Genomic DNA, 71,323 nt, shown 5'->3' with positions numbered 1-71,323 from the left:
TGTTCCACTGTATCACCACCAGGAACAAAGAGGTGCTGCAGGACTTCCTGGGAGAAGACGACAGAGAATCATCTCTGGATGACTCCCTGGGAGAAGACGACAGAGAATCATCTCTGGATGACTTCCTGAAGAGAGTCATGTTAAAATCCCTCCAAAGTCAGAATGGCCACCTGGACCTGTTTGTTCGCTTCCTTCATGGCCTCATTCTGGAGTCCAACCAGAGGCTCTTAGGAAGCCTGCTGGGTCAGAAAGAGAGCAGTTCAACAATCATCCAGAGAACCATCAACAACCTGAAGGAGATGAACAGTTATAACATCTCTCCAGACAGAAGCATCAACATCTTCCACTGTCTGATGGAGATCAACGACCTCTCAGTCCATCAGGAGATCCAAGAGTTCCTGAAGTCAGAGAACAGATCAAAGAAGGAACTCTCTGAGATCCACTGCTCAGGTCTGGCCTCCATGCTGCAGATGTCAGAGGAGGTTCTGGATGAGTTGGACCTGAAGAAGTACAACACATCACTAGAGGGACAACGGAGACTGATCCCAGCTGTGAGGAACTGCAGGACGGCTCGGTGAGTTCACATGTGATCATTAACGTGATCAATCAGATCAGTAGTTTGGTTCTTCACAGACACACAGGATGTATTTCTTTAGTTCAAACAGCTGATGGTCAGTTGTGTTGTTTAAGAAGCTGTGAGGATTCAAATGGAGATTGTTCTAGCTGGTTGTGATTAATGCTGATCACATGATCAAACTGTTCTTCTGCTGATCTGCAGGTATTTCTACATGATCTGTGAACCTTTCATTTGTCAGTAGATCATTAGTTGGGATGTTCCAGTCGGGTCGATCCATCCTTTTTCAACTGATGGGCATTGATGACACTGAGCTGTATTCAGCTCTGATCCTTTGTGTTACGTCAGCTGTCACATGGTGTCGTGAACAGAGAGCTCAGTTTGTGTCAGGATGGAGAGCTGAACTCTGACATGTGGAGACGTGAAGTCTGTCATGATATTAAAAAGAAAGCAGCACAACAGCCTGTAACATGTGATGCAGCATTTAGTGAGGTGGTAACAGAGCTGCGTTCAGGACCACTACAGCTCCTCTGACATGTTTAACATTTAAATAAGAACAGAAGAACCTGTCGAGGCAGATGTTCTCCACCTCTGGTTCTGGTTCTGTTAGATGTTCTCCACCTCTGGTTCTGGTTCTGTTAAATGTTTTCCACCTCTGGTTCTGGTTCTGTTAGCAGATGTTTTCCACGTCTGGTTCTGGTTCTGTTGACAGATTTTCTCCACCTCTGGTTCTGGTTCTATTAAATGTTCTCCACCCCTGGTTCTGTTAAATGTTCTCCACCTCTGGTTCTGGTTCTGTTAAATGTTTTCCACCTCTGGTTCTGGTTCTGTTAGCAGATGTTTTCCACGTCTGGTTCTGGTTCTGTTGACAGATTTTCTCCACCTCTGGTTCTGGTTCTGTTACCAGATGTTGTCCACTTCTGGTTCTGGTTCTATTAAATGTTCTCTACCCCTGTTTCTGGTTCTATTAAATGTTCTCCACCTCTGGTTCTGGTTCTGCTAACAGATGTTCTCCACCTCTGGTTCTGGTTCTGTTGGAGGTTCTTCCTGTTTAAGGGTTTTTTCTTCCAGCTGTTTCTCATGTTGAACTGTTGGGTTCCTCTCTGGGATGTTCTGCGGTTCTGTAGAAGAACTTTACTGTGTATGAATAAAGTTCTGATCTGGTGCTGATTAAATCCAACTGAATTGTTTATAAGCTGATATCTGTATTTATAATAACACATGTTCTTTATTCTCTCATCACAGATTAACAGGATGTGGAGAACTCTCAGAGACTGACTATGAAGTCGTGGCCTCAGCTCTGAAGTCCAGCCTCTCCCACCTCACACATCTGGACCTGAGTCTAAATGACCTGCAGGATTCAGGAGTGAATCTGTCTGCTGGTCTGGAGAGTCCGAACTGTCGTCTGGAGACTCTGAGGTCAGTTCACTGACTGCTGCTGCTGCAGTTCTTCTCTGTTCATGTGTTTGAACACAACACTCACACGTCCACATGGACATGAAAAGACGTGTCGGTGTCAACAGTCCTCCCTCCTGTCCACTCTGTCTGTGGAGAAGTCCTCTGATCACCTGACTCCAGCGGTACCAGATGGACGACATCATCCACAGCCGTGTTGTGTGAACATGTAAAGCTGACAGTGATCCGTGTCCTCAGCAGTCTGATCACAGATCCAGTCGCTGTGTTTCCTGTGTGAGCTGCAGTGGAGGGACAGGAAGTCAAAGAACCAACGTTGTTCTCAGTCGTCTGTCCCTCTCCTGGATTTCTGATGATTTCAAATCTATTGTAACATGCAGAGAAGATCCGTGAAGATCTGCTGAAACTGAAGATACAGGAAATCTTTGACTGGAGTTTGGAAGGAACTGATGATGTTTGTAGAAGGCCGACATGTTGATGATCCACAGCCACAGATCACAGAGGACAGAGTTCCTCTTTGAAGGAACAACTAATCTGTTTATCTTCATCTCCATCTTTTATTCTTTATTCAGATTGAGGAGCTGCAGGTTGTCAAAGATCAGTTGTGATTCTCTGGGTTCAGCTCTGAAGTCCAACCCCTCCCTTCAGAAACATCTGAAACATCTGGACCTGAGTCTCAACAAGCTGCAGGATTCAGGAGTGAAGCAGCTGTGTGGTTTTCTGGAGAGTCCACACTGTAGTCTGGAGACTCTGGAGTAAGTTCACTGTCTGTTCCTGTTGTAGATCTTCTCTGTTTAATCAGCAGCTGCAGCTCCTTCATGTACAAACAGAACCTCCATCTTAAAGCTGTGAATGCTTTTCTGTTCTCTGGTCCTGAACTCAGTGAGTCGTCCCAACAGACGAGTGTTTGTTACAGAAAGTGTAGAAAATGTTCTCTGATGTTGTTGAATGAATGTTTGTAATGTGTGTTAAAGAGTCTCAGCTGGAAACAGAAGATCCTCTGAACTCTGATCTGTTGAAACTCAACGATTTCTTTCAATGTAACCTCACAGATAAAGTCTGATCACTGATATTGATCCTTCACAACACACTCAGATGAAAGCACATCATTAGCTGCAGCTGTTTAAAGTATCAGTAGAGTAGTGATGGTGTAATGAGACCTGACGGAGGTGAGCAGCATCTTGTTGACCTGTGTTGACATGAAGAGGTGGATGAATGTTGTGCTGACATTTGGATGATGTCAGTAGAAGGCTGACATGATGAAGATCCTCAATAACAGAAGGACAAAGTCATTCAAACTGATCACATGATTTTATCTCCATCTTTTATTCTTTATTCAGATTGAGTTTCTGCAGTTTGTCAAAGATCAGCTGTGATTCTCTGGTCTCAGCTCTGAAGTCCAACCCCTCCCTTCAGAAACATCTGAAACATCTGGACCTGAGTGGAAACAAGCTGCAGGATTCAGGAGTGAATCAGCTGTGTGGTTTTCTGGAGAGTCCACACTGTAGTCTGGAGACTCTGAAGTAAGACTCCATGTTTCAGTTGTGCTGAGATGAACATGATGTGAAAGTTGTGGAGACACTAAACTGCAGACATCAGCTGATGTTCTTCTGATCCACACTGAGGATCTTCAGGGGAACGTCTGTTTTCTTCTTCTCTGGTTTAGTCCACTGACTGTGGCAGAGCAACGTCCACATTTAAAACCATAGAAGAAGAAAAATCCTTCACTGGATGATCGACTGTGAAACTGTGAAACTGGATTTTCACCTTAAAGTCTGACATTGAAATAAAAAGCTAAATCTTCTCACAACATCAGACTGCAACAAATAAATGTTCAGTATGTGCTTGTTCACACTGGTCTGGAGTCATGTGATGATGTTGGACTGAAATATTCAAACAGATCACATCACATGTTGTAGATGTAGTTTGGATCATCTGATGGACTTTTCTTCCACATTCAGTCAACATGTTTGTTTTCTTTGTAAACTTGAGGATCTTCAGAGGAATCTGGGATCAGTTTGATGGACAACATGAGTTTGTATCGATGGAGCCGCTGGTGGAGCTGCAGAGTTTAAGAGCTGAAGTCACTCCGTCTTTATTGCAGCAGCAGCATGTTGTCCTTCATATTAATGAGAGCTCTTCTTCACTGCTTCTGTTTCACTGTTTCAACCTGCAGCTGTTTGGAGTTTACATTTTATAAACTGGAACATTGTGAAGCTTCTTCAGCTCTGAACACCATGAAACACTGAATGATCCTCAACTCACTGTTTTTATTCTTTATTCAGATTGAGTTTCTGCAGTTTGTCAGAGATCAGCTGTGATTCTCTGGGTTCAGCTCTGAAGTCCAACCCCTCCCTTCAGAAACATCTGAAACATCTGGACCTGAGTTACAACAACCTGCAGGATTCAGGAGTGAAGCAGCTGTGTGGTTTTCTGGAGAGTCCACACTGTAGTCTGGAGACTCTGAAGTAAGTTCACTGTCTGTTCCTGTTGTAGATCTTCTCTGTTTAATCAGCAGCTGCAGCTCCTTCATGTCTCATGTCTCATGTCCATGACTCATGTTCATGTCTCACGTCCATGTCTCATGTCCATGTCTCCTGTCCATGTCTCCTGTCCATGTCTCATGACTCATGTCCATGTCTCATGTCTCATGTCTCCTGTCCATGTCTCCTGTCTCCTGTCTCCTGTCCATGTCCATGTCTGCTGTCTCATGTCCATGTCTCCTGTCCATGTCTTCTGTCCATGTCTCATGACTCATGTCCATGACTCATGTCTCCTGTCCATGTCTCCTGTCCATGTCCATGTCTCCTGTCCATGTCCCTGTCTCATGTCCATGTCCCTGTCTCCTGTCCATGTCTCCTGTCCATGTCTCATGTCCATGTCCATGTCTCCTGTCCATGTCTCGTGTCCATGTCTCCTGTCCATGTCTCCTGTCCATGTCCCTGTCTCATGTCCATGTCTCCTGTCCAGTGTCTCCGTGCTGCTTTCAGTGATGTAACAAACCCAGTTGGTATCAAAGATCCCGTGTTTCCTGAAAACCGTCTCAGTGCAGCTGTGAGAGGAGACAGAGAGACGACGGTCGACCAATCGGATCGGCCGACGCTCTTTGTGATGGTGCGTTTGAGTTGCTACGGAGACGACCGTTGTCGGCTCTGAGATCAGTCTGACTGCAGCCTGCACATCACAGAACCAGCTTTCCATTAGGAACCATGTGGTGTTCAACACCTGCTGGAGTCCAGGAATCAGGACTCAGCACTTTGTTTCCTCACACCGTGTGCAGGTCGGTGAGCTCGGAGCTTAGCGTGTTCTCTCCAACACGTGAACATGAGAGCTGAAAGGAAGCAGGCTGCTGCTGCTGCTCTGAACAGGACTGAAGTCCTGCTGCTCTGTTCATTTCTCCTGTCCATGTCTGCTGTCTCATGTCCATGTCTCATGTCTCAGGACTGAAGTCCTGCTGCTCTTTATTCTGATGTGCTGCATCACTGACTGACAGCTGTTGGAGGACGTTTCTGCACACGCTCAGTTCACCTCTGTTGTCTCTGTTCTCTACAGGTGGAGGTGGAGGTGATCAGTGAAGGAGGACAGGACAGGACAGGGTGTGTGTGTGTGTGTGTGTGTGTGTGTGTGTGTGTGTGTCTGTCTGTCTGTCTGTGTGTGTGTGTGTGTGTGTCTGTCTGTCTGTCTGTCTGTCTGTCTGTCTGTCTGTCTGTCTGTCTGTCTGTGTGTGTGTGTGTGTGTGTGTGTGTGTGTGTGTGTGTGTGTGTGTCTGTCTGTGTGTGTGTGTGTGTGTGTGTGTGTGTGTCTGTCTGTCTGTCTGTCTGTCTGTCTGTCTGTCTGTCTGTCTGTCTGTCTGTGTGTGTGTGTGTGTGTGTGTGTGTGTGTGTGTGTGTGTGTGTGTCTGTCTGTCTGTCTGTCTGTCTGTCTGTGTGTGTGTGTGTGTGTGTGTGTGTGTGTCTGTCTGTCTGTCTGTCTGTCTGTCTGTCTGTCTGTCTGTGTGTGTGTGTGTGTGTGTGTGTGTGTCTGTCTGTCTGTCTGTCTGTCTGTCTGTCTGTCTGTCTGTCTGTCTGTCTGTCTGTCTGTGTCTGTCTGTCTGTCTGTCTGTCTGTCTGTCTGTCTGTCTGTCTGTGTGTGTGTGTGTGTGTGTGTGTGTGTGTGTGTGTCTGTCTGTCTGTCTGTCTGTCTGTCTGTCTGTCTGTCTGTCTGTGTGTGTGTGCAGTGGTAAAACTACCATATTGTTTGACCCTTCACTTCAGAAACTGATCACAATATTATGTTTTCTTTCTTTAAGATAAAGACAATATTCATGTTTTTTAAAGTGTGATGAGTAAATAGTGGCCAGTGGGCCCGTCAACAACAACAGTACATTCAACCATAAACCATCAGGAACGTGTGTAACGTCACACTGTGATACATGAAACTAATAATACAAATACTTGTGTTTCTGACTTATTTTCCCAAAAGAGATGATGATGATATAATTAATGGGTCATTAGGGTAATATTTTATATACAGTATTTGACAGGATGCCAGCTGCTTGTATTGAGCTTGTTTTAAATGTGCGAATGTGTGAAATTCTCAATGTACCGTTTTAGACGCTGCACAGCAAATTCCATTGGACAAATATGTACAATGACAATAAAGGTTTTCTATTCTATGATAAATAGTGGAAAAAGTGGAAACTGACATTACTAGCCTGTCTTTCCCTGTCTACGTCTAACAAAGGCAGAAAATGCCAAAAAATAGATTTAAAAATCGTGCATGCAACAACATTATCTCTCTAGCAAAAACAATTTCAAATAGCAAACGATATTGGCAGGAAGTTTTTTTCTGAGTGCCAAACTACCAACTACTGTATCACTGAACCCCAGTGATGCAACACACTATGAAACTATGCAAATCTCTAAGTACTGGTTTGTGTGAGTAGATCCATTTGATAAAATGGCAAACATCAGGTTAAGGACCGAGTCACATCTCTAACTCTGATGAACTATGAGCGTTCAGGAACACTGAGATCATCTGCTGCTGGTTTATTGGAGGTTCACAGCAAACAGTGGAAAGAAAATTGGGGATTCAGCTTTTGTCAGTTCTGCTCCAAACCTGTGGAACAAACTATCTGTTAGATATCAGGGAGGTCAGCTCAGGAAATACTTTTAAAAGACAGCTCAAAACACATCTCTTCATTTTAGCCTCTATCTGCCTTCACCTGAGGCTGCATGTTGAACTGTCACACCTTTAAAATGCATTTTGCTTTATTTTATATTTGTGTATAATTTGATGCATTTTATCTGCTCTTATGCATCTAATGTCTTTTCTATATTTTTCCTAGTTACTTTATATGTGGATCAGTGCATGTGATCGTCTTGCTGTGAAGTGCTTTAGGGGCATTTCTTGTATGAAAGGTCCTATACAAATAAAATGTCTTATTGTTATTATAAGACCTTTCGCAACTTTGTGTCACCTGTTGTCTTTTATATTAAAAATACATTGAGAGCCCACAAATGTGTAATTCATAATGCTCGATCGATCCTTCAAGGAAGAGCAGGTGGAAAAATATCAATATGTCTGATTTAACCTTCAGTTCAATGATGCAGGACGAGAACAATAACACTCCAATCTGAAGACAGAAACCTTTACAAAGGGTTGGAGGGAGATTTAGCTGAGAAATGTGAAGAGGTTCAGTCACCACAGCAACATACAAAGTGCCTCTCAGAGATATCGGTTCATTTTAATTCACTCAGAAAGGTTTTGAGGTCTGATGATGGAAAAGTGGTGCAGAGTGAAAGCAGCTGTAGAGGAACAAACACTAAAACTAAAGTATGATCTGATAAACGTCCGATCACTCTCAGGCCTTCATTCATTTGTAACGATTCTTGAACTTCCTGTCTGGACTTCTTTAAAAAGACTTGACATGATGATGTCTCCTTAACTGAAACCACCCCAAATCATTTCTCCCCTGTCCATCTCTCCCGGTTGGCATGGTGACGCTGCTGTCATCCACAGAAACACTTCGAAGTGCTCTTGTCAAGAGTGGGTCAAATGATGTCCCAGTATTTCCTGACTTTGGGATTGAGCTCCAAAAGCATTGAATTCTACATTTCTCACAATTCAACTCTTTTCATTTTTGCCTCGTGTCTGGTAAGAAGCAGAGATGAGCTGCTGACAGCACCAGCGCCTCGGACTTAGAGAGTTTCCTCCGTGATATGACTGCTTTTAAAGGGTTTAAAGTACTCGCGGGAGTAAATTCATCTTCATGGATTTTTCCTTTTTTTTTTTAGCTATTTCTTTTCAGCTATTAGTAATTCATAAAACTCATAATTCATAAAACCCATAAAAGCATACTGACAACACTGGAGAAGAAAATGGTGCTGTTGCTACAATTTAAACGTGTACAAACTTCGCTTTAAAATGTCTCACGTGTACAATTTTACCTCATTAAAACATAAACATTTCTTATTACAGCTTTTCCATGTGAATATACTGGAACAAAAAACTGTTTTTTTTGCACTGAAGTAAATCTTTGATAACCAGTGTAATTGGCTCTGACGTTTTCAGAGATCTTAATACTTATTTTATTGTTTATGTATTTTTCTATTATCTTATCTGCCGTGTGTTCTGATCGATGTATATTATCTAATTATAAAATGTTTTAAGAATATATTGCATGGTGATTCTGTAGTTTTAATAAAACTGATTGATTGATTATATGATTATAATTTTCCATATGGAAATTGGTATATTACTGAATACAGAATCAGAATCAATTATTATTATTATTATTAATGTTATTATACTGCTACTCAAATACAGTTTTACCTGCACATATACATATATATGAAGCCCTTCTCTTATGCTTGTGTTAACTGCTCAAATGACATCACCGGAGCTCGAACTGTTCCAGTGGTCGTCGACACCAGTTTATCGTGACCTAGTGTATTTTTCTGATGTCCTCCTTTGTATTTCCACGCTGCCCTCACAGGGACTGATATCTTCGTTGTCTTCCTAGAGAGGCTTGTGTGAGGCGTCGCTGTGCTTCACTGCATCAGACTACACGCAGCCTCAGATGTGTGACTGTATCCTCTGAGACAATGTGTGTGGTCACGGCAGTGCTGCAGCGAACAGAAGATGAAACACGGGGACAGAAATGTAGGCCAAGTCCATCCTCACCGAGACTGCAGAGTGTAACAGACCGGAGATTTTATCCTTTCTAACATGAACCCAAACAAATGTAAGCTTTCTGGGAATGTTCATTCTCCCCATGTGGAAAGTCTCCATTCATAAACTGGACTGCCATTCAGAAGCAGTGAGTGACAGCATGAATACAAACAGCATGAATACAAACAGCATGAATACAAACAGCATGAATACAAACAGCATGAATACAGACAGCATGCCGGGCTCATACAGAGGAGTAGTACGAATTTAGATTTCATTGGTATGTTAAACATTTCATATCTCCTTTAAATATCCCATTTATATTTATGTAAATTCAAATTTTCAATTTTCTTTCTTCTAATTTTTCTATTTTCTGTCAGTCGATCTTGTGGATAGATAGATAGATAGATAATAGATAGATAGATAGATAGATAGATAGATAGATAATAGATAATAGATAGATAGATAGATAGATAGATAGATAGATAGATAGATAGATAGATAATAGATAGATAGATAGATAGATAGATAGATAGATAATAGATAGATAGATAGATAGATAGATAGATAGATAGATAGAATTATTTTTTTGTTTGTTTTAAAACACATTTACTTCCTGTAGTCTCCTGCATGTTTCTGTCCCCACACACACCAACAGGTGGCAGCAAACCCTTCACAGACACCCAGACAACAATAAGTGTGTCAGAGAGGAGAGATTCCCTCCATGCAGAAACAGGATGTGTCCACCATTGGGGTTTATAGAGTCATGTGATCCCCCTCTGCTCCTCCTGCCTCTTATGTAATCCTCATCTCAGCCATGTGCTCCCCTGTAACCGCTGACCTGAATTTGGGGATTGTGGGCATTTATCTGCACAAGGAGCCATTTTCTACCTCTAGAATCTGATCTATAGATAACAGATGTGGCTTTTGGTGACGCTGCACAAGTTAGACCATGAAATTATGGGGTGGATTGTTCTGCTACACACTTGCCTTTTGTTCATAAAGCCTGTAGTTTATAGAGGTAACTGTTTCCTCATTGTCTGGTAAAAACAACAACAACAACAACAACAACATTGTGTTTTCCAGAGCGAATGATGCGTCAGAGATCACTTTAAACTTACTGAAGAAGAAACACACTTTGAATAAGATCAGCAGACAGAACAAAGACACAGATGAAGATACGAGTTTGTGTTACTGTTGTTCATTTCAAATGCTTAAAGTGGATCAGGACCACGTTTAGTGCAGCGGAGGCTCGTTGATTTGTCCGCTTTACATTCCTTCCAGCCTGTTCAGTGTTCTCCTTCCTCAACCAAACTGCTGACTCTGTCACTCACACTGAGTGTTGTCTGGGTGCTTCTTATGGAAGTCTGTCACCACCGAGAAACTAAAAGGAAGAGATTGAAGTTGGGCATGAAAACAAAAATCTCATTTTAAGTCAGAACTTTGACAGACTGTGTTTTTTTTTTATTTCGACCAAGTCATTTTAAAACATGACTCACTGTCACACAGTTTTGACTAGTAGGCGTTTTCAATGTTGGACTTTAGTCTGTATTATTATTATTTTGACTTTCCCTGAATCCTTCTGACAGAGGAAGAACATCTATAATTATCAGGATTGTGAGTAATTTAAATCCCGACCACCCCTAACCCAGCTTGTAGAAGACACTGAGGAAGTAGGCGGGGCTGAGTAACGTCCTCTCCTATAATTCAATTCAATTCAATTCCATTTTATTTGTATAGCGTCAAATCACAACACAGGTTATTTCATGGCACTTAACACATATACAAGCTATACAAGCTCAGTTGATCTGCATTGACATAACTAAAAATTCTATTGTAAAGAAATGTAATGTTTGCTTTCATTCAATGCGGTGAAATTCAGTGAAATATAGACAGTAGTGTTCGAGGCAGAGCTGCAAGGACCACCCCTAAAAACGTTTTACACGCTGCACCCCAGGCATGTCAATCAAACCAGCTAACAGACTAATCTCTTCAATGCCTAATATCTAATTTATTATGGAATTATTATCAAAAGGACAACCAGAACACTAATCACAAGGAGTCTGTTGGAGCCAAAGGTCTTTTTGGAGACAGCCTCTAGTGGCCCTCTGTGGTATTGCCCTTTGATGCTTCACTTTTCCGACCCTGAGACTTTGTCTATTTTCCTAAACAATCTCTGACGAGTAAACACCGTTACCACACTATCAAATGGTTCAGTATCAAACCCACAAACACACCTGTTTCTATGTCACATCTTTTTGAGGTCATTGCAATCATGCAAGTTTATATTAATGTTGAGCCAGACTCCAACCTGTTAAAACCAAAATTACCAAATTAACTTTTTAGATTTTTTTTTTTTGAGGTAAAAAAAAAAAAAAAAAAAAAAAATCAACCACTAATATTTGAATGTGTGGTATGAGGTGTATTTATGTATATATATATATATATATATATATATAAAATCGTATTTAAAAATGAACTTCAACATTTTAGAGCCGACATTATCGACTGAAAGCAACCATCATTATCCTGCTGAACAAAGCCTTATCTCCACAAGCCCTTTGGCAATAAACCAGTGGCTCTGATGTTGCTGCAGTAGCTTCATTAATAATATGATTAATATTAGATTTTCAGTCTCAGTTGAAATCTCAAATTTGTTGCTGACAAAGTGGTTTCACTGATGCTAAAGCCACAAATCTCACCAGAATATAATAAAAAACAATAAATACATTTCAATGAAAACAAACACAAGTTGTTTGTTGTGTTGTATATTCACTTCGTCATATATATCCAGCAGAGATGTCAAAATAATAACATTTTAAGAGAAAGCTATTATTTGTATATATTTAAAAAAGTCGTTTATGCATTTGACCTTTTTTTGTGATGATTTTGTCACATAACAAGATTTGTTTTGACATTTAATTACCAGATCGTAACTGAGTTGGTGATGTAAGCAGGAACGCTGTTGTATTATTTGTTAAATTATCCATACTATGTCCTCCCATTTTGGTGTTTTTCGACTCCTGAGTTAAACTTGCACAGAAAAGAATTTAGATTACAAGTAATATTAATAGAACATTGTTGTGATGGGTGAAAATTGGATGATAGAAAGTACAATTTTTATCTAATTATCTCAAAATTTAAAAATGTTCTCATATTCTTTAAGATAAGTAAAGTAACAAATAAAACAACCAAATAAATAAATATAAATCAGACTTTGTATCTGGCTCTTTTTACTCTCCACAAGTATTTGTATTAATTTATATAATGCACAACTTCATTCATTCATCTTTCTCTTCCTGGCATCAATAGGCTTCCATACTTCCTGAATCTGCACCAATCACAACAGGGCGAGGGGGCGGGGCCACGTCATGTTCGGTTGTCACTCTCATGGGTAAATAACAACCGAGTGGAGTCACCGCGAAGAGGACCCGTTGAACCCGCGAGGAAAGACTCGGCTGGAGGGGTTCTGATACGAGCCGACGCAGGTTCGGGCTCCTACTTCGTCAGCCGTCGGATCTCGGCTCGGCTCGGTTCGGTTCGGCTCGGCTCGGCTCGCAGAGAGGAACCGTTGTTGGCTGCTAGCGAAGCTCGTTAGCTGCTAACGACCCGAAGCTAAGAGAGCTCGCGATCATCGCCGGAGTGACGTGAACAAGTCGCGACGCCGCGAGGCTGCTGGAGGAGGGTCGGGGGGTGCTTGAGGGTCGGGGGGGTGCTGGAGGAGGGCCGGGGGGTGCTTGTGTTCCCGGTGGGGTGCTTGAGGAGGGCCGGGGGGAGCTGGAGGAGGGCCGGGGGGAGCTTGTGTTCCCGGGGGGAGCCGGCGGCCCCGGAGGAGCTGCACTGCTCTGACCTTCCCTCCGTTGTTGGAGCTCTCCGGACTTCAACCAGCGCGATGTGTCACAGCCGCTAACCGCATCTCAGGTCCAGGGTCGGGTTGTGTCCCTCCGCCATGACGCCCGGACATTGACGTCCTTTAATGTGGTGTTATCCGACAGCGAGTCGTCACTGCGGAAGAAGCAGACACGGAGCATGCCGGAGAAGAGGAGGTGTCCGATAAGCAGATAGGGGACAACCGAGTTACACTGGGACTGGGTCACCATCGAGGGACTGTATTTGGTGGTCTGACGGAACAGGAACAGGATGAAGAAGTTTTCCAGAATGCCAAAGTCGGAGAGCGGCGGACTCGGAGGGGCGTCCGGGTCCGGGTCCGGGTCCGGGGTCGGCAGCTACTTGGGGAAAGTGTTCGCCGTCGGCCGGTATCAAGTCACCGTGGAGGAGCTCGTCGCTGAAGGTAGGAACAGTCCGGTAAACCCTCCTTTCTGTCCCGTTTAAAGCATCACGGTGTTTTATGGGACCCCCCCCCCCTCCTGCTTGAAGAGGAGATCCGACACAGGCAGCAGTGATGCCGCCGACTCCTCCAGCTTGGTTCCGTTGGTCTTTGGTTTAAACATCACAGGAAAACCGCAGTTCTGTTTCAATTCAAGGCCATTTTATTTATATATTCACCAAACCACAACACAGGTTATTTCACTCAACACATTAAAGTCCTCACGGCAGAACTTTACAGCATCATACAGAGAAACACAACAACCCAACAACTCAACAACTCAACAACTCAACATTTAAACAATTCAACATTTAAACAATTCAACATTTAAACAATTCAACAACTCAACAACCCAACAACTCAACAACTCAACAACTCAACATTTAAACAATTCAACAACCCAACATTTAAACAATTCAACATTTAAACAATTCAACAACCCAACAACCCAACATTTAAACAACTCAACATTTAAACAATTCAACATTTAAACAATTCAACAACCCAACAACCCAACATTTAAACAACTCAACATTTAAACAATTCAACATTTAAACAATTCAACAACCCAACAACCCAACATTTAAACAACTCAACATTTAAACAATTCAACATTTGAACAATTCAACAACTCAACAATTCAACATTTAAACAATTCAACAGTTCCCACATAAACTAGGAGGAAAAAAAACTCCTCTTTAAGGGAGAAAAACCGCCAACAGAAGGAAGAAAAACTCCCTCTGAACAACAAGAAACCTCTGACAGAACCGGGCTGAGACCTGTTGGTGAGGAGAGGAGAGCAGAGAGGGAAAAGGACAGCATAGACATCCAAAACATGAACTGTAGGTGCAGCCAACAATCACATGTTTCTTCAACATTTGCTGACTTGACAAATCTTGAAATACTTTTGAAAATGATTGCTGTCTTCATCCAGGCTGTGAAATGTGTTGACAATTAATGTGGGACACCAGGGATTTGGTGAAAGGCTGAAAACCTTTTGCTCATACAGCAGGTGGTGGTGGTGGTGGGGGGGGGGTCGCCCCCAGGGTAACAACGGTCCAATCCTCCTTTGTCAACATACAGCATTGTAGAAATCAAGCCATTAAACATCTCCAACGTGTTCACACAAGTTCTTTTTTCAGTTTGCTTTTGTCCCGTGAGGATTTTATGAGGGATTTGAAAACGTCCTTTTTGTGGCAGATGTTGGAAACGATGGACTCGTTCCTCTGGTGGCTGGTTGGGAGACTCTGTAGTTTTCTCTGAATTTGTACAACATGTGTTTATCTTGTAACATTTAAATAAGTAACAGCAGAGCTTCCTGGGTGAAGACATGGTGGATGACCTATGCACGGGTTGTTCCTGCTCACTACAGTCTTGGAAATGTGAAGAAAAACAAAAAACCCTGGCTCAACGAAGCTTTGTGCTCACAGATGTTGAAACCTCCTCCGTGGACAGGCAGACGGGCAGAAAATGAGGAAGTGTGGAAACAAACATGTTTTGCAACACTGCAGTTCGTTCTCAAACATTTCAGTGTTTCTTGTAGTTTATTTGTGTAGTGGGAAGTAGTCGGTCATACTTTAATGCCTTTTGCTACTGGATAATGTGATATTAATTCCACATAACTGGCAAAGTGTAGTGTGATTTCATCCATGAAAATAATACTCATAAATATACTTTAGTCTGCAATAAGTACATGATTTTCAACTTCCATCTCTTTTCGAGTTCAATTTGACTTCTGTTGCTCCAAATCACAACAGATGTCCTCGTGGAGCCCTCAGTGTAGTTTCATAATCAACTACCTCATTACTCAAATACTGTCTGTACCTGTGGAGGATTTATGTGTAATATCAACCCAGAAGAACTCAGATAAATGAAAGGAATAATGTGCTCACAGGCAAACAGTGTTGAGCAGCCACTCCCATCTTAACTTGAAGTGGAAGATGAAATTAAACATATTTAAGAGATATCTGCAAACGCATTGTGTGCTTACTGATATCGTTACTAAGCCTTTAATCAATCTCTGGAAGTCACTGTAAATAAGGAGCTCTAACTAAACGCTTTGGACGCATCAAGCATGTCTCTTCATGTAACACAACACTGTAAACGTGTTGTAATGTCAGCCTGTAAACCTGATCTCACTTGCCCAAATAAAAAGAACAACAAAGCACCACCACTCCTGCGAGCAGTCATGAGTCCGTGTCGTCACGTAGTCATGTGAAGTGGCTGTGGCTGGTTTTGTTACCGGGAGCACAAGGTTGCATTGTGACCTCTGCTCATCAATGTGTCCCAAGGTAACATCTGGGTCTCTGGGCTGCACAGTTAATCATACACCAGGATAATTCATTTCACTGATGATCTCAGTGGTGTGTAGGAGAAAAGGAAATGTGGAGGTAAAACTCTGAAAGCAGAATATTTCTCCTCAGCCAGGAAGGTGGAAAGAAAGGAGCTTCAGTATTGTTGCTTAACTCACATCTTTGTGCAAGTAAATATGTGGAACAGTAAACTATGTAAAGGTATAAAATCTGCCTGAACAAACAGTCATTTGAAGATTTATTCCAAATGAATCTAAATGCATATCAGTAAGGGAAATATGTCAGTGCCAAAAAGAGGAAAAGTTCAAACTATGTTTTAAAGAGGAATAACGTGCAGCAGCTTAATTTATGACTTACTAATTTGCACCACATTTGTATTCTAAAAGATGTAATTTTGGATTTCATTGAAGTACTGCACAGTATTTCAATAAGAACTCGCTGTAGAATACAATGAGAGGTAATGAGAAAACTGGAAAATACACCATCGTACACATCAGCTGTGTTACTGCAACTACAGTTGATCATCTGCTGCCAGCCGACAGCCTCCATCAGCACTCAGGAGGTCAATAAACTCCCGGTATTGTTGCATTTAGATGTATGTTAAAATGTTAAAATGATGCTTGGAAGTGTGCAGTTAAACTTTGGACTGGCGTAGATCTTCTCTTTGACATTTGATCCCTGATGCACATTCAGAAACAGCGGCGTTGCAGCTCGTTGGAAGTGAAAACAGAATGAGAAGCAACTGCTGAGTCTGAAATGATGTCAGGTTTGATGTGTAAAATGAAACCGGTGCTTTTAACGCAGCAACCGTTCATCCTGCTCAAAAAGGGTCGTTCAAATCAGACGTGGTCAGACCACAGTAAACACTGATGCTCATGTTGATCAGTTTCTTCCTGCGTGTTTCTTCTTAATCTGTCCAGATAAGGCGGATTGTGTAATTTATTTTTTCCGTCTTTTTATAGAAGACATCAGCGAGGTCGGTCCGTGTGCACAGGATTGATCCGAGCCACGAACCTGCTGCTGGACGGTTTGGCATTGAGCCACTTGTACGACTGATGTCGAAGTACTGAATTGATCATGTGATCTGTCGCTCCCTTATTCAGCAGCTCTGACACTTTAATGAAAAGCACCAGATTTCCTTGACGTCTAACACACAGCTGTAGTTAAACTCATTAAGCTGGAAGGAAACAGTGCAAACGTCAAAATTAGACTTCAGTCGAGCTCCATATTTGTCCCGACACCATGTGGCTGTCATTTCTTTCCAGTATATCAGTCCGCTGCCTGTTCTGAGAGGAGCGGAGTCATTTCCCTCCGCAGCAACCTCTGGTTTCTCTTGAGCTCTATCTGAGGTTGTCTACGAGAGGAACATGGAGGAACAGGATGCATCTGGTAGCATGTCATCCTTTCTCCACTTTATCATACAGAGTCGCTCATAAAGGGAACTTCAGAAATACATGCAAATCAATTTGTGTGGCTTTAGAAAAGTAAGCTGCAGTCCAGTCCAACAGACCTACAACATGTCCTTACTTTGTGTTAATGGTCATTTTATGTTGATACCAATTTAACTTTAGGGTCACGGACATGTAGCTTGTAGCGTTGGTAAAATAGATTTGTGTACCTAATGAACTTAGTATATTTTGTTATTCAGTCCCTCCAGGAAATCGTGATCTTGTGATCGCAATAATGAACACAAATTTGAGCAAACTCCCCAATATTTGCTGGAGTTTGTACATTTTTTTTGAATTCCCGAAATTATTCTCGAAAAAAACCATCATGAGAATCTGTGCTGAAAGTATTAAAACATAAAGTAAATCTTTTCAAACAAAACTCTCTTCATTAACAACAAGAACTCCTCATTTCAACCAGAAAGTCTCTGCTCCTGTTTTCATCTCCAAATAAAACTGTGTTCACCGGAGGAACAGGAACGAGAGGAGAAACAGGAAGTGACGGGGTTTGTGGGAAATGTGTTCTTCACATTAAAATGATGATTAAATGTTTGTGATCAAAGGAAGTGATTCCATATTACTGGATGTTAAATGAGTTTTCTCCACACGTCCAGTTGTCAGAGACGTCTCTTTGTTTGTTTCATCCAGCAGGTCTATGTGTTGAATGAACATGAATTAAACAGCATCTAAAGCTCTTATTTTGACAGCTGATGTAGTCCTTGTTTCTATATTCCAGTCACAGATGGTCTGTTCTGGAAACATACGCAGCTTTTAGGACCTTTTAGGACCTTTTAAGAGCTTTTATCTCCACGGTTCTCCAAGTTCAATAAATACAATAAAAAAGATGAGAACTAAAATATTTCTGAAGTGCAGCATGATTATTATCACAGGAAGTGATTACATGTTTATTCCTTTATCAGGTAGTGCTAAAAAAAAAAAAAACACACATTTTGCTTTCTTGACTTGCAATATTTTCTAATTACCGCAAATTTACACAAAAAACTCACTTAAAAATCTGCCAATTACATCGACACTTTAAAAGAAAATCCGCCGCAATCACAAAAAGACCTCCTGGAGCGACTGGTCATTATCCAAAGGAAACAAAACCAGTGTGTTCTTTTGCATATGTCTTTATTTGATTTATTTATGATGTGTTTTTTAAAAATTCACTGTTAAATAAGGCAGACAAACTGTTCCCAGACGGATTACTGTGTACCTGCAGCCAGAATAATTCATCAAGCCACGACACATTTAACAAATACCTCCTCTGGATCTGTGTTGTTGTCAGCTCAACTTGTATCATAGCGTCTATTCCCTGTTATTTATTCACCAGGCCGCGTCGATACACCACGCCGGAGGTACAAGTGGGACAGTTCATGTTTGCATGTGTTGGTAAATCCTTGATAAAATGTCGCTGCCTCTGTATAATTAACAGGAAGACCTTGGCTCAGTGCTTTCACTTCCTATGTTTGCAGTTTTATAATACTTTACCAACAAGGTTAGAATCCATCGCTGTCTCGTCTAATTAAGGTCACCGCCGTCGTCTCGGCATCAGAGATTTGCAGACCTTGTGCTTCTCTCTGTCTTTCTTACATCTTTTTTAACCTTTCTTGAATATTGAAAGCTTCAAAACAAGCTCGGCTCTCGGCTGACTCGACCTCTGAGTATTCCCTTTGCATTTGAAGTCATGCATGTCTGTTGTCAAACAAAAAAAAATCATTCCTTTTTTTTTTCCTGCTGACTTTGCACAAATATGAGCCATTAGCTTGCTGTCGGCAGAATCCTGAAGGGTTTTCATTGGGCTGTAAGTCCCAGACTGGAGAGAACAAAGTACGAGTTCCCGTCTTCGGTAGCCGGGAGTCTGACCACGACAACCACACATCACGTAAACGAGAGAAGTGCAAACACTGTTTCCATGGAAACAGCTGCTGTGTTCAGTGAAAACGTGGCTTTTTCACCGCGTCCTCTGCCACTAGTGACCTGGACAGATGCCATGCGTTCACCAAACAGACCTCTTCACTACCATTCATTTATTAAACTAATGTCTCAATGCAGATGAGGTTACAGTTCATTTTTCTCTGGTGATAACTTGCTGAAGTGCCTTTGATGAGCTCTTTCTTCATTTCTTAAGCAGCTTGCTGTGTTTCAGAGAACATACGAGAGCAGAAGCCACATGTAACGTAAATATACTGAGATATCTGCTGCCTTTTTGGGGCTGACGTAGTTTAGATGAAGTGGAAAGCTGTCGTGATCTGGTTGGAGTCAGTATCACGTGTCGGTGTCATTTTTCTGATGCTGCAGGGAACTATTTATTTGGACTCAAAGCAGCTCTGAGTTAGCTCAATGCAAGAGAGCAGATTGTACAGTTCTATAAAGTTATGAAAGCAGCAGTGAGCTCATCGTTCACGGCCTCTGGTGCAGGACGTCTCACTGTGTCGTGGCTAAGTTTGGTCAACTTCTACTTTCTAGCTTCACTGTGTTTTGTGGCACGTCTCACTCAGACGAAGCTTCATTTTTAACAGTGTCGTCTGTCTGAACAGACTTTAACACGTCAACCTGTAAAAAAGCATCTGGAGTTATCGGGGCTGCAGCTGTCGTTGACTTTACTCATCAAATATTCTACATCCATTAGGCTCATCGAGTAATCAAGTTAGAAAATATAGTTGTGCTTGGTCACGTGCAAAGAAAACATTTCCACTCTGGATCTGTGTCGATGTCTGCTGAGCTGATGAAGCGTTGACATCATGCTGTTGTGGTTTTAAAATAGACACGCTGTGCAGAGTATTTATAAAAAAATAAATAATGTTGTACTTAAAATGACCCAAAACTTTGAACACTTGTATTCTCTGTCCTTCTCTTCTTTCCTTATGATTTCCTCTCTTTCAGCCCACGTTGGAAGTCGTGCCGCTAGAACACGTCTTTGTGTCACATGTCCACCGTGTCAACGTGTCCTACGACACTAATAATGATGCTGGTTTTTTTGCGGCCGATGCTAAAACCAATATTTGGAGGTACAAATATTCTGATATATATATATATATATATATATATATATATATATATATATATATACAATACATCGAAGCCAATACATCGATCGGGTTGACGATCATTGTTTGGGAAACACCACGAGCTCTATATTGTTATTTGGGTTAAACGATACTTCAACACAAAGAATGTGTCTCAATGAACTGAACACCAAAATGTTTCCTCAATTAAAAAGGGAAGAAAAAGTTATTGAAAATAACAAGCAACAATCAAGCTGATGGTTGGACCACCAAACATTTTGGAACAATATCACGTCGTTGCATCCTGATGCCGTTCCATTCAAAGCAGATCAAGGAATCCCTGAATGAATGTACGGTTAACACGCAGCCCGAGTGGGATAAATCCCAAGATCTCATTAATCTGCGTATAATTACACACAAAAACAGGATAATTTGATTGAAACTAATTCTGCTTCAGATCTGATTGCTTTGGTTGTTTTTTTTAGGACTTAAATGGGACTCCATCAGGTCAGAGTGTGTTTTTTTGATGATGTTTTTTTGAATGAGCCGTTTGATCGTCCCTGTGCCTCGGCCGGCTGGTGAGAATGCATCCATCTCCATTATTAGCATACTGTACGGTGATGAATAGGCACATTGTGGGCCTTTGTTGTCTTATTCTAGCACCGTAGAAAGAATGCTGGTACGCCGTAGCTCTCGGTCCGTGATGGTACTGCTGCCTTTGTGCTTGCTCGTTGAGGCCTTCTGTATCTGCCGCTTGGTACCCCCCCCCTCCCCCCACCTCCTCTCTCCACCTCCACGCTGGGAAACTGCAAATATTTTCTACCGATTCACAATGACCCAATCTGAGGTGGCTGCAACACAGAAACACCAAACGTCAGACATCGGTTTGGATGTTCACCACCGTGTTTGACTTTCACCCGCTTGTACGTTTTTGATCGGTGTATTAATACATTCAGAGTTTTCTGGCATTCGATCTTTGAGGGACGTTCAATATGTATCCTTACGTTTAAACAGTAAATTTAGTGTAATCATTGTATATTCACAAATCAAATCCAATTCCCTCCGGTTTTCTTTTTGTGACAGAAATTGTAGTGCTGGGGTTCAATGTTTATAAATGTGGCGACAGGATGAAAGTTTTCCTAACTTCTTATTAAGTGTACTCGGTTTAGAGAAGAGGAATGAGTGTCTTTGAGAACGGTGTTTCATCATCACCCCGTCCTACGATGACCACCAGACTGCTGTTGTAGTGTGTTGTTAGGGGGAAGTCTGGAACAGAGTGGACAGTTGCAACCAGTCCAAAGCGTCTGTCTTCCTGTTGGAAGGACGTTTTTCTTCTCAGGACTGAGCTGTCAGTCAGAAGATCGTCTTGCAGCTTCCAAATGTGTCCTTCTGATGTCGGCGTGAAAATTAATATTGATGACTATTGTGTTCAAAAGTAAATGTATTGCTCAGAGCTAATGTTAATAATCTGTCATATCTTATAAACAAACATGTTTGTTTGGCCTGCTCTTTGACAGCATACGTTTTTTTTTAGAGCACTAATACAAATTGAAAGCTGAACCTCGGCTGATGTGAGCTCAGTTCCCTGCATGGCAGTGACTCGGCCGTGACGGCACTCAATCGAATGACGAGTCAGAAGTGGCGAATGACTGCCTCATTCTTAATGACTGAGACTGAGCGCTGTCGGTGCCAACATATCACTCTGGTCTGCCAGAAGCTTCACAGAACCTCACAAACATTTATCTTATTTATTCTTTAAGTCCTCTTTTTATGCAGTTTCTTATTGTGGAGAACTCGTGCTGTTCTCAGTATCAGATAGAAACGTACTTCCCCACATATCCTGTTCATTTTCACTACAACTACCAAATGAAGGCAGAAATGCTCCAAAGTAATCTTTAGAAAGATGAAACGGGGACAACTTTTCCACTGGTTGTTTGGCTCTCTGGCTCAGATGACTCACATTTGAGTCTTTGTTTTGAAAATGACTTTACATTTGCTGGGTGGTACACACTGGGATCAAAAATCAGCACAAATATTATGTAATGCGAGTTTTGTTGCTGCTTCCCTGGGATTCATCTGTTTGATGAAGTCGCTTGCACAGTTGTTGTCAGCCTCAGTCCAAAGCTTGGTTCTGTTCTGTTGGAGAAAGTGCAGCTGCTTTCAGGTTGGAGCCAAAGAACAGATTACTGTGATTTCACTGAGTGGACACTTATTGATTAGATTAATACCCAAAATCAGAAACCAGAGGAGGTTGGAAATGTTACGTTTGTGGCCAAATTGTGCTCAGCATGTTTCTGAGCTTTACAGTACCCAAGTTATGTTCATGTTTTCATGGCTGAACAATTAATCATGTTTATATGAAAATGGTCATTGAGAAAAGGATGTTTTCAGATTTCTAAAAACCCAACTTTAATTCTAACTTCCATTAAGTGACGGTGTCGTCCCTCCCTCCCTCCGTCCGTCCATCCATCCATCCCTCCGTCCCTCCGTCCGTCCGTCCATCATCTTCCACTTATCCGGGTCGGGTCTCGTGGCAGCAGTCAAGCCAGCTGACCCAGACTTCCCTCTCCTGCAACATCTTCCAGCTCCTCCTGAGGATCCCGAGGCGTTCCCAGGCCAACAGGGAGATATGATCCTCCAGATGTTCTGGGTCTTCTCCGAGGTCTCCTGCCAGTTGGGCGTGTCCAGAAAACCTCCAGAGGGAGGCGGCCAGGAGGATCCTGATCAGATGCTGAACCACCTCAGCTGACTCCTTTCGACATGAAGGAGTAGCGCCTCAACTCCGAGTTCCCTCCTGATGTCCAGCTCCTCCCCCGATCTCCAAGGCTGAGCCCGGCCTCCTACGGAGGAAACTCATTTCGGCCGCTTGTAGCCGCGACCTCGTTCTTTCTGTGACGACCCAGAGAGCTGCTGACCATCGGAGAGACGGAGCGTAGATCGACCGCTAAACTGAGAGCTTCACCTTCTGAATCAGCTCCTCTTCACCAACACGGTCCGGTGCAGCGCCTGTTGAACTGCTGCAGCCGCACCGATCCACCTGTCAATCACCCGCTCGATGTGTTGACAATCTGTTTTCATGTTTCTGAAAGGCATAATTAGTCCGTGTTGATAGTGTGAACGTGAACTTCCCCTTTAGACATACGTAGAGAAGGGAAGTTGTGCAACCTCCTGTGGACCTGACTGAACCAACACCTGGTGGACACACCGTGGTCCAGGTGGACTCATCAGGTTCTGCTCATGTTTGTTCCTTTGCATAACTACAACTCTGAAGAGGTTCATGTAATCGTACTTAGTCTCTACTTACCTACACAATTACTAACTGTTGTTTAGTCTGAACTGACCACATCGGACAAAGGTTTAAACATGTTGTAGTCTAACTCGGACGGACAGACGCTCATTCTGCTTTTTATTTTAGGTAATTGCAGTTTCGTATTGACAAAACTACAACTCTTTCATCACAGTTTGGCAATATCCTAAATTATGCCCCAGCAGTTTTCGTGACATTTTGATAACACTAGAGGAACTTTTCTCACAGAGGATATGAACAAAACAAATTATTGGCCGAAGTCCTAAAAAAAAAAGTAATGTCTGAAAATACAGTGGAGCTTAAAAAGAGACTTCTAGGACAAAAAAAAAAATCCAACAGTTTTATAGTTTAAAAAAAAAAGCGTTTTCCTTCATATGTTGTGATGCGGTTGAACTTGAACTTATCTTTCTCATCATCATCATCGTCATCACCTCTCTGTCTTTATCAGTTTTATCATTAAGCCTCCGAAGCACGACCACTTCTGACTGCTGGTTTATCTGTAAAAGTAGTTGTTGAGGTGAGATGGATGAGAGCCGACTGCCCGAACTCAGAAAGCCCAGGATGAACAACATGTCGTCATCGCTCCACCTCCAAATATCACCTTTTATGGAGCTGCTTCTGAGAAAGTCTTCTTAACACACTTACATCTGTCTTTTAAAGTGTTTTTCCCCGTTCGCTTGCGTCAGGGTAGAGATTTGATTGATGGCAGTGAAGGCCGCTGTGCTTTACACATAAAGTGAAGTGGAAGAATGAAAAGTGAATGAGGAGAGAGAAACCCAGAGAGCGAGAGACACCCACGACAAAACAATCACCAAAAAATACTGAAGCTGATTGTTTTCATGTCTGGTGTCAGGAAGCTGTTGAATTTAGGCTGAAAACAAGATTATTCCCTTTCCGTTGATGTGCAGGTGTCATGCTGAGTTCTGAGAATGAAATAAAACCTGGCAGGACCGCTGCCGTGAAAACTACCAGACATTTTAATGATTTAAGTTTGGTTTGAAATTTTGGTTTTAATTTTCATTAAATATGCGTTGACACGGTTAACAAAGCATCACATTGTGTTTTATTTACATTTGACAGCCTCCCAACTATTTTGGAAACAGGGTTGTACATAAATGTTGATAACTGATCTGAAGTCTGTCGTTTTTTTAACATTCAGAGTCACCAATGTTTTATTATGGTGGCATTTCCTTGATACAATTGAGTAATCTGTATTTATACTGTATTATTATTAGTATTACTATAATATCTAGCCTAATAACAAGATGGACTGTTAAACAAAAAAGTTGGCCAATAAACCTGTTGTATCAAGTCCTCTTAAAGTTGATCAAATACAGTATGTTTTATCCAGACATGTGCAGCCCTGCCAGATGGACAGTTTTGTGATGCATACCACAAACGGTTTTCAGTGGTGTTTGCAGTTGTCACCTCTGACTGCACACATGAACGGAGGTGTGTTCTGGGGAAGATAGGTGGTCCCACTTGTTGGAGGTAAAACAGCTGGCGCCGCATTACTCTTCTTCAATTGGACTTTCATTGTTTCCTTAGAAATAGTTCCTCCGCTGCTGTTTTTCCATTCAGTCTTTCTCATTGTCATCATCAGACAGAACTATTAGATCTGATCCAGGTTCATTATTTGAGTTTTGAAGTTCAACAGTCAGGTTTGATTGATCTGCTGTATTGGGCTGCCACTGTTTTGATATCGCCCTGACAGCAGTGACACCGATATTCAGACAGTTTTCTGTCCCTTGAATCTCCTTCAGCTTGTAAACTTGTAAAGGTGAATGAGTGTTGTAGGAGATGCTGGTTCATCCTCGACTCCCAAGCTTTCATTTAATTGCAGTTTTATTACTGTATTTTATTTCTTAAACTGCTCTGCAACTTTTATTCTATTTTTAGCTTGTTTAATGTTTTAATGACTGTTTTTAATGTTTCGATCAATGCTCTTAATTGTTTTTAAATGTGCTTTTCCTTTGCCTGATGTTTTAATGGTTTTATGTGAAGCACTTTGAATTGCCTTGTTGTTGAAATGTGCTCTACAAATAAACTTGCCTCGTTCCAAATTCTCCTTCACAAACAAAAAACTAACGACAGGATTTCCATGAAATTTACTTTGATACATCCTTGAACCTCACATGATGAGATTGTGTGTGTGTGTGTGTGTGTGTGTGTGTGTGTGTTTTCTGGGAAAACACAGTGACTATTATACTATGTAGAAAACCCCAGTAACTCTCATACTACTGTAGAAACATGTGAAACCAGTGGAGGACTAAAGACGTGGAAGACGCCAGAATCTACAAGAGATGAAGAATGGCTGTTAAAATACTGACGAAACTATTTCTGAAACTGATTTTTGGGGGACATTTTTAACATTGCAAACACCTTTTTAAAACATGTGCATGTATTTATGTTCAGGCACAAAAACATGTTAAATATTCACTCTGTAGAGCCCTACTTAGAATAGCCAGAGGATCCACTGGATGACCCACCGCTCTGTTTCAAAAAGAGAAGGGTATAAAATATTGCAGACACAGATCACATTATCTAAGAGCCAGATTGCCATAAAACTTCATGAATTTAGCAGAGCTCCTGAACAAATACTTCTGTTTTTGTCCTTCCTGCTGTGACCTTAGTTTAAGTACCAGCACACTCTGGACAAACTGCTCTACAGAGGACAGCGTGTCATCACAGGAAAGAAATAGTGTGGTAGGTTGTTCCTGTCATGGTTTCATGCTCCAACGCTGCACGAAGCAGACGAGACAGAGCAGCTGAAAGTGACCTCTGCTTGGTGAGCTGGTGAATACAGAAGTACCTGGAAGCCCTGATTCAACTCCAGGATTCATGAACACCGCTTCTTAAAGTACTGTCGTAATTCATGAGCACTGAGTTTGAGGTTTCCTTCTCACTCATCTTTATTTCCTGCAGCTATTTTCAGTTCTTTCAGTGAGATTTGAAACGAAGGAATCTCAGGGGAACTGTTTCCTTGACTGCTTTGTGGAGCACACTTTTATCAATCTTGTACTGATAAACAAAAATGGATCCATATTTGTTTACAGTAAATCATATGCCTCCTCCTAAGCTGGTAATATTGAAATGTGATGAGCAGGCAGGTTATGACCAAGTCAGGGTTCCAGATGTTGGAGCATCTGCCAGAAGTGTAAGAATATCTGACGTTAGTGATCACCTTGTTCTGGCCTTCACGTGTTTGACTGTGGAGCTTTTCCAGTTTGATCAGGTGGTGAAGGGATGAGGAACTGATGGTAATTAAACAAAGTGCAATGTTGTTGTTTTTTTTTGCATGCGTTTAATACAAAACTTGAAGAGAGTTAAGTTTTCCAGATTTGAAATAGGATTTTTCTTTCTCTATGAAGACGAGGCCGGTTTTGTCCGTTGGCGGGTCCGGAGGAGATGACGAGGTGGTGTGCTGCTCTGCTAGGAAAACACCCAGCGAGTGCAGAATCTCTCGACCGCTCGCCAAAAGCATGTACGTCTGCTTCGAACCGCTGTCGAGCTCGTTCTCAGGACGTTGGAGAAACAGATGGAGCTGTGTTCTTCACAGATAGTCATGAGCCCAACGTGGGCTACGAGGGCGGGGTGTTTGCACACCGAAGAGTCTTGTCAGTTTCTAAAGAACATGTCAGGTCGTCAGCTGGATGCTTCGCATTCGGCCCGCAGATACAAATATCGCTGCTTCTTGGTTTCATGTGTGAAACTGAAAAACTGTATTTTGCTCTTACGTTTTCAAAACGCACGCTTCTGGTTTCTTTACTTGAGTTAGACAGCCTTGTTGTAACTCAAGTTTTCACAGTTACCGAATGGCACACTGGCCACGATATTAATCAGCCAGAGGCCTCGAGTGTTTCCCACATTAGTCCGTGTAATACCAGATCTCAGAGGATTTGCTAAAGCGCCGGGGATCCAAAAGTCGTTCCTGGTAATTAGTCGGAGCAGCCGGCACAGCGTGGCAAACTCGTACAAACCTTGAAGTCTGGTAATGGAAACCCTTTTCTTACATTCACCGTGGAAAAACGGCACCTGTTAGTCTACATGAGGAATTTGGCAAAGTCAGCATGTTTTGTTTAGACTAGTGGTTCAGTAATAAAGTCGGTGCAGGGCGGGCCAATACATCACGAGGTTGAGATCATGATCATTTCTTTTCCTGGTTTTAAAGGCTGCGTTACAGTAAAGTGATGTCATTTTAAAACTACTATTGCCGTTAAATTTACCCACTTAGTCATTATATCCACATTAATGATAATTATGTCCTTGTGTAAATATTTTGTAGGGATGGGCATTTCAAGAAAAAAATCATAAAAATAATTGTCAGTCTCACCTGAGAGTCTTTTGCTTTTTCAGGAATGTATTCAACACTGTTTCTGTAAGCTCTGACAGCAACTTCCTGGGGTTTGTGTTTGAGAGTTCACCTGGAAGGAGATCCACTTCCACTTTGATTCCTATAAAAGTACACCGAGGGGAGGTCAGGGAAGAAGGTCAAGATGAGATCTGATGGGAAAGGGGAAACAGGAAAAGTGAATAGCTCTGCAAAGCACAACTTCTACTTTTCACACAACTCTTCATCTTGATCATTTCAAGTAGAACAAGTCAATCATTCACATTAGACACTATTTACATGAACACTCGACTTTATTTCAAACTTAACTGAAGGTTTAATATCCATCACACTTTTTGCAATGAAGTCAACCAAAGGTGGCTTCTAGTTATTTTGAGCTAGTAACTCTTATCTTCCAGCTTGGCAGCTCTGGAGCCTTTTAGTGGAGGTGTTGTGGGTTCACGTGAAGGGACGGGGAGGCTCGAGGAGGAAATACCTCCAAACCTTCTCCTCACAAACATCTCTCTCCCCTCTCTACACTAACCCTGCAGCTGAATGAAGCACTTTTGGTTGAACTACAGTCTTAGTAACGAAGTATGGTGCTGGGGGTTTAAAAGCGAGAGGCAGAGTGAGATGGACAGAAAGAGGGTTGGTCAGAGAGTGGTTTGTTATCAGATGACATCATGCTTCAGAGGAAGAACATCTGCGCAGAATAACTTTTTTTTCCTGGCTGACATCACGAGGCCTCCTGAGTATCTGTTCCATAAAGGCTGATTAAGATCCTCTCTCGGGCCTCCGCAGGCGTTCATGTGGGCCGCCCGTGACTGTCGTAGTTAGTCAGGCTTTTCAGTTATGTCAGGGTCCCCGGCACCGGCTGCACGGCCGGGGAAAATTCTCCAGTAATTACAGCCCTCGCCCAGTAACAGGCTTTAATGTCAGCCCTCCCCCCACCTCCTCTTGGCCTGATGGTTTTGGGGTTTTCCTCCCAACTGTCACTGACAGCTGACCATGTCCTCATGGAGAAGCACTTGCATCCCTTCTCTGCAATGCAGCCTGCTAACAGATGATCTGAAGGGGAGATACAGGAATAGTGCAACGAGTCCTGGAGTTGGACCAGCAGCAACGTTTTAATACACCGACGGCCTTCAGGTACACTGAACCCTGCTGGGTATGAGCAGTGATTAAATCAGGTTTTGATTTGAACATTTTTTAAGAAACCAATACTTCAGCCTGAAATCATTGTGCTTTACTCAGTTGAAGATGGCTTAAGAGTTGTGTGGACATTAGAAAGCAAATGATTCAGGATATATAGAAAAAGGTGAATTGCTGCCCGCCGTCAACCAATCATGTTGCAGTTTACACCCGTGTCTCCCCAGGTTCATATGATGCATGTAGTAAAGACTTTAAAGGAATCACTGTCTGCGTTCAAATTGTTGGTAAAAAAAAAAAAAAGAATTCTGATTCTGATGGTCCACAAAGTTGTTGCCATGACAACAGACAATGCTTCAAATATGGAAGTTGCTGCAAAGAAGCTGTAAATTGTGAATCGTGGATGTTTCACACGTGTTCAACCTGATCTGTACAATCAGCACAGTTTAGATCAGTGTCCCACTTTCAGTTTCAAGCTGACCACATGTGGAATATGGTCACAGTCTCCCCTTCTGCTCCTCAGTTATGGCTTTAAATAAAGGCCAGAAAGGAGTTAATGCAGAACATTATGATGTCACAGCAAAGATAACCTTTGACCTTTTGATATAAAATATTACCATTTTATCCTGACATTTTTGTGAAATTTCATAATAATTAGATTTTGAATTCTTTGAATGCAGCTTAACAAATCCATTAATTTTATAAGTTGTAAATGAAAATGAATAATGCAGCTGATTATTAGATAAAAGGACCTAAAGAAATCCCCAAAACTCTTTGTGATCGGAGAAGCCAGCCTCCTGTACAGTAAGAGAGCTTTTGTGACGTTAAGGAGTTTTGGAAGTTTGTGTTGTGGGCACAAAGCCCCCGAAACAGATCCACAGCCATTCAGCTCAACACTTCTGTGGCTGGCAATCATGGGAGGCAACAGAAGGCCTCAGGCTGGAGGTTCAGTGGGACGCTGGTCCTGGTGCACCTGGCCTCAGCCATTTGTTTGGCCTGAGCTGAGTCTCTTCTAACGTCCCTTAACTTTCCACCTTTGGATCAGAGGCTGCCAGGATCCCAGAAAGCATCTGTCCGTGGTGACAGACGGGTCAGCTGCTGCTGGGGAGACCCAGGAAGGATTTGTGCACCGTCCTCGACACGCATGACTGACAGTTTTGTCGAGTACCGCAACCCGTGACTAAATGCTTGTGGTTGGAGCACCTCGGAGGAAGTCCTGTCACTATTATTTACCAGACACCACGTTCACGTTGTTTTTCCTGCTCAAGGTTCGACAGGTGCTATTTTATGACCTCATGTCATCGCTCCCCCTTTTTCTGCTGTGGTTTTCCACATTGGTGGTTCCTGTCACAGTCAGAAATGTCTTTATATATTTCAGTAATAGGCTTTGTATATCCAAGCTGTTATTTATGCCATATCTCCCTCCAGTAATTTTTGTTTACAAAGCAAACAGAAATATAAAGTTTTATTTCAATGTTTTCAATGCCAATAAATGTCTCTTCCCTGCCTTTGAGATGAAGGAGAGAAACGAGATGAGCAGATTATCTCCTCCGGCTGTCAATCTTGAGCTGGAATGATGATTGTATGATATCACATCATGTGTACACCTCCATGTCAGCATGACAACTACATCTAGTAATAAAGTGTCTTGCAGTCTGCATAGCAACTGGGTCGGGGTTAACTCTGTTCTTGGCAGCTCTCCGGTTTGTTCACTTTTCTGTTTTTCAGTGAAGGTTAGCTCTTCTATTGTATCTTGTCCATGCAGGCTTAAACAGCGTGCTCTTTTCAGCCTGCTGGCCTTTTGCCCGAGCTAATGGATTTTGCCTTATAAAATGTGTCGCTCCGTCCTTGCAGCCCCCACATCCTCCCGCCTCCTCTCTGGCCTAAAATGATCATTTTTACGACGTCTGCATATCACATCTTTATCTGTGAAAGCAGCTCATGAGGCTGGAAATTTGCTGAAGATGATTTGGTTTCAGTTTCCATCAACTCTCTGGATGGTTTTGTACTCGATTGTCTTGTTAAAGGAAATAAAGTCCCATCGAGCTAACCTTAGCACACAGCATGCAGCAGGTGTAAACAGCTCTGCTACTTTGTCTTGGCAGGTTTTCTCTCGGTTGCATCTTTTTTTGAAGCGTCAGCCGGTCTGTGGCTGCAGCTGCGTTGCGTTGGCTCATTCACACATACCGCAAACATCATCATCTCTTTATTCTGTTGCACCGCTCCGTCTTCTGCTCCCGTGTTTGTTTCCTTTCCAGAAGATTTTTGATATGGTTCTGTGTATGTAACACATTTTAGCAGCATCAGCATATTGTTTTATACAGTGTTAGTTTAGTACTTCTTATTATATTTATATGATGCATATTGTGTCAGTTGTGTCTGCGGTTCACGGTAGTTTTGTCATTTGCACCGCTGCATGCCGTCGCAGGTTTCTCATCAGCTGCATGTTCTAGTTGCAGAGCGGCATCAGACGCGTCTTCTAATCGGATGCTATCTGCTACACTCACCTCAGTGTTGTGACCACACACAAGCAAACACTATGCTTCACTTAGTTAGTTTGCTTTGCCTCCTGTCTTCTGTTTATTGTCCCCATGCGGACACTCGGGTTAAACCTTGACGAGTCAGCTGTATTTGAGGTGTTTCTATTGTTCAGTCCACGCAGCAACACAACTTCAAAGATCAGTTTAGATGTAGATCCACAATCCAACGCATGCTGTTTTTCAGCCGTCCTACGGTAACTCTTTGAGCAACAAGTGCTCCATTGTGGGGTTTTCATTCTCCTCTTTGGGCCGTGGACTTTGATGCCACCACTCAGAGAGTCGGTGAACCCTTTTTAATGAGACCAGGCGCTGTCCAATCACAATGCTGGTGCAGATTCACCCACACAGACACACAGGACAGTGACAACTATTGGTTTTGAATCCATCATTACACCTTTATAGCTGATTAACACAATATTTTCCACATCAACATTAAAGAGAATTTCTGAATATGTCTTTGTAATTTTTCAAAGTCTCTCTTCTGGGATGAAAACTCATCTCTGTTTAACAAAATTATAAATTTAAATGTTTTTTTCCCCAAGAACAACATCACCTCAATACCTTAAAGTTGCTTAGATCCAACTCTACACCTTTTCCTTCATTTGGTATTCATGGGGTCATGCAAATAGCTCCTACCTCCATCGCCACCCCCCTCCTTCCCCCCATGTATGTGAAGCCCTGTCTGTCTGAATGTGTTTTTCAAATTAGCGCTGGCATTGACAGATTATTTTACTCGTGATTTTTCTTTTAGAATATAAAAAAAACACATGGACGAGTTAACAAAGTTTAAAAACTGGATTTCATTGTGTGTTATGTTTAAGCACGGCCTTGGTTTTGACTAATGTTTGCACCACGTTGTTGTCCACTGAGCAGCTCAAATCAGCTGGGGGGGGGGAAACTATATTACGGATGAAATTATTTTATAATTAGTTTGAAACACGAGTATCATGGATGTCAACCTTAACATGCATTTGCGATTGCAAAAAGTGCCTGAAGCCTCTTAACTATTACGCCTGGAAATCATTTTGGTACGTGAAGAGATGTGATTTCTGGTGATGTGATGCTGCCTGTTTTTCCAGGAGGCTTCTCCGTGGTGTTCCTGGCTCGTACGCACAGCGGTGTCCGCTGCGCTCTCAAGAGGATGTACGTGAACAACGTCCCGGACCTGAACGTCTACAAGAGAGAGATCACTATCATGGTGGGAGCAGCACACTGTTTGTTGCTGTAGCTAGAGATGCTGTCTTTCAACTCTGATGAACTCTTCCTGCGTGTCTTTATTGAGTCTTTATATTAATTTTTTTGCAATTACAATAACAATCAGCCAACAGGAAATGAAGATATATTTTTACCTGTGAATAATTAACCTGGAATGAAAATGAAGTTTGTCTCGGTTGTGAAATAAATGCAGCTTATCACTGCTGAAATCATCAAACCATTATATTCCCCTGTTGTGTCGCAATTTCAAACTAATTCTTGACTCTGGCTGCAATCCTCCTGCTAATCCTTCCCTGGCTGTAGGACAGATTCTCTCTCTTTTCATCCACAAAGGGTTTAATGTGCACTCCAACACACTCTGCTTATGATCTGAAAGTTTCTTGAGGCCATTCTCAGTTTTCAGGTATTTAATTGAAGCACATAAAACCCATTTGAAATGGAGCTCGGGCCTCATAAAGACACTCTCTTGTAAAACACGTTGCATATAAATGGCTTCATTTGATCTTCCTACCCGTCCTGTTACTCAGCGTTTTCCAGTCTGACATACTTTAATAAATACCGTCCTCTCACTCATAGCTGACACTTGTGACTATAGTGGACAATTCAATGTGTTTTATGTCATTCAAGGTTAAAGATTATTCATTATGTTATAACCTAACAGACACTTGCAGCGTCGTCTTGAACGTTTGACCCCAGTGTAGCTCTGTGTCTGTTTACTGTCATCTGGAACACACACACACACACACACACACACACACACACACACACACACACACACACACGAGTCCTTAACCATTGACACACTGCGGGCCTGTTGGGACGTGGCCTTAGGTGTGTCCGTTTCCACAACACACGGCGATCTCCCTTCTCAAGCTGGTGTTTAACAACCAACAAACACTGAAGGTTTAATCCAGCCAATAAATCAAGTTGAGAAAGATTAGTAGAGTTAATAGATTAGCGTGATGTAAGAACATGAAAGAACACCTAAAAACACACACATCAGCCGGGCTGTGAAGGCAGGACTGGGCTGCGTTCAGCTGGGTGTTGAACCTCCTCTGAGACGAGCTTCCTGTGGCTGCAGTCACACCTTTAGCTGTTTTCTGGCCTTTGTTGCAATCTTAAATGTTGTTTTTCCAGATTTACGCTGCTCATACAGACTAAAACCAGTCGGTGCAAACAGTCTTACACGGAATAACTTGCAGCTTTTTACTCTGCAGAATGTTTTAGTTCTATACGGTTATTTATCTTATTCTCATTCTGTTTTTAGAATCCTTTCACAAAAAATCCTCCGTTTACAACTGTAGGCAATGTAATAGACTTACCTGGGATTTATTTGACCCAGTGAACTTTCCTGCCCTCTTTAATGCAGTTTATAATCGTTGCACCTAAAACTGAGCAGAAATATATTGAGACCACAGCTTGATTTTAAATTGTTCATTCAGCAGCAGCGTCCACTTGAGGCACGTTGGACATGAACAAACACAAATCAGTTTCCAATCACATCAAAAGCTTATTTTGTCAATATTTGATCTTTTTGTTTGTTTTTATAGTAGGTGCCCTGAAAAGTTCAATTCTGTAGATACACATCTTTAATATTCCTTTTCTTGTGCAGAACTTCCTGAATATTTGGGTGTATGTCTGATTTCTCATGTTTTCATCCCGTGTGCAGAAAGAGCTGTCGGGCCACAAGAACATTGTCGGCTACCTGGACTCCACAATCAATGCCGTGTCAGACAGCGTGTGGGAGGTTCTGATCCTCATGGAGTACTGCAAAGGTACAGCTTTTCATAAATGACATGTTTCTACAGGACCACCGTGTTTAATAGATAGTCACAGTTCTGCTGCTGTAGTTTCTGCTTTTCTGCTTCCGCTATAATTAATTCTGGTTATTTGAGACAAATGATTTAAATGAAACCAAACCAGAGCCTTGCTTTATTTCTTACCATTTATTGGAGTAATAATGATGAATGTTCACCTCTTTTAGAAATGACAGCCATGCCCTGCAGGAAACACAACAACTACACAAAACCAACTTTATCCTGTGCTCATTGGTTAAATACAATTTGATCTTTACTAATCGTCTTTGTTATCTCAGACAGTCTCTCCCTCATGCAACCCACACAGATTTTCCTGTTTTGTGGTATGTGCTGTAACCGTTCTGTTTTCATGAAGCTCCATCAGGCCAAATAGTTAAAGTGGCTTTTGGACAGAAGTTTCATTTATTTCAAATTTTTTAACATGCTTAATAGCTTGCTGTGGTTTGTTGCCTCTTTTCCCTTTTCCGGCCTCTATATTGAACATTGCAACCATTTATAATAACCTGATTTTTAGACCAAGCCTTTACATGGCACTAACATGCTGGCTGGTGTTGGTTTGATCTGTGTTGAATCCTAAAGCTGTCCGTCCTCCTGTCTCACGCAGCGGGTCAGGTGGTGAAGCAGATGAACCAGCGGTTAAACGTGGGCTTCAGCGAGGCCGAGGTGCTCCACATCTTCTGTGACACCTGCGAGGCCGTGGCACGCCTGCACCAATGCAAGACGCCCGTCATCCACAGAGACCTGAAGGTGAGGAGGGCATCAGTTCTGCTCTCTTTCCGTCTCCTCTCTCCTCCTTTGTTCCATCAGTTGTACCGGTTAAATGCTGCTGACTGTAGGTTACAGAGGTAAAACCGGCTCTCTGATAATGTCCAGCCATCCTTTACTATACCTGCTTTATCCTGAAGGGGGTCACCGGCGGCTGGAGCCTATTGCAACTAACACACACACACACACACACACACACACACACACACACACACACACACACACACACACACACACACACACACACACACACACCTTCTTGCCAGATTTAATCAGTTCCCCCAAAAGGAGATTCAAAGTAAAAGGTCGCCACTTTTACATTGTGGAGGAGATCCAGCGTAGAACACAGATGGTGCTCGACACCCTGACGGAGACTTCCAGTGAGCTCTCCAAACATGGCAGGTGCTCTGCGGGCGGCGTGTCGTTGCCCACAGGGACTCCTTTAGAGGGGAGACAACCAGATTTAAACTAGGTCCAGTTTTTGGTTGTTATGGTCATAGTCTCACAATTTGTTATCATACCTGAGCATGTTTGAAAGGGTGAAGAATATTCCTAGAAACAGGAATAGAATCAGCATAAACATGTCTGGAGAGTTACCGTTGAACCGTTGAACCCTACAGAAAACAAGACGTCTCAAGTCCTCCGACACTGTTTGACACTTTGAACCATGGTGCTCTGCACAGAATCTACAGCAGTGGATTTCCAAACATGTCAACAAAATAAAAAGGAGAAACTTGTGGATTGCCAGCTGAACAAGTTCAATTTAATGTCAGAGACTGTTTATACATTTAAATAATGTAAATCTGCTTGGTCAGCAGGAGAACGAATGCTTTGGTTTCACCTTCGCTGCTCATTTGAACTCCTCCGCTTCCTCTTTCGTTCCACCGTTTCCTTTGCTGCCTCATCTGCCACCTTTTCCTCTCCTTCCTCCTCCTACTTCTGTCAGAGCACCAGAGTTAAGCTGACAGGCCACAGTAGACACTAACTCCTAAAGTTTCTCACTAACTTGACTTTTAGAATAGACGGTAACAGAAGGTGGCTAAGAGCCAGAATTAGCCTCATTTTGCTGATGCTTGGGGGCTCGTGGTGATTTCCCACTGGTTGAATTCTCCTCAGTGGCCCATCAGTGGGTTGCTGTACTCTGTCCAGTTGGACAAGCCTCTAAACAGTGCAGTCCCTTCAGATCCACAGGCTTGTCCTCTGTTCGCTGTCTATCTCTTCAGCCTACACGGCTTACATAACATTGCAGGAACACAAAAGCCCATGGAGGCCCAGTCACGCATCGCCAGGGGAAGTGAGAGTGCAAAAAAGCCTCTTAACCCTGAGCTGTCGACAGACTGAAACGCTCAGTGCTGCTTTCATTTAGTCCGTTTTCTCTACATTGTTTGAAATCTTTTTTTTCTTGAGCCTCTTTATTTTTTGGTCTTTTTTTCCTCTTGTGTGTCACATCTCCCACAAATGCCTTAATGTCTTTCTATTAAAGTTTGACAGTTGGTCTTGCTCAGGGCGGACGTTTGGTAGTCACTTGACAGTTGCTGAATACGGACTGTGTGCATTTCTTTTGAGTCCTGTGATACTTTCACAGACCTGCTTTGGCATCCTAAAAGATTTTAGTGTTTTTTTTAATAATATTTTTTGTTGTTTTGACTTTCAAACCCACCCATAAGACTGGAGACACACACACACACACACACACACACACACACACACACACACACACACACACACACACACACACACACACACACACACACACACACACACACACATTTCCTGTAAGGGGAACACACTAACATGTTTTCAACTTCAGTTGTAAACTTCTGCTAATGTCACTGGCACATGCATTTAGGGAAGTTCTGGATTTGAAGCTCTTTTTATAAATACACTTGTCAAGACAAAATGACATTCAACTGCATGTGACAGCATCTTTCTACAATATATGATGTTGAGTTTTCATTTGTGCCGTTCAGTCTTTTGGTTCCGTTTCTCTCTTGTTTTTTCTCTTTAAAAAGTCTAAAATCTCTGTCTGCTGCTTTCCCAGGTTGAAAACATCCTGCTGAACGACCAGGGGAATTACGTGCTGTGTGACTTCGGCAGCGCCACTCACAAGGTTTTGCTTCCACATAAAGATGGAGTGACGGCGGTGGAGGACGAGATTAAGAAGTACGTTTTTTGGGTTTTTTTTTTATCAGCGAAAGCACAGAACAAAATTAGAACTCGCCAAGCATCAATGACTTGAGCTTTTTGAGTGTGTTGGTAAAAAACAGAGTCGTCTTTGCCACTTTGGTGTGTAAAACTAAATGCTATAAAATAAATCACTGCAATGAAAATACAATACAATAAATAAAAACGATGTATTCTATGAATTCAATCTGATCCTTGTCGTGCAGTAACACAGTGGTGTGCCCTGCAGTGAGTGTAGTTACTTGGAAAGTATTTTTATTATATTTGAAATGTGAGAGAATTACATGGCAGACATAATTCTCATGTTAAAACAGCTGGTGTGTTTACGTATGTGCCAGGGGGCGGGGTTAAAGAAAGAGCTGGCAGGAGACCAGAGACAGAGAAACACAAACACAGAGTGAGACGGAGACTAACTTACCATTACAGTTATAAAATGAAGGGGAGACACACTCCAGAAGTGTCACCTCCCTCCATCATCAGGAGAATAGGAGGCTCCGCCCCCACTGGAGCGCTGGTCGCCTTTTCTTTAAGGTTTATTAATATTAAACGGTGTCGCATGTCCAAATCACACCAAATTCGCCAGAGCGCAACCTCGCGTCCCCGGAAATACACCCACCACGTTTGAAGCAGATGGGATGAATGGTTGTCAATATACGCGAGGGACAAACATACAGACAGTTTCCTGAACTCTTATGTAGTAAAGATAAATAAATACATATATTTGTCATGTGCAACATTTATTACTGAAATGTGTTGAACAGATTGAATATTGTAAATTTATTGGATGAAACAAATGCTAAAAAAAGTTTTCTTTTTGGAGACGTAATAGTCAGTTGAAAAACGTGGACAATACTCAACATATTGCAATAACATGTCGTGATTTTAGTACAATGATAATACTGTAATTCCAACTCTTCAAAAAGAAATTACTCCATCGAATTCAAAATGATTCTACATCTTCCCAAAAACATTACAATTCCTCAGTTTCAATATTTGATGTTGTCTTTTTTCTGTTTTCTGTTTTCTATCAATTAGATTAGATTAGATAAATTAGATTTTATTTACATTGAACACAACTTTTTTTTATAACTATCCAAGTAAACCAAAAGTATGAACACTCCTGCAAACACCATATTGTTGTAAACCCGTTGTAAATGATGTTTATGGGAGGTAGTCACTCCTTCGTGGTCCCTTCAGCTTTGCTTTGTTACAGAGTTTAGTGGATGTTCTCTCCGTGTCAAATCACAGCAGTCCTGTCAGCTCTGGCCTGTTAACTTTCCCACATTTACAACTGCAATAAAGTGCAATGTTTGGTGCTTACCAGCAGTATATGACGGTGTTTAAACATCTCCGTGACACTTGCCCTACAGAAACCGTCAGGCCTTTGAACTGCAGTGACTCAGATGAACTTTCGTTATTCAGCTTCCAAACACAACCAACTGCTTAGATTATTATCAGAACGACTGTGAGCAGAAAACCAGATAAAACGTTTGCTGCAAAGTGAATGAGGTCACCTTTACCAGCAGATTGTGGTCATTGGTTTTGCTTCATCAGTAAACACAAACACGCATGAAGCCATCAGAGAAAGGTTTCTGCCCAACCCGAACAGAACCCAAATTTAGAGGAACTCTAAACTACAGAAGTAGTAGCAGAAGTATCCAAACTACAAGTCCTTAATAGTGTACAATTCCTTTCAGAATATTCATTATTATATACACAATACATGGTATTACCAGATGAATATTAAAGTGACTATGTCCTTGTGTGTATAGTAAGAGACACGGTGGAGCATTTAGTACGTAGAGATATTTCATCTGGAGTAGAGATCAGAAACCGCTCAGAGAGTGAATGCTAATGTGTCTCTGTAAGTTTGCTGTATTCATTTAAAAGCTGATGACGTGTCGAGGTGGTGATTTAACAGCTTGTGTCGGTCTGTGGAGCTACTTCTAGCTTTCATATATTCTTTTATCATGTGTTTGTGTATAAAATAATTTCACCACAGCTGGCAAAAGATGCATTAAATAAGCACTCGTTCCTCTGTCAGTACAGCCCATGAGTAAACGTGATGATTCCTGCCTCCTCCGGCACTCTGCCGTCTGACCATGGACGTGTCATTGACTACCTCCTGTTGTTGTATCTCACAGGTACACAACTCTTTCATATCGGGCGCCAGAGATGATAAACTTGTACGCAGGAAAAGCCATCACCACCAAGGCTGATATATGGGTAAGGGCCTACTTAGTGTGTTCAGTATTGCTGCGTGTGCATGTTATCCACCCTGCAAGGCCGGTTTGTCCTGGCAGTACAGTATCGTGTCACTCTGCCCCAACACCACCCCTCCTCCTCTCTAGCTCCGGGCTGTTTGCCTCCACCAGCTCTCCAACAGTGTTTTTCCTTCATAAAACATTGAGCAACATCACAACAAAGCCAGGGCTCGGCCTCGTCTCTTCCTCCCTCCCTCCCCGCTGCTCGTCCTCTTCTATTTTCCCTGCGTTCGAGATAATTACACCCAGTTTGAGGACCCTGATAAGCTTGTGTAAAACGGGCCTTGGCTGTTTTGAAGGTGTGAGACGGCAGCAGCCATTTTGAGGGCCAGTGGAAACTGATGCACTGAAATTGAGGGGATTTTAAACAGTTGAGGGATATCTGCTGCTTTCATGTTCTATTTTTTTTAAATCTTTAAATCCAGACCTAAAAGGACTTGATAGATATGATAGAATCAGTCGTGAACACTGATGAGTTACACTGTGTATGTCTGTACATTAGCAGCTGTGAATCAGTATCTGGCCGTTGGAGAACAACGACTGGACGTACAACAACAACAAAAACTCCCACTTCCTGTCAACGGCCCCCTGCGCTCTCACTTCCTGTTCTTCAGCCACGTGTTTGACACTGAGCTGTTTATTTTTGTCTCATACAAATATCATGCACATTTATCCGTGCAGTCTTTGTGTTTGTTGATATGCCGTCTGCCTCAGATTAGCAGTTAAGTATCCAACTGGATTATCTGGTTGAGTGGAGAACGGTGAAAAATATCTGGTCTACCGATGGAGCGCTTACAGGAAAACGTTCCCTAAACACTGTGGCTAATTCCTGAGTCTCTTTCATCTCCAACTGCATCGTTGGCTAAAAATCCAGGCGCTGAAGCCAAATATAGCTCCAACTGAATGTATGATTGGGGGGCAGAGCTCTTTTGCATGTGGATTTGTTTGGACAGCCACACTGCCAGAGGAGCAGACTGTGGTCCTGTTATGAAGAGCAACTTTTTAACCCGGCACATAAGGAACAGTAATTTACTAAGCAGTCCTTTGTAGCTCGGTGGCTGGAAGAAAAAGCAGCAACATCAGGACTTCCCACCGGGATCGACTGTACTTTACACTTTCAGTAGTTGTCGTCCATTTTTGGTTTGTATTTCTGAAATCTGTGATGAATGCTGAGAGTTTAGTTCTCATTCTAGCCTTGTAAAAAGCACAGATTGTATATTGTAACTGGTCTCATCTCAAATAGGCTCTCGTCTGGAGGAAATGTTGAAGTCTTCTTTGCTTAAAACAACTTGAACATTAAGTGAGAGGCCTTTAACTGTTCAGCAAACGTGCATCCAAAATGTTTCTGTGCTGGCTGTATGTTAATGGTCTGAAGACGTTGACCGTCTCGGGTAGTTTTTCACTTTTAATGTAAATCAGTTCAACTGGCAGATATTTACTAGGGTTGAATATGGAAACCAAATAGTTTCTGACTTGCAAATGTGATGTGTCTCCTTCACTGCTTCAGAAACTCAGGCCTTCACTGTTGGCATCAATTTCTTGATCAGATATGTGCTTTTAACCTTTTAGGTTCCTCTACAGCTGCTTCATATTGAGACAAAATGAAAAGGTGTTTGTCCATATTATTAATAAATATGAAGGACTTTCAGAAAAAACATTTGTTGTATTTCTTGAAGTAAGTATTTGAAAACAGTCCATAGTAGACCAAAACTAAGGTTTGAAGCAACAGCAGCTTTACAGTAACTGGATGCAGGTATTTGAATGTGTGCTTTCTCCACAGGCACTTGGATGCTTGTTGTACAAGCTGTGTTTCTTTGCTCTTCCATTTGGGGAGAGTCAAGTTGCCATATGTGACGGAACCTTCATCGTTCCAGATAACTCCAAATTCTCCTTCAAGTTGCACTGCTTAATCAGTAAGTTTAACATGGATTCATGGTGTCAGACTGTGTTTTCTGATTATAATTCATTACAAGCTGAGAATTACTGGTTATCACAATTTAATAAATCACTATTTAGAAGCCCTTCTGCTATGTTTTGAGTTGTTTATCATTCTTCTCTCTTTGCTACTACTTTTGGTGCTATATCTGAAAAGGCTTTTTTAAGGTTCCTCCTCCACACCATGGGACTTAACTTTAAGCTTGACTGTGCTAAAGTATATCGACTAACACAATCACACAGATACATAAAAGTTTGATCATTTGTGGAGGTTTTTAATTTACATTTTTCTCATTATCTAAATTGCAGTTTTCTGTTATTTTGACAGTTTTCTTTTTGCTCTGTTCGCCAACAGATCGATCTGTAACTGTCTGAATTTTTTTTTGTCTTGCGTTTACGTAAGTTGATCCTGTTTGAACCAGTCAGGGACTGTCAGTCATGACAGCCTTATTTGTTATTTCACTTCCCAAAATGCATCATGCAGTGGAGCTTCCTTATAATAATATTTAACCAACATCTCCACCAAGTGGCCAAACAGAGAAGATGCACATTAACCACAGTAAATCAGCTGTTCTGCACAACATGCTGTGTAATACAATGACCTTTTTTTTTTTCTTTCTTTCTAGGATATATGCTCGAACCCGACCAGGACACGAGACCAGACATTTACCAAGTGTCCTACTTTGCCTTCAAATTTGCTGGAAAAGACTGTCCTGTGTCAAATCTCTTTGTAAGTCAGCAGAACACAGCGATGAACAGGCGTTCAGCCTTTTACAGACGTTTAACTTCATTCTCCTGCCGTCTTCGTAGAACTCTCCCATCCCTACATCGCTGCCAGAGCCTCTCACCGCCAGCGAGGTCGCTGCGAAGAAAAGTGTGACAAAAGCCAGGTATGAGGAGAGTTTTAATGATCTATAAACTAGCACTGGTAATTATAAATTCATTACAAAACAGGATGATAAAAGAAATCTCTATCTAGTCACTAAATAATTCCTATCTTTTTTCAGTCTAATAAAATAGGATTAATTAAAATCACCTAGCAGTCCTCACTGTACACACACACACACCACTGCGTATACAAAATCAAACCACAACCTTTGCCTCCTTCTCTCCAGGATAACCGACTCTGTGGGCCCGACAGAAACATCGATAGCTCCCAGACAGAGGCCCAAAGCTGCCAACAGTAACGTCCTGCCTCTCGCTAACACTGTCACACCTGTGAAGATGACTGTGCCTTCAGCACCCGTCAGCAACGGACAGAAAGGTTCGTTAACCAATTAGGCCTGAGCTCCAATATCTGTTGTTAAAATGAGATGTGTGCAGTGTAAAGTAAATCTGAGTAGTAACAACTAAACAACTGGTATAAAACGACCAGAGTTCAATCTCGCTGGAGAACACAGAACACAGTGCCCTCTGCTGGTTAGATTTGACATTAATTTCAAACTTCACGATAGCTCACAGCAAGAGGTTTCCGGTCACATGACCCTTTGTCTCCAATTATTTGATTGACTTCCCATCATGCAGAAGCCTGTTTGTATATCGGCGGAACGCACAGTGTAACCGAGCAACGGGGCATTCACTGTTCAGCTGTTTGTCTGGTTTACTGGATCCTTATGTTTGTTGTTGGTGTTTTACACCGTAAAACATAGCAGAGAGGACGAGGAAGGTCGGTGTTCTGCAGCTTCCATGTAGAGTCTGTTCAGAGTAAAACATTTTGTAAATAACTTTAATAAAATGTAGAACTTTGTGTCGTGGCTCGTAGAGACTGAATCCATTCGTACATTGTTTTAAAAGTATTTCATTATTTGGCCTTTGTTTGATGCCACAGATTTATTATGACTATTCAGATGGGATGGTTCTCTAAGACTGTTGCCTGTGTTTTTGTTCATTGTAATTACACAAGAAGTATAATGTATGTACACGTATGACATGTTGTATGTCAACATGTTGTATTGTGTGCAGACAGCCTTTAGTATCAGATCACAGAAAACTAAGTGAGCCTTTCTCTCCAAATGGCTGAACTGGAGATGCAGCCCGGTACTACTGGGACTGAAATGGGTGAAACATCGCTGTTCTTCATTTCTTTGAATCAAATTTGGTAGCGATGCAGTTCACAATCTTTAGAACAGCTTTCACTGAAGCAGTTTACTCGTGTTGACTTGTGTGTTTAGCGTCGTGTCCAAAGTAATAAAGCGCTCCATCTGTACGTGCCCATCAGCTCCCACCCCCGGGTCAGGGCCGCCGTCCATGCAGCCGCAGCCCAGCAGTCAGCAGCACCGCGTCCTGCAGCAGCTACAGCCTGGTGACCTGCGTCTGCAGCAGCTACAACAACATCATCACCAACAACAACAACAACAACATCATCATCACCAACAACAACAACAACAAGCAGTGCAGCAACAACATGCAAACGCGCAGCAACTCCAATACCTCCAGGTAAATCCACCACGTTACCACGTCATCAGAAGTCACAGCTATTATTCATCTACTATGTTTAATGTGGTTGCAACTCTCTTCAGTACCAACAGGCTGTGCAGCAGTCGCTCCAACTCCAGCAGCAGCAGGCCCTGCTGCACCAGCAGCAGCAGCAGATGATGATGCAGCCCATGTATCAGCAGCAGGTGGCTCAAGCTCAGGCTCAAGCTCAGTATGCAGCCATGGTGAGTCGTTTCGAAGGTCCCCACCTTCCTCCTGGTGGTGAAAATGTTTGATTTACTGTCTCAAGAACGGACGTCCATCAGGGTGAACGTGCTGCCGTTTGTCCCGGAGCTCGTTCAACTCTAAACCACCACAGAATTTCAGAGCAGAAGATTTTATCCAAAGCTGCCGTAAATAGTTTGAACAAATGACAGAGAAACACATGGAGGCGCAGCATGAAGTAAGACGGCGCTGAATATTTAATTTAATGTCAGAATGGCCTAAATTTGCTCTCTCTTCTCCAAACACTGGCAGCCAGTCCGCCTCACTCCAATCTCCTGACGTCTGTGCCAAGCAGCATTGGAAGCAGACGCTCAAACTTCCTACTGAATTTGTCCAAATATTCAGAAAACTAGTATTTACGCAGCTACTGAATCAAACACACAAACACAGGTCCTCCAAATGTGCACTGCAAGGGCGGCGCAATTTTTAGTCTCTTCCCCACCAAACACGTACCATCTGTTTTATTTCAGAGGCAATCTGGTCTGAGTGAAGCCACGAGGGGATCGAACAGAGGGTGAAATCGAGCAGTTTCCTCGGCGTTGCATGCTGACATATGAAGTGTTCACAGGCAGGGGAAGAGAGGACCTCTCACAATCACTGCTCTGATTCCCCAGATACCTGCCGAATGTTTAAAAGCAGCGTTTCCACTGTGATCCTAGACCTGCTGCTGATTGTGATGAGGAAGCTTCGCTAAGTAACTGCACATTTACAATATGGTTTAATGACATCAGATCAGCTTCATTTGGACACAACAGTGTTGTGAATATCAGAGCTGTGTGAGACGTGGCAGTGAAGACAACTTGGAGTTAGAATGAAACTGAATTAGACCAAATCACTTAATAGAAACCGCTAACGAAAAACACGAACCATAATGACCGGTTCATTTGGAGTTTAAAAAGTTTGGACTGACGTCATCCCCGTAGAGCACGGTGCTGCATGTCTGAGCTTTAGTCCCTGAACAGAAGGAAACTGTCTCAGGTCCAAGTTAAGATGAGATTTTAGTGGCTGCAGATTTTGTAATACAAGTATTTTTTTATTCACGTGACTTGTGTAAAAGGAGAACAGGTGTTTATCTGGTGATTCAGCTGGTAAACGGTAGCCTGGTGTGAATAACGTTATAGGGACGAGTTTCCAGACGTTCTCGGTGTCGGCCTCAGGTTCATTTGAACTGTTGGAGCAGCTTTCAACCAATCGGCATCGACCACCTATTGGGCCAAAACTCTTCCACTACTGCAACTACAAGAAGACTCTTAATTTCAGCGTTACACACTCAGACACCGGCCACTGATTGGTCTGCCCTGCAGCGTGGGCGTGCACGTGTTAATGTCAACAGGGTTTCCAGTCAGTAATCACAGTGATGCTGTTACAGGCTCGGCAACAACTGGAACATTTAGCAGAGTCCTAGAGAAGTGGGCGACATATTGATCCTGATCAATCTTGTCTCTGTCAGGAATCAGTCATTACAAATAATAAATTAACTATTCAATTAATTTTTTTATTTATATACAGTAGTACCAAATCACAACAATTTCATGGCACTTAACACATTAAATCCTCAGAGCAGAACTTTACAATATTATACAGAGAAACCCAACAATTCAACAATTCAACAATACAACAATTCAACAATTCAACAATTCAACAATACAACAATTCAACAATTCAACAATACAACAATTCAACAATTCAACAATACAACAATTCAACAATTCAACAATACAACAATTCAACAATTCAACAATACAACAATTCAACAATACAACAATTCAACAATTCAACAATTCCCACATAACTTAGGAGGGAAAAACTCCTCTTTAAGGGAGAAAAACCTCCAACAGAGGGAAGAAAAACTCCCTTTAACAGGAAGAAACCTCCGACAGAACCAGGATCAGAGGTGGAGAACATCTGTTAACAGAACCAGGATCAGAGGTGGAGAACATCTGTTAACAGAACCAGGATCAGAGGTTCATTTACCTCGACCGGTTGAGGTGAGAGGAGAGCAGAGAGAGAAAAGGACAGCATAGAGATCATAGACATGAACTGTTGGTGGAGCAGAGACATGCAGCTCCATGGGAACAAACGATGGGAGAGAAAAAGCATGAAGTTAATGAGATGTGATGGTGAGATACGAGTTATAGAGAGTGAAAGAGTGAGAGGAAAGAAGCTCAGTGCATCACGAGGGCTATAACAGCATCATGGATGGTTCAGGCCCAACTACTGTTGCATAAATGTACGCAACTCTCCTTTCTTTGATGTTAATATGGTGTATGAAGCTGCAGATATTTAATAAACTCAGAGGAAAAACTCCTACAAACTCCTGGAAGCAACAAAGTAAACGTCAGCTGTTGAATCCAATACTGGTGCACCTGAACTGCACAATATGTTGTTCATAACAGCTGACTACCATCTTGTTTGAGGTGATCTCTGATGTGTCCAGTTTGAAGGTCTTCGTCCTGACTGTCATTCCTTCATCCCTCCCCTCCACTGTGTCCCCAGCTTTCCAAATCCAGAACTGGTTTCTAACAACATTTCATCATCATTTATGCGCCATGAAATCAAAAGTCCGTCCCTCATTCCCTTCCTCCTCTTTGTCCCTCTCTTCCTTCCTTAACAGCTGCACCAGTATCAACAGGCTTTTGTCCTGCAGCAGCAACAACAGCAGCATCACCAACATCATCAACAACAACAACAACATCCGCAGCAGCAGCATCATCCCGCTCAGCAGCCTCTCCCCTATATGTCTTCCCCTCTTGAGTTCCAGATCTCATTGGGTACATATATTTCGACCACGCCCACTGCTGGACCCGGAGCTGGTGGTGGTGCTGGACCTGGACCTGGAGCTGGAGCTGGAGCGGTCCAGATGGGGGAGCCACCACCAGTGGATCCCTCGTACATTAACTCCAGGTAATGTACCATTAGACCGAGGAACGTCTCTACAAGTACTGTTTTTATTCTCAAACTGTCGAGCTGTTCTCGATGTGAACCAATCACAGACGTGATATTTTATTCTGCCACATTCTCACTGAAAGGTCGCATTTTATCCTCTTTACAATTTATTCAGTTTATTTTTTAAATCCAGACCGTGTGTGGGATTCACTCGGATCACTTTTATGTGAGCTAACATGATGAAATGTACCGTGTGACTAATACGTCCGTCGTTATGGTGACATGTTCAGTTACGTTCCTTTTCAAAGCCTGTTAGGCTGAAACTGAAAAGAAGAATATATTAAGAATACTTAATATGTAGAAAGTCCCTCCAGGAATTTGAAGTAATATAATTAATGCAAATTCAAGTAATCTCCACAATGTTTGAGGGAGCTTGCAATTTTTTTTATATTCCCGTGATTTTCCCGCAAAAAATGACGTCAGCAGAATCTGTGCTGAAAGTATTAACGGAATAAAGTACTTTTTTTTTTGTCAAACAAAACTCTTTATGAACAAAAACAACTCCACATTTACAGTCAGAAAGGATCTGATGATTCCATGTTTATTCCTTCATCAGGTAGTGCTTTAAAAAAATCTCATTTTTCTTTCTTGACTTGCAATTTTTTTCTAATTCCCACAATTTTACCCAAAAACTCTCTTAAAACTCTTCAAATTACATCAGAAAGAAAATCCATCGCAAAATCAAAAAATGATCATTTTTGATACAGGAAAAGGTTTTATAATATTAAAGTTTTCAAAACAGAGCAGAGATTTCTCACTTTAATTTGTGCCTTCATCATCATCATCATGTGAATCCCAGCTGGAGGTGAATGTGTATTTCCTGTCCTCTCTGCAGTAGAAACCCTCTCCTTGCCACAGACGGGATCACGCTGCCTTCTCAGAGCTGCAGCGGGACCGTCAGTCACCCCCCCGACATGTCGGGCTGGAACCCTTTTGGAGAGGACAACTTCTCTAAATTAACCGAGGAGGAGCTGATCGACCGGGAGTTCGACATGCTCAGAGCAAGCAAGTGACTCTGTGCTTTTTGTCTTCTGTTTGTATGTTCGTCAATTATTTGTGTCAAAAATCGGATTTAAATCAAATTAAGAGGAAACTTCTTTTTTTTTTTTTTTTTTTTTTTGAGTTCTCAGAATCTTTCTTAAGGATTTCTACTTTGTACATCAAACATCATCGTGTCTCATGAACAGCTGCATTTTCTCAAAAAAAAAGAAACATCTGGCCCATTGTTCACTGTTTATTTGGATTCAGAACCAGACGACTAAACATTTTTCTGGTAAAATAACATATTTTGATGACTGCAGATTTTCCTGAATGTTTTCTAGTTGTGCATATATTCCTGTAACTGTGTGATTGAACAAAAACAAAAAAAGTCTGGTTTAATAAAATTGGAATTTTAAATAAAATTCACCAACGTGACAAAAAAACTGTTTAATAGTTCCACTTTATTGTCAAAATGTTTATATTATCCAACCAGTAGCTCCGCCCCCAGAGATCTGATTGGTCAACTGAACATTTGGAACAAATCACCATGACAACACATCCTGCTCATCACTAGAAACATCCCTCCACCTCCTCAATGGGAAAATAGAATTAGAATAGAATATTATGTAATATAATGTAGTTTCTACTTGTTATAGTTCTATTAAATGACCCATTTGGTGAAGTCGGGTCTCTTTTGGTCCTTTTTGGTCGCTCCGAGCACCCGTACCGTAACACCACGGATAGTCACGCACTTACAATCCTAGAGGAGGCTAGCTGGACCGGTTTGGTTTGAACACATGACACGGAGCTAAAATGTTAAAAACACATGAGAACATGGATATCTTTGTTCATCAGATATCTTTGTTCATCAGATATCTTTGTTCATCAGATATCTTTGTTCTTCAGATATCTCTGTTCATCAGATATCTTTGTTCATTAGATATCTTTGTTCATCAGATATCTTTGTTCATCAGATATCTTTGTTCCTCAGATATCTTTGTTTTATCTTTGTTCATCAGATATCTTCGTTCATCAGATATCTTTGTTCATCAGATATCTTTGTTCGTCAGATATCTTTGTTCCTCAGATATCTTTGTTCATCACATATCTTTGTTCATCAGATATCTTTGTTCATCAGATATCTTTGTTTTATCTTTGTTCATCAGATATCTTCGTTCATCAGATATCTTTGTTCATCACATATCTTTGTTCATCAGATATCTTTGTTCATCAGATATCTTTGTTTCATCAGATATCTTTGTTCATCAGATATCTTTGTTCATCAGATATCTTTGTTCCAACCAGACTGAACTAGCTGATCAGTTTAGTGTTTCTATTTTTCTGTATTTATTCAGTTGGAGACTAGAAATCCTCTCTGTTGCTAGGGTGGTTGCTAAGGGTCGGACTACTTCCTGGAGTAGTAAACATTACATACGTTACATAAGAGTCTACTGAGGCGACTGATTGTTTTCCAGTTATTAGTTTTATTTTTAGAGTGAATTGCTCCACAATATGAAAACGTTGAGATTACATCTTTTATTTAGATGGTAATTTGTTGTATAATTAATCAATATTACTCTGGAGAGTGAGTTTTAACGTCTTTATCGGCCCGACATGCTGCTTAATCCACAGATGACTGGTGTTAGTTTTCAGGAGTCCGGGTCGTTAATGAACCTCTCACCCAGCTGTAACGATCTAATCGTCTCCCCCTCTGTGACCTACGAACAGAAAAGCCGGTGGAGGGAACAGCCAGCGTGGAAACAGACCGAGCGCCGCCTGCCGCTTCCACGGCGACGCCCCCCCCCCCCGGAGGACCTGTTCGGCTCGGCTCCATTCGTGGCCAACGCAGGCAAGTCTTAGAGGAGTCTCTACTGTGAGGACCCAACACTGTGGAGCCATCTGCCCCCCCTCCTCCCCCGCCCTCTCCTGTCCTCCATCCAGGTCTTCTGTTCCCCCCCTGACCTCCAGTCAGGAGCTCCTCTGCCATACAGACCCCCCAGTGGGCCGTTAAAGCCAACGAGCCGCCCCGGTTCTGTTTAGTTTCCTAATGTCAGCGGGCAGGTGAGCTGTGCTTCTGATGTCGGTGATGTTTAATGAAGAAGAAGTGAATGAATCAGTTATTATCAGGTGCATCAGTTTAGTACTGAGCTCATGAACGATCCCTTCGACCTGCTCGCTCCATCAAACCTTTATGCAAGTTAGACGTCTCCTCTGCCAGAGTTTGGACCAACGTAGATAAAGTAGCTGGAGGAAGACACATTTAACTGTGTGGTTTAAAAAGTATACGCCCATCGCTTCGCATAGAACTACTCTTTTTTCTTTTTTTTCTTTCAGTGTATAAAGAACTTTAGTGGCGAGAACAACTTCCAAATGATTTGGATTTAATTGCTCGAGTTGAATCCGCAGTAAAAGCAATATGAACACAACGAGGCTGAAATGAAATGCTGTCGATGTGAAGTCCATTAAACTGCACCGGGCTGAGTGATGTCATCATCCGTAGCTGTCCATCACGGATCGAAATAAAATCAATACAGAGGACGTTGAATTAAATACTCAGGCTTTAAAGGAATTTCACCAGTTCATGTTTTCTCACATGACTTTTTCATGCCGTCTAATTTTAAATGTCTGAGAACAGAATTTCCCAGAATGCAGTATGTCCAGATGTGGATCAAACAGAGGTACTTCTCTTCATGAAGCTCCTAGTTTGGTGTTCAGTCAGTAATGAACACTTTATTTTACTTCCAGTTTTCTAGCGGTTTCTTTCTGTTTTCTCGTGTCTCAGATCTGCCGGACCGCTTTCTGATCCTCTTTTTTTTTGGTTTTTTTACTTGTTGCCAATTCTTATTCCTGCCGAGAGTCATTATTTTTTCAGATGACTGAACTATGCCACACTTTTTAGCCATGTTAAACCTTCAAATAATCTAATAATTTAACTCTTTGGGGGGAATTTCTGCAGCCTAAATGCTCATGAATCTGGGATGATATCAGACGATTCCTTCAAACTCGTCTGATACTGGTGCAATAATCTGATAATCCTGGCTGTGAAAGCCGTCCTGCCCTCCTCAGGCTCGTCAGGTGGATCTGAAGTCGTATCTAAAGCCTGTCTGATAGTATTGGATCCAAACATCGCTCAGCCCTGGTACTCAGAAACGAAACGTGGGGGAAAAAAGACACTTGAACTTCCAGACTTGCAGTTTGTTTACAGTAAAGGACGTTCGACCCTCCAGACATTCAAAATATTCCTCCAAAAATTGCAGAATATTTTTTCCTCGGTGGGACGAAGCCTCAAAAGTTCTCGTGCACTTTACTGTGAAGGCCGACGTTAACATCCACGTAATGAACTCTCACCTGGTTCCACTGCATGTTCCCCCCGACTCAGATCCCGGCCTCGGTATAACAATGTGAATATCAGAGTGCAGTATCTCTACTTACTGGCAGCAATAAGCTTCTGTTCTCTTCCTGCTCCTTCAATGTGAATCGGTTCCTCTTCTGATTTCAGTTTAGAAAAATGCCGTTTGTAAGTCCTAGAATACGTTTAGTGATAAAGGCCCTCCACGCTACGACGTTTATTTCCCAGAGGAGGAGGACAGTAGGTGTTTTTTATTTTCTACATCTGGTGTCCTTTAACACGCAGGCTTCATGCAGCTGCAGTTAGAGTAGAAAAACATGCAATATTACTCTGTAAGCACTTGAATGTAAGTGTGGAAATATTTTATTGTCTTCACTTGTTCCTTCATGAAATATATTCCATTTGAATTAGATGAAAGCAGAAACAACGAAGGGACTTTGTTTCAGATGTAGAAAAGGTCACCGGGTTCATTCCTGCAGGCTGCCATGAAAAAATTTACAACAAATTTTGGATCGGCCTGTTCGCTGCCTGTTCGTGCCATCTCTGTGCTCATTCAGGTTCCAGGTAGTTTCTGTTCAGTTCTTTATGCAAACACTCTGCTGCCAACTTTTAAAACAGCCTCAGTCAGCTTTTATTTTCGGTGTATTTTCGGTTGACATCGCAACACCCGTGTTTGATCAGCTGTTTGTGTTTTACTCTCAGTAATGGCAGATTTCCCAGAGGCAGAGCTGCTTTAACAGGATGCTGCTTCTGTCTTTCAAATACGGAAGTTGACAACAGTGAGAAAAACGTGGTGAAATCTGTGGTTGTCAGCGTGAACCTGAGACCACACAGAGAAAACCTGCTTCCATATTCTGACCGCATTTAAACATGCAGCAGTGTTTCCTCAACTTTGTGTCTCGGTTTGCTCCATTTTGAAAGTGCAGCACAAAGTGAACGAGGCAAGTTAACGACAGTTTTTCACTATTTATGTCATAACTGATGTCGTACAGTCGGTTTTTATTCCACTCGTCTCTCAGCTGTTGGAGCAGAACACCTGATATCCGGCTGCTCCTGCCACTCCAGCACACGTCGGCCCGTAAGCTGCATCTCACTGAAGACTGTAACTGCAACATGTTTGACTTTGGTGACCTCTAGTGGTCGTGTCGGACTAATGCACGCCACTAGACCCCTTTTAATTTGACACGTTTCGTTGTGTCAACGGAAGAATTTGAAGGAAGTTAAAAACAGAATACATTTTGTCCAATCAGGGCAGAGAACGTGGCTGCAGTTCAATAGCTGCACATTTGATTCAGTTCCCTTTTATTTTGGAAGTCCTTTGGTTTTTATAAAAAAGTGCCTTTATGTGGCACTTTTATTTTTGTGAGCGTCAAAGCCGACGGAACTTTTTGTTCCTCTGAGATTACAGAAGAATCGGTGTTGGTTTCTATCATCTCTCAAAGGAGAGAAGTTGAATCCAGCTGGTCGATGTTGAGGCCGGAGGAAAGTTGCTGCACCTGATTTTAAAAGCGAATCCCGATGAGTTTTTTTAAGACATTGGTGAGAACGGACGAAGCTCGACCGCCCTCTGAACCGCGCTGTTATTGTTTAACGTTGAACACAAGCGGCTGACGACACGTTCTAGGCTGTAGATGTCGGAGGAAGCGAGACGGCAGCGTGCCGATGATATCTGTCAGAGCGCTGAACCTTTACACGTTTTCTTTTTAGCCATACAATCCTGCAGGGCTGTATGTTCTGAGCCTCACGGTGCTGCTGTCGTTCCGCCTTAGAGTAGCAAGTGAGCGCCTCCATCAGTCATCCATGCAGACATGAATCATCCAGGTTTTGTACAAATATATTTACTGATAAAATGTAATTCCTGTGCTGAAGGTAAGTTGTGAAAGCAGCTGGATGTCCTCGATGCGTCCGCTCCACGTCATGCTGCCTCTCATTCACTGCCGGCTTTTATCGGCCCTCCGTGGAAAAACTGCTTCCTTTCAGTTCAGTTTTTTTAAATTGTGTATTATTATTATTATTATTATTATTATTTGCTTTGTCTCTTTTCATTCTTCATTCAGTAAGACAGCCATACTCAGAAACATCTTGTTCATGTGTATTGGTGGATGGATCTCTAGTTTGGACAGGCGAACCATCAAAGCCAAATAAACCCAGAACAGAAAAGACAAAGGGATGACCACAGCCATTAACTGCACTTTATCTATTTATTTTGTTTAAGTGCAAAGAAACACAAATTATCGTCCCGAGATTTGTGGGATGAACGAGCAAACATAGACATTGAATATGTTGTTATATATTGTTTACATTTGCAGGTTTTCTGTGCTTTTGTTTGTCCTGTCTCGTCTCGGGGCGTCTCCCCCCTTCGTGACCATTTTCCCGTCAGCTTTACGTCCTGCGGAGGCGTTACGAGCCTCAGAGGTCAGAGCGCTGAAACTTTGGGACTTTTCTACTTTAATTCGTTCTCAGTCGAAGTGTTGTCAAATGTCACAACGCTTCAGTTTTAGTCCGACTTGATATCAGCAGCTCCCGGTACCTCCTGCAGAACGTATCCAACCTATATATAGATCACTAAGTTGTCTTATACATATCTTGTTTTTGCAACAGACTGTGTAAAGTCCTGTATCATACTGTGAGTGTGAATGTATTCCTTTTTAGAATGTTACTGATAAATAAAAAACACATTTAAAATCAATACTCACGTTGGTTCCTTTTTTATAGCTCCGTAAAGCACTAAGACGTTAAAGAGTCTCTCCACCACTACGACACAAGCAAGATGTTCCTGACCTTAACATGGCTGTCTTTGTTTGAGCTCTCTGTCATCCAATCAAAACCGTTGGTGCAGCAGCAGGTGTGTGAAACATTAAAACAAAAAGCAGCTCAATGTTGGGGATGAGAGGCAGCATCGACCGGGTTCAAAGCTCCGGAGGTCAAAGGTCAGCTGGAGTTCAAACACGTTTCAATGTTATTTTCATGCAGATTTTTGGACAAACTGTCCTCGTGTTTAATTCTAAACCCTCATGGTGTGTTTCTGTCTGTAGTGTTGAGACGATCAGTTAAAGATGTTCATGCAGAAGCATCACAGCGTCCTGTAAGATGGTGAAGAGGTCAGTAGCTGAGGCAGCGTTACATAAATAAATATATACTTCATTCAACCCGGCAGGGAAATTCAAATATCCAGCAGCTGGAAAAAAAAAACAACCCAAAAAACTACAATAATAAAGAAAATATAGATGAATGAAGATTTTTAAGTCGCACAAAATCATGTTTGTGAGTTCAAATTTATCCTGCAAAGATTCACCGGCTAAGATTCAAGATATCCTGAGACACGTATTTAAACATGCCGTATGCATAATGCATAGAAACTGTGATTTGAATAACAACGAGGTTAATGAGTTGTTATTTGATTAAAATACTCCGAGCAGCTGAACATGCAGTAAAAGTCCTGCAGTCGAAATCGATCCTGCGATTCTCCCGTTTCACAGACGGTCCTTGAACATGTCAAATCCATCGACCTCAGTCTGGGAAGTGAGTTTCTCGTCATTTGTGTTTTCGTGACCTTCAGCGGGATCTTTCCGTCCTCCGTGTTTCACCGTGAATGAAAGTCTTTCGGTGTGACGTGGTTGTCGGGAACCTTTCGGTGGAGCAGCTTCAGAGAACAGACTTCAGTGAGCTCCTGCTGCTCTCAGACATTTCTAACAGATTTGATCTTCCGGCCGACAAGAGAACAATCACGCATGTTTTCACCACGTATTGGTATCTTTAAAAGATCAGATGCAGCCTGTAATCCTTCAGCTTATCTCCAAAGGAACATCGGCCAAACAAATCTGTCAGTCCGACATCTTCTGTCGTGATTAAAGATGTTTCTGTTCGCTGAGATTGCCTCGTTCAGAGGTGAGCGATGATTACAAGTTATAATCTGAGCGGTGCGGCGGGCTGAACAGATGCAGAGCAGCTCAGGACTCCTGACTTCATGTATTTTATTGCGGATTTCTCTCGACAGTGTTTCATTTATCGACAACAAAGCTTTTGGCTAATCTGCCGTCGCGGCCTGCCAGTTTGGACGGTTGAGGACGTGGAGAGGTTTCCATGTTGGTGTTCACAGCAGGGGGTCCTTTCTCTCCTTTCTGATGCAGAGCTTCCTCTAATAGGGAACAATAAATTGGCTCATTGTATATGGCACAATTTATTGTCAATACATTTGGAGACCATCCACATGCTAATTGGGCTAATTTCTAAGTTGCCATTATGCAAATCTCTTGGAAATAAATTTACACAAGGCACAAATTCTTCATCAAATGCCAAACACATGCAAGAGTTTACAGAAATGCAGAAGTAAGGTGGAAATTATACAGCAAAGCTTTATTTTATTTATTTTTCTTAAGTGCGGAGAGAAACCGACATCAAGCTTAAAGCTCAAAGAGATTTGAATTCAAAAGTAATTTTGTGAATGTTGAAAAGCTGTCCGTCTTATTTCTGCAGCCTCGTAAGCCCGTTGTTCGTACGGAGGGTCGGAGGGAAGAAGTCAGAGCAGCTTTTGGACCATATTGAGTTTGGAGATTCTCCTTTGCAGCTCCTTCTGCTTCAATATTAGACAAACTGTTGGCATTTTTGTTTGTGGGGAAATTCTACGTAAGCCGAGTAATCCCGATTTCAGTAATGCCACACAACACAGAGGACGACGGGGTTTTATAGGGAAGTGAAAACTCTGTACATCTGCTGTCGGGACGCTCCTGACTTTAAACCGGAAGATATCTTAGAGGGTTACGAAATGAAAACATCTTGAACTTTTTGATCTGTGTTGTTTGTGAAGGTTCCAACGTGACGCAGACGGAGCAGAGCAACGAGGACGTCGGCGCCCCCGACGCCGACTCCACCGCCGAGGACAGTCTGCGGCCGACGGCAGCCGAGGAGCACAAACCCGGCAAAAAGATGGGCTGCAGGCCGGGAGAGGAATCAGACAGCGACTTCGAGTCCGACCCTCCTTCGCCCAAAAGCAGCGAGGACGAAGGGCCGGAGGAGGACGAAGAGCCGGAGGAGGACGAAGCCGTCAGCGAGCACGGCGAAGACACCGAGCCGGAGAATCTGGGACAGAGGCCTCTCCTGATGGACTCTGAGGAAGAGGGGGAGGAAGACTACGACAAACACAGCTCCGATTCAGACTACGACCCCAGAAAGGTCAAGAGCCGCTCGAGGAAACCCGGTAAAGGAGCTTCAGCCGCCACCAGGAGTCCTCGGGAGGATCCCGGGACGCTGATCACGCCACCCGAGTCCCCCGGCGGAGCGAGCGCCGTGGACGCCGTGGATGTTTTTGGTTCCGTTCCCTTCCTCGGAGGCTCCTCGCCCGTCGGACCCCCGGAGACCTCGGACATCTTTGCCAAAGCGCCTTTCAGGCAAGTCAGCCACGAGCAGCGGACCACGGACGACTTTGACGTTTTTACCAAAGCGCCCTTCAGCCGGAACCTCTCGAAGTCCGGCAAGAGCGGCAGTGACGTCCCCATGGGACAGACGCCGCCCATGTCCCCCGAGGGCTTCGACATCTTCGGCTTCTCTCCCTTCCAGCCGGGCCCCACCGCGCCGCCGCCCACCACCTCCAGGAGCGCCGAAGACATCTTCCGCACGTCCTTTGAGGAGTCGGCCGGTCCTCAGCAGCAGCGGCTGAAGCAGCGCAGCCTCCAGAAGCTGTCGTCCCGCCACAGAAAGACCAAGCAGGAGGCGGCGGGGGGGGGGCAGCAACGGCAAGCGGCACCACGGCACCCCGACCGGAGGGCGCAAGAGCAACAAGCCCACCTACCGCACACCCGAACGAGTCCGCAGGCACAAGAAGGTCGGCCGCCGGGACTCACAGAGCAGCAACGAGTTCCTCAGCACCTCCGACTCCAAAGAGAACATCAGCGTGGACATCACCATGTCTGAAGGGACGGACAAGGGAGCGTCGATGCCCGTCGACGAGGCCCTTTTAGACCCGTTCGGAGCCAAACCCTTCCATCCTCAGGACGGCAGCCGGCACGCCCAGTACCAAGGCCTCGGCGACGGGAAGAGCGACATGGGCTCGGCCAATGGAAAGTCCTGGATGGGTTCCCTCCACGGCGCCCTCGGAGAAAGCAGAAACATGGATGATTTCGGGGCCGTGCCCTTCACCGACGTGGTCGTCCACGGTGGACCTCAGCAGCAGCAGCAGCAGCAGGGGGGCGGGGGCTCCCAGCCGGGGGACCTGGACCCTTTCGGAGCGGCGCCGTTCCCCTCAAAGGAGTAACTCTTCTCGCGTCTTCCCGCTGCGACAGCTGCTGTTGAATAACCCGAGCAACCAATCACGAAACCACAAGCTAACCGTGTCCTAACACTTACTTCTTTTTTTCTAAAGCACATTTTAATGCATCTCCAAGTTTGAATAACAAAAGCCTAAAAGTGTGAGCGGTGTTTCCACATATCATTCAGCTGTACCCGTTCGCTGAAAAGCCTTTTATGCTGCATCTTAACGCTCAGAGACATTTAAAGTGAGAAAAGGAAAAACCCACTGAAAATCCCCGCTGTGATCTTCAGCTTCGGATCGGACCGCTCGACTCGCTGCAGAAACGTCTCCGGCCGCCTTCTGATCCTCCAGTACGTTGGTTTAATTTCGCACCGCGAAGCCTTACCCGAGCTCGGCGCTGCCTTGCTTCACAGTACCTCGGAAACCACGACGCCATCAGCCCGTGGCGCCATTTCAAATCTTTTGGGAGTCGTCCTGAACCACTTCGTTTTATCCTTCGTGGACTCTATGCAGAATATTACAGAAGTCTTTGATCTGTGCTGCATTTCACTTCCAATACTAGAAGGGATCACGTTTCTGTTGTACTTCCTCAAAGAGTTGAAGCTGATAATTGGGTCAGGTTTAAATTTAGCCTCTTGACTGTTTCATTTTTTCGAGCAGTAAACTTCTGCGTAAGCACTGTTAACTTTCTTCTTTGTATTCAGTTACAACTCAACACATTCTGTCAGAAACGAAGACGAAACAAACACAAAACCACGTTAGATCTTAATCTAGGATTTGTGAATTTTCCAGAATAACACAGAAACTCCCGAGTTGTACTATTTTCTCAGCATCGTGAGTGAACATTAGATTTTGTTTAATTTTCAGAACCATCAGTTAAAGATGAGGCTGGCAGTCTGATATTTATGTTTTATTGAGCAGAAATCCCAGAAAAAGTCCAAAACCAACCAACAAAGTGGGTCTTTCCGTGTTCCCATTTTAGAAGCTGGAAACAGGAGTTGGTGCTCAGCAGGTTTTGTTTCCCTCAGACACCTGGCTCGTCTTTTCCCTACACTTTCAGTCTTTATGCTAAGCTAAGCTAGGCTAACTGTCTGTTGGTTCCAACTTCACATTGAAAGGTGATTGTAAAAAATGAGATCCTAAAATGTGAACGTATTCCTTTAAAACGAGGCCACAAACACAGAGTGTGGTTTTAATCAACGTAGTGATTTGAGTGAAACGGTCGGACTCTGAAGTTTGGAGCAAACGCGACCGTAACAGGAAGAACCAGTTGGTTTAATGAACTGCTTTCATGGAGAATTAAAAACAACATTTGGTTCTGGAGCGAGGACGTGTTTGTGGAGGGTTCAGTCCAGTTTGGAGGTCAATATTTCACACCAGGTTTTGATTATTTGTAAATATCAACAACTCATCAATGGTTTTGGTCTTTTTCTGGGACTCGTCCACGATGACAAAAATGTGAAATATCACCAGTTATCCTTGAACACCGGCTCGTTTCCACGTCAGTGAGCTTCATAAAGGGAAAAAACCAACAACTCAAGACCAACATCCTAAATGTGTGACTTGATATTCAGGTCGTTTGTCTTCATGAAAACCCTTTTTTAGCGCCGAGCTCCTCCTTGAACCACATCGATGGCCTTAAGCACTGCGTTCAGCCTCACAAGCACCAGTTCAACCAGTGGACCCGTTTCACACAACCGCTTCCCATCGGGAACTCTTCTCTTGTCTTTATCATGCTATACTGCTGTTGGATGCAATAAATAAAGTTTCATCTCAGTGCAGTTTGAGGTGGATGAATTCAAAACAAAGCATTTTTACACCTTTCGAACAGAACAGTTCATTTTATTTAGAGTTCATCAGTTTGGTTGCTCAGGTGTGAAAAGTCAACATACACAACACAAAATGAGTCTTCGACACAGCCGATGTCTCTCGGAGCGTCTGAAAGAGTCTTTTCAAGGGACCTTTACAGTAGAAACAAAACAATTTCATTCGGAATAATTTAAATACAGACATTGGAAAAACAACTCGTAACAGCAGAGAACATTTCTCTCAGGCCAAAACATAAAAACGTGAAATAATCACAGAAAACCGGCTTTCATTCCAAAATGCGACCGTTACCAAGGAACTGGACATTTACTGTGATTACAAAAAGACAGACAAGCACTGATGTTTAAAACATTAAGACTCTTACTTTCACAACTGAAACCTGTCGGACCGTTTCAAGGCGACGCTGACGGCCAACATCTGCTGACTTTTAAAATGAAGCTGTTCACGTCCAACAGTTGAGCTCGACATCATCGCACATCATCCCAGACGAGCTGAACACGTTTACATCCCGGCCGCTCGGCCAGAAACAGTTAACAACCAGAGGAAAGAGGTCAGAGTTCACAGCAGAAAACTGGGCTGCAGAGAACATTTCAAATGCAGATTTTTTAAAAGCTGCGTCCCAACTTCAACCCAGGTTTTTATTTTAGTAACGTGCACATAAACATGCTCACGTGTCGAATAAATCAACTGAGTTTCGAGCCCAGTTCTGTTGAAGTGCTGTAATAAAGTTAAAGAAACTGAACAAAAAGTACAAAATAGGATGTTGAGAATCCTGAGAATAAAAACCAATAAATGTGATTCGAAATGTTAAAATATTATTTTCATAATTTCCAGTTGCCTCCTATCTGTACAACACACTGATGTACATTTTGTACTAATTAGGATTGGGACACAGTTTCAAAGGTCTACAAGTCTCAGTAGCGCCCCCCAGAGGCCGAGCTGAACATCCGTAAAGACGTCAAAGAGGACTTCCGGTAAAACAAGGTGGTGGTGCGTTCAGGGACGTTTTATTGGGTAATAACCTGCACTTCAGATATTCTCAGACAGAAAAGATTCCAGCGGTGAACACTGAAGCTTTTCTCCTCCAACATCTGATGTAGATGTGAGTGAACACTGAGGCGGAGAACACGGAAGAAACAAACCTCATGTTCAGGAGGAAATCCATTTCACCACGTCGTGTTGCTCGTCTCGCTCAGACGCAAGAAACTGATCAGAGAACCGAAATCAGCTGTTCCTCAACAGTCTTTGGTTTTCTTCTATTTAAACATTATTTGTGGTGAAAGACAGCGTTTAGTTTCTGCTCGTTTTCATGTCGGCTGCCTCAAACCGATTCCAGGAGTCTCCAAATTTAAAAAAAGAAGAAAGTTTGGCTGGACTGTTAAAACAGACTTCACGTCTGTAGACCAGCGAACATTTCACTTCCCTTCATTTATATTTGATTACTGAAGGAAGCCCGAAGGACTAATTTTCAAAGAACCAGCTGTGTTTTTAAAGCGTCATTATAAAATTGAACTTTACTAAAAATAGATTCACAAGGCAAAAACACTCCTCAGTTAAAGAGACACTGGCTTTAAAAATAAGTGAGACAGCCGAGTGTACACCAGTTAATTTAACAGGATTTAAAAGGCACTTCCAAAACATGTGGGATCTCATAAATGGAAGAAAAAAAGCTGCTTGACTGAACGTGATGGTCTGAATCATGTTTCTGCAGCTTTACAGTTTGCAGAGAAAAAACAAAACATTTATGAAGCCTTAAAGGGTTTTTGTGCAGTTGCCTGAACTGCAGCGTTTCAGTGTTTCCTGGTTGAGCCGGTTCACTGCAGAGTTTTAATCTGCAAAATATTTAGTGGACAGGTGTCACCTGTTCCTGGATCCTCTCTGGTCTGCAGGTCGTCCCTTCATCACAGAGTCTCACAGGACTCAGAGGACGACGTGTCCATCTGTGGTGACTGACGGGCTGAAGGTCCACAGCGTCTCCACCCATCTGGAACGCCTGAAGAGGGAAAACACGCTGAACAACACGACGACTGACGGAGGGAAGCAGCTGGAATGATCAGAACGAGATCTGCCTGACAAACCTCCATCATCTGATCACTCAGGTGTTCAAGCATAAAGGAGGAACTGGTTTCTGTTGTGCTGTGAGATCAGTCAAAACGACAACTCTTCTAGGTTTCATTTTCTATCCCCGACGGTTGTGACGGTTCCCTTCCGGTCAACATGTCCAAAGTCCGGCCCGGGGACCAATCACGGCCCGATATCAGATCTTATACGGCCCGCCGCTTCCGTCTTAAAATGTATTATTTATGACCCGCCAGCAGACCCGAGCAAGTTTCATGTGTTTTGAACTTAAATGTTAACAGACAACATTTCATTACCCATAATAAGTCCTGTTTAAAATGAACCTGAGGTGAAGATATACTTTTGATGTATTCCAGACAGCTTGTTCTTTGTTATCTGACTCTAGATGTGAAAGAAAGACAGAATTGTTTTTCTGAGATTTGTCACGTCTGAATGTTTTTACATTTGGTGAAGGAATGACAATTGTTGTGTCATTGCAAATAAAGTATTTATAGAACAGTGCATTTGTAACTTTTATGGTTCAAAAAGTGTCAGGAGGGACCGTTGGGCATTTTCACATGATCAAATCTGGCCCTCTGAAAAACGTTTGGACACCAGCTTTAAGTAGAGTAGAGTAGAGTAGAGTAGAGTAGACTAGACTAGACTAGACTAGACTGGACTAGAGTAGAGTAGAGTAGACTAGACTAGACTAGACTAGACTAGAGTAGAGTAGAGTAGAGTAGAGTAGACTAGACTAGACTAGAGTAGAGTAGAGTAGACTAGACTAGAGTAGAGTAGAGTAGACTAGAGTAGACTAGACTAGACTAGACTAGAGTAGAGTAGAGTAGACTAGAGTAGAGTAGAGTAGACTAGACTAGAGTAGAGTAGAGTAGACTAGAGTAGACTAGACTAGAGTAGACTAGAGTAGACTAGAGTAGAGTAGAGTAGAGTAGAGTAGACTGGACTGGAGTAGAGTAGAGTAGACTAGACTAGACTAGACTAGACTAGAGTAGACTAGAGTAGACTAGACTAGAGTAGAGTAGAGTAGAGTAGACTAGAGTAGAGTAGAGTAGAGTAGACTAGACTAGAGTAGAGTAGAGTAGACTAGAGTAGAGTAGAGTAGACTAGAGTAGACTAGACTAGACTAGACTAGAGTAGAGTAGACTAGAGTAGAGTAGAGTAGAGTAGACTAGACTAGAGTAGAGTAGAGTAGACTAGAGTAGAGTAGAGTAGACTAGACTAGAGTAGAGTAGAGTAGACTAGAGTAGACTAGACTAGAGTAGACTAGAGTAGACTAGAGTAGAGTAGAGTAGAGTAGAGTAGACTGGACTGGAGTAGAGTAGAGTAGACTAGACTAGACTAGACTAGACTAGAGTAGACTAGAGTAGACTAGACTAGACTAGAGTAGAGTAGAGTAGAGTAGAGTAGAGTAGAGGTGCAGCGTCTTACACTCCAACACAGTGGGGGTCCCGGCGTGCGGAGCAGCAGGTCAGGAGTGTCGGGGGGCGTCGGGGCACGGCTGGCTGTGTCGGTACGCCATGATGAAGCAGGCTGACTGGTGCCACCAGTAAAACATGAGCACCAGCAGCAGGTGCCACACCTGGTGGCTGGAGCCCAGGTAGTTCAGCTGACCTGCAGCAACGGGAGGAAAAGCAGCAGGACCGCTTTACCGAGAGAGAACAGACCGAACTGAACGTTCAGATGTGAACGGGACTCGAGCCTCTTCTCAGCATTTGTCTGGCTGTTATTATAACTGATGTTTTCCAGTGAAGTGCGGCGCTGCGTGTTATTCTCACCGGGGAAGTAGCGTTCAGGAACCTTTGAAACGTAGAAAATGAGAGCTAACGCTGCGATGAAGTACATCCCCAGGACACGAGGAATAAAAGCCTGAAGGGGAGAAATCATCATTTAATCAACATGTGAACAAACCTGAAGAACAACTACAAAATACCAGCTGATGGCCGAGTGCCACAAAACGCATCATAAACATTCAAAACTTCAATCAAGGACTGAAACCCCGAAACACCAGGAATTAAAGACACTCGGAGGAGAAGCATGTTTCAGCTGCTGTGGTCAAAATATTGGCAAACGTGAATTTGGAAAGAAAGAAGAGCAACTCCTCAACGACATGTACCGGTGAAGTGAAGTGTAGTGAAGAGAGTTTGAACAGTGCTCTTAGTTTGATATCAGCCAACAGAGAAGTTTCAGCACACCTCCCAATATTTATGGAAATGCCGAAACATTTAAGGACATCTCAGGTGAACTCGGATGACGGGCGGTCTGTCACCTGGACCAGTTGGGAGGAGAAGCCTCCGGTGATGCAGATCCAGTGCACGGTGGGCACGAGGCCGTATCCGGCCACCGAGCAGAAGATCAGCGAGCGCAGCTGCTTCCGCTGCTTGCTGAGGTAGTGCGGGTGGATCTGGGTGAAGAAGATGGCCAGGATCATGGCCAGCACCGTCACCAGGTACACCTGCCGCCAGTACTGCAGACAGCGGGAGGACTCGGTCACATCACGGCGGCCGCACGGCTACCGACACTCGCTGCCGGTCGCCGCCAGACACTTTCGAGGTTAAAATGACCTTCGGCGCAAAGCGGCACGTTTATTACCGCTTTCAAAATACAAGCAGGAAGCAGCAGAAGAAGAAAAAGGGCCACGGAGGGGAGGAATATTAAAGCAGCAACATGTTGAGAATATGAAATGCATGAAGAGTTGAGAGGTGGCCGTCCGTCCGCCTGACGGGAGAGCAGAGAGAGAAAAGAGCAGCAGAGACACAACAATCAAAAACACAAATAAAGGAGAGAGAACATGAAGATAATGAGACACCATGTGACTGCATGAAGAGGGGAGAGCTCAGTGCATCATGGGAGCTGCCAATCAGCAGCTCAGCTAACGGAGGGTTCAGGGTCACGTGAGCCGGTCAGAACTACAGGATGTGTTAGACGTTAAAGTCTTGAAGGGTCCGTCTGTCCGAGCTTTGGTTTAAACCGTTGTTCATGTGCAGAAACAGAAGTGTTCATGTTTCCTGCTGCAGAGACTTCTACTGATGTTAGCATGCTAAGGAGCTAGCGGCGGACCGGCGCTGCTAAATATACGTTACAGCCTCTTTGAAGCTGATGTTGACTCGTGGAGACTTCATCAATCAGCTGAAAGAAAACCACTTTCTGATTCGTTCAGATCAACTTTCCAGTTTAAATGTCAAACATCTCCAGTTTGAGGATTTGTCACTTTTTTTCTTTGGGTTTTGGAATTCTGGTCGAAAGCATTAAAAAGGTTTCTGAAGACTTCCCCTTCGTATCTGGGAGATTACATTTATTACATTATGTTTCAATTGATTGAGTAACAGTAATAATAATAATAATAATAGTGAGATTATAATAATATATCATGTTTTTTTCTCAGCAACTGTAACTGGTTTATGTCATTTAATAACATGTGACTCTCCGGCACGGTTTAAATCATAAGAAAAATGATCTTTAAAGCTTCGGAGTGTTTTAAGACAAAACGAGTGACCTGAGGAAACCGCAGAGCTTTTTTCACTCTTCAAGATCTGTCGGTCCTTTTATATTTTTTTGCCATTCTTCTTTTATGGGATAAAACGTGAACTAAAGACTGGAGGTCGTCTGATCTGGTCCGCAGTCGCTATTTTATTTTCGTCTTTCTTTCTTTAAATCCTTAAAAGAAGCCGAAGAGGATCTTCGTATCTGCGTATCTAAAATAAAAAGTCTCCAACTGTTTCAGCTGTTGTGGTGAATATAAAGCTAACCTGTTCCCAGATCTTAAACTTCTATAAGTAAGCGTGTAAAGCGTGGACAGCCTCGTCTCGCTGCCTTCTGTCCGTGTGGTTGGATGCAGGCCTCCGTCCAGTCACACGTCCTCATGTGACGAGTCCTGCTGAATTTCACAGTGAATAAATTTGCACCAAGAACAAGGCCTCGCTCTGCTTCAGCCAAATTCTTTAAGCTCTCCTCCGAACAGACTCCATGTTCTCTTCTCCAAATCTGCATTTTCTAAAACACTCTGACGAGACAAGACTTTGACTGGCTAAATATAAAAATCTGTTTTTCTTGAGGGACTTGGCTCGCCACCGGAGCGGAGCCACCCAGAAGCGGAGCCCCAGTCTTGGCAGGGACGGGGGGAGGGACGGGGGGGGAGGGAGGGACGGGGGGGGGGGGGGGCTTCGCGGAGACGGCTCCCGGACTCGTGAACGTCATATGGTGGGGAACAGGAGTGACGGACCGCTCCGTGAACGCAGCCATCTGGTTTGGGCTGGAGCAGATTTCAGCTACGTTCTGGGGGCAAAATAACCCGTCGCTTCCAACATGCGGGGGAAAGCGAACGGTGAGGAGCACAGCCAAACACTTCAGGAATAAAAAAAGCAAAAAAAGAAGCAACCGGGACAGAAAAAAAGCCGGCGGTGGGCGGCTGGGATACGGAACTGAAACTGGCTTGTGTCATCAGAGGCTGTTTTCCAAACGGCAAGTGCAGCGAAGGTGTCGTGTTGCTTATTCACCGGGAACAATGAGTCAGCCGGCGGAGCCAGACCGTGGGCCTCACTTCACTTCAGAAAGATTCAATTACTTCTTCTCAGGCTGAAGACGTCCAGCTGAAGTGTCTTCGGCGAGGACGGTGGTGAGATGTGGAAGCGATGCTGCACTCGCACAGAAACACATTTACATTATGATGTCGGTCTCACCGCAGGGAGGACGGAGACAGAGACATAAAACCGACGTCCGTTTGACGGGTCCTGAACAAAACTACTGTTTCTGTCATGTAAATGTGAGACGTGGAGGTCAAAACAGTCAAAGATTCATGGACTCATCCACAGACGGAGAAGAAATAGTGACTGATGGACGACGGCATCGTTCAGCCGACATCTGCCTGTAAAAGCGTCCTCCAAACAAAGTGACGAGGTGCAGATGAACTCACGTTGTGACAGTAGAAGGTGTAGAAGACTCCGGGGACGTAGCAGCCCAGGATGCCGATGGAAACGCCGGCATAATCCAGAGCCATCCAGCGGCGGCTGGTCTTCTCGGAGCGATGGCAGCAGAACAGGTGGAAACCCACCGAGCACAGCATGCACAGCTGGAGACGGACGGGCGGACGGACGGACGGACAGCAACACAGGACACGTTTCATATCAGTTAACTGGATTTAAAACCGTCTAACCAAGTCTGGACTGATTATCTTCAGTTTTCTATGAATATCCACCAATATTCTGCATTCAGGTCCGATGTTCATCTTTGACTGCGCAGATTGAGGTGAGATCACGTTACTGTCACGTATACAATTTCAATGCAAGATATTTAAAAAAAGAAATGACATTATAGAACATAAACTCGGAGGAGAACCTGGTTAAAAAATGAAGAAGACAGAAACAGACCAGACCTGTGATTTAGTGATTTAGTGATTTTTTTTTTTACTTATTTATTGAAAAGTTGTTCAAATTTTGTCTCCATATTAAACAGATTGTATTTGCCGGCATCATTAAACGCACAAAAAGCGACTCAACAGGTTTGTCAACAAGGACGCCAGCTCTGATCTGTAATGAGCTATTTAATGAACGAGTTTAACGAGCAACCAAGTACTCAAAATATGAGTGACAGGCTGAACCAGACGTGTAACAGCAGCGAAGAGGAAAACGTAGCGCCGTACCTGGAAGCAGAAGAGTCCGATGGAGTAGATGACGTAATCCTCTCCGGAGGCGCCGACGGCCGGCAGCACCGCGGCCATGTTGTACACCCCGAGACAGAAGAAGAGCAGGAAGCCCAACAGATGGCTCCAGATATTCACCGTCTCATTGGACAGGATGAAGAGGCTGCGCAGACCATTGACAAACTTTTAAAAACCATCAGCGGAGATCAATGAAGCCGAATTATAAACCACTTCCTAAAGCGGACAAAACTTCTGCTGCTTCACAGATTCAAACACAATCTGATCTGTTGGCTTCGTCAGCGGTTAAATGTAATCTGACCTGTCTGGAGGCGACCTGCTGGGATCTGATGTATGTAGGAAGAATCAACAGAAAACAACAACATCGAACACGGAGGAACGGAAATGTTTGTTTTGTTACCGTTCTAAGGAAATCATCCTCAGGAAAAAAACTAAAACAGGTTTGGCCTTTTAACAACGTATACAATAAATACAATAAATATACAATAAATAAATAAATCACAAGCAACCTGACCAATAATGTTAAAGTCATCGATGCAGGCCTGGGACAGCGTTGGACGTCACCTCTCAGTTTAAGGAAGCAGCAACCACCTACAGTGTCTTCTATGAATACTGTGACTCCTGCTTTCAAATGTCCTCCAACTCTTAAAATCACAACAAGTGCAGAAAATTAGAGGAAAGTTCCACGTAATTTCTTTCAGGTGCAGCTTTTCTTTTCTTTTCTTTTTTTGCTTGTGGTGCTCCAGGTATCGAGAAAGAGGGACATGACATGCGATGTCAGGAAAGTAACGCTGAGTTTTGCCTTTTGAAGATAAACAACATAAAAACGTGACATGGTAACTCGGATGACGAATAATCTACAAGTGGTTTACGCGTGTTTGACTCTGACCCGGCTGGTTCCTGGTTCTGGTCTCCGCTTCTCACCTTTTGATGCACAGCCGGGAGGGCAGGTAGGCTCGGTACCCGTCGGTGATGTAGGGGTTCTCCCTCAGAAACACCGGGATCTGCTCGTAGGTGTACAGCCGGATCCCTCTGGGCACCAGAACCGGCCAGTACTGGTACCCTCCCAGCTCGATGTAGTGGGCCGTCTGAGCGCTCTTCTGGGCTTTCTGAGGCATGGCTGGGTCGGCTCTCATCTGACCCGAGGCTGGGAAAAGGGACGGAGACAGATCAGATCAGATCAGGTCCAAATGAGGCTGGAGCTCACACATCACGTCTAATTCAGCTTTAATTCAGCTTTAATTCAGCTTTGATTCAGCTTTAATTCAGCTTTAATTCAGCTTTAATTCAGCTTTAATTCAGCTTTAATTCAGCTTTAATTCAGCTTTCCACCGTCGGACCTCCCAGCTGAGTTTGTCCTGAGCAGAAACACAGAGTCCATCTGACTGGACGTGTTTGGTGAGTCGAGCTGAGTCCAACCAGAGGACACCGCCTCATCTCCATCCAGCCTCCTTCACCAGGAGGACCACGTCGGCCTGGTTCGTTCAGCTCTTCTTCTGGAGACACAAACTCGGTTCGGTCACCGACTTCCGGCTGAAGTACTTTTGGAAACACTCACAACATTAAAGTTCCCTTTAAAACAAGAAGACCAGAAAGCCCCGGGACGTGGACTTTAACCCGAAGCGTCCTGGACGTTAAAGTTACCGGAGCCCGTTTCAAGCGGAGTCCATCGCGTCCGTTAAACCGTCGTCAACAATGAGAGTCTTTAAATGACCCAGTTTTCAAAGCGGGTCTGGTTCCGTCCGGCCGGACGAGCCCGGGCTGAGCTGACAGGCAGAAGGAACTCACCTTTCAGGAGGCAGGACGTCCCATTCTCCGGTTGATGACACGAACTGCGCATTTAGAAACACGTGTTCACGTCAACTCGACGACAACAACAACAACAACAACAACAACGCAGATTTATCAAGTTTCAGCAACAGCGTCTTTCGTCGCCGGTGACGTCATCAGTAATGGACCCCCCGTACACCCGCCCAAAGACTGCCTGAGTAAAAAAAAAAAAAAAAAACAACAACAAAACAAAGCCAGGTTTATGTCACGTGAGTTGAGCAATCTGAAAGCTACGAAAAATAAGTTAGTTGTCGGACAATGATTTAAGATTTTCCTCGTCGAAATACAGGATCAACAAATCATTCATATTCTTATTATTTTATCAAATGTGATTGAAGTCATTCACAAACACGTCAAACAACGCACGTGTCATTGATGCCACACCACATATTTTATTGTTATGGCACAATATGTATATATTATAAGTATTTGTAAATATTTTATATACAGTCTATGAGCCAAAATAGAAAACAGCTCTCAAAGGCTATTTGTGAAATTCTAGTGCACAAATACATATAAATATGATATTTCCACGCTTGTTTAACAAATATTTAGATTATTAAAATAATAATAAAAAAATAACATGAAACCAAAGATTATATTGAAAGCAATCATGTTAATATCAGAAAATGAGAAGCCCTCCAAAATGCATCTGCATGATTTACGTTGAAATGTTTGTTTGTGTCCCTCTATTTTGTTGTTGTATGTTTATCACTTCTTATATGTGTACTACGTCTCCTTCCCTCTGCCAGATAATGAGGGGGAGCTCCAGAGAAGGTGTCAGTCACGCTGGAACCAGACACCACAAATCCCTGCAGTATATATCATGCTGGAATTCACGCTGCAGCACTTCACCACTTTCACAAATGTTCAACTCTCATCACAGCAGCAGACTGGACGTGTGTAAACAGCAATATGGCGTCTTCTGTCCAACGCAGACTTCTTGCAAGGTCACGTGACTGATGGATGTGAACCTGCAGGTGTGGCTCGCGTGTCATTACGTCCTCGTGTTGCTGTCGCCGCGGATCCCGGTCAGAGCGCCTGTTCTCAGGTTTGGCGATGTTGGTGGATTCCCGCAGGAGTGGAAGTCACACTCAGTCCTCCTTCTGCTGTTTACACCCCCCCCACACACACACACACACACACACACACACACTTTAATTGCCTCGTTCTCCAGTGGAAGTGTGTTCTTCATTATCACTTCTAATACACCTCTCAGCACATCCACTCTCAGAGTGTCAGCTGCCACGCCAAGTTAAGATGGTGACTCCTGCAGGCAGCAGCAAACAGGAAGAATCTCCTGCAGCTGCACCAGTTAGGAATTGATTTTGTGGGCTTTTATTTGCAACAAACCAGTGAAATTTTTAGAAGCAAGAGACAAAAATATGGCACCATAATAAGAAAATAAACATCATGAATTATGGATCAGTCAGTTGAAGAAGACATTTCCCAGCTGTTACTCGTAATAATAGATGTTTTGAAGTCTGGATTTGAACTTTTTTCTGTCATCTCTCTCAGTTGACTACAGGCCATAAAATCTCCATCTTTTCAATAGATTAAAGAAGCAGCAACCACCTACAATGTTTTATATGTACTGTGATCGCTTAAAACAAGCTCAATGTCCTCCAAAACAACGTTACAGGAAACTTACACGCTATTTCTGCAGCTTTTGCATCATTTCTTTCCGTTATACTTTTTTTTTTTGAACTACTCACCTGTATTTGATAGCAATACTTCAGGTGTACAGAATACATGTTGGAGGGGGAAACACGGAAATCACATGCAATGTCAATAAAGCAGTTCAGAGATCTGGGAACACTGCAGCATCGCTACGAGCAAGTCCAGAAACACGAGGAGTCAGATGATCAGGGCGGTTAAAAATGAAAGTAATCTATTTATAAAGTTTACTGTTTAGAAGCAGCGTATTTGAAGGGAACATTTGTAATATTGTAAATATAATCAATGTTGAGCCTG

General features: G+C 43.0%; 4 protein-coding genes across 10 annotated transcripts in view; 3 read left to right on the top strand and 1 right to left on the bottom strand.

The window, feature by feature from the left end:
• The window catches only part of LOC138210253 (protein NLRC3-like), a 15,158-nt gene extending 7,694 nt beyond the window's left edge, over positions 1-7,464 (top strand). For all 3 annotated transcript variants that reach the window (XM_069169312.1, XM_069169311.1, XM_069169310.1), the window contains 6 exons: positions 1-574; positions 1,820-1,993; positions 2,560-2,742; positions 3,328-3,510; positions 4,273-4,455; positions 5,540-7,464. The exon at positions 1-574 is cut by the window's left edge and continues 1,242 nt beyond it. In XM_069169312.1, coding sequence (XP_069025413.1) covers positions 1-574; positions 1,820-1,993; positions 2,560-2,742; positions 3,328-3,510; positions 4,273-4,455; positions 5,540-5,555 — 1,313 coding nt within the window. In that variant the 3' untranslated portion in view covers positions 5,556-7,464. The remainder of the gene's footprint in view (positions 575-1,819; positions 1,994-2,559; positions 2,743-3,327; positions 3,511-4,272; positions 4,456-5,539) is intronic.
• Positions 7,465-12,927: 5,463 nt separating this feature from the next.
• Positions 12,928-54,402, top strand: bmp2k (BMP2 inducible kinase). The gene is given in 16 exon segments (XM_069169333.1): positions 12,928-13,430; positions 32,637-32,755; positions 34,442-34,547; positions 35,194-35,336; positions 37,396-37,517; positions 39,683-39,764; positions 41,583-41,715; positions 42,364-42,467; positions 42,548-42,627; positions 42,853-43,001; positions 43,956-44,173; positions 44,257-44,397; positions 47,052-47,341; positions 48,219-48,388; positions 50,093-50,157; positions 50,159-54,402. Coding segments are annotated over 16 exon segments (2,139 nt in total). The 5' UTR covers positions 12,928-13,279; the 3' UTR covers positions 50,225-54,402.
• A 1,165-nt stretch (positions 54,403-55,567) lies between these two features.
• LOC138210264 (putative BMP-2-inducible kinase-like protein) lies at positions 55,568-59,736 on the top strand. The gene is given in 3 exon segments (XM_069169329.1): positions 55,568-55,601; positions 56,521-57,434; positions 57,436-59,736. Coding segments are annotated over 3 exon segments (1,476 nt in total). The 3' UTR covers positions 57,964-59,736.
• A 35-nt stretch (positions 59,737-59,771) lies between these two features.
• Positions 59,772-69,475, bottom strand: paqr3a (progestin and adipoQ receptor family member IIIa). 5 transcript variants are annotated; one of them, XR_011179242.1, is made up of 9 exons: positions 69,308-69,473; positions 68,444-68,666; positions 67,502-67,664; positions 66,776-66,931; positions 64,133-64,330; positions 63,642-63,732; positions 63,295-63,477; positions 60,152-61,780; positions 59,772-59,921 (listed from the first exon to the last, which is right to left on the bottom strand). XR_011179242.1 is itself a non-coding variant. In XM_069169335.1 (8 exons), the coding sequence occupies exons 1-7, from the start codon at positions 69,357-69,359 to the stop codon at positions 63,335-63,337; spliced, it is 1,026 nt and encodes a 341-aa protein (XP_069025436.1). In that variant the 5' UTR covers positions 69,360-69,473; the 3' UTR covers positions 59,772-61,780; positions 63,295-63,334. The 5 variants fall into 5 exon arrangements, 4 of the variants coding, with proteins under 4 accessions (XP_069025436.1, XP_069025435.1, XP_069025437.1 ...); XM_069169335.1 differs by having other exon boundaries at positions 59,772-61,780; XM_069169334.1 differs by lacking the exons at positions 59,772-59,921; positions 60,152-61,780 and having other exon boundaries at positions 63,384-63,732; positions 69,308-69,475.
• Between the last annotated feature and the right edge of the window lie 1,848 nt (positions 69,476-71,323).

Source organism: Embiotoca jacksoni, unplaced genomic scaffold, assembly GCF_022577435.1.
Source record: "Embiotoca jacksoni isolate LCO1_2020_lvr unplaced genomic scaffold, fEmbJac1.0.p SCAF_44, whole genome shotgun sequence".
In the NCBI taxonomy this organism is placed as follows: domain Eukaryota; kingdom Metazoa; phylum Chordata; class Actinopteri; family Embiotocidae; genus Embiotoca; species Embiotoca jacksoni.
Note: the sequence above shows the minus strand (reverse complement) of the source record. Positions and strands in the feature narration are given on the sequence as shown.

Bases quoted from the DNA above. Each gene is read 5' to 3' on its own strand.
- paqr3a (XM_069169334.1), bottom strand. From the start codon at position 69,359: ATGCGCAGTTCGTGTCATCAACCGGAGAATGGGACGTCCTGCCTCCTG. The intron at 67,665-68,443 runs GTGAGAAGCGGA...TGGTCTGCGCAG, and splicing joins TCCCGGCTGTGCATCAAAAG to CCTCTTCATCCTGTCCAATG. The intron at 63,733-64,132 runs GTGACAGACCGC...TCTCCCCTTCAG, and splicing joins TCTCCTCCCAACTGGTCCAG to GCTTTTATTCCTCGTGTCCT.